Raw genomic sequence first — 72,089 nt, forward strand, 5'->3', positions numbered from 1 at the left:
TTGAGCAAGTCAAGTCAATAAACATGTATTAAGCACCTATTATGTACTAGGCACCATCCCGAGCATACAAAGAAAGACAAAAGACAGTCCCTGCTCTCAAGGAGCTCAGAGTTTAACAGGGGAGACAACATGCAAACAACTATGTATAAACGAGGTATATACAGGATAATTTGGAAGGAAGACACTAACATTAAGGGAAATCAGGAAAGGATTTTCACAGAAGATAAGATTTTAGCTGGGACCTGAAGGAAGTCAAAAAAGACAGGAGATAAAGATGAGGAAGGATAGAATTCCAGGCAAGGAAAATGCCAATAAAAATGAATGGTTGGCATATGAAGTGTCCTGTGAGAGGAACTTCAGGAGGTCACATAATCTCTTTCAACTTTAGTTTCCCCCTTTATAAAATGGTGTTGGATTAACTATCCTTCAAGTTTTTCATCCAACTCCAAATCTATAATCAAGCCAGCTCAACAAGCATTTATTAAGCATTTACCATATGCCAGTATATTTACTATATGCCATATTTACTATGAGGCCAGTTGTTGTTGATTGTTGCAGGGGGCAGCTAGGGCGTGCAATAGATAGAGCACCAAGCCTGGAGTCTGGAAGACTCATCTTTCTGAGTTCAAATCTGGCCTCAGACACTTACTAGCTGTGTAACCCTGGGCGAGTCACTTAACCTCAGTTCCTCATCTGTAAAATGAGCTGGAGAAGAAAATTGCGAACCACTCCAATATCTCTGCAAAGGAAACACCAAATGGACATGAATGAAAAACTACTGAAGAAAAAACACCATGCTGAGCAAAAAGCGCTAGGCTAAGTTATCTGGGAATACAAAGCAAGGGGGGGAAATAGTCCCTGACTCCTAGAAGTTCACAACCTAATGGAAAAGAAAGACATCATGCAAACAGCTATGTATAAATAAGATGTATACAAGATGATTTGAAAATAATCTCCAAGGAGAGACACAAGCCTCTTGAGAGGGATTAAGAGAGGCTTCCTACAGAAGGTGGGATTTTATTTAAGACCTAAATGATGTTAGGATAACCGGCAGGTAGAGATGAGGAGAGACAGCCCTCTGCTTTATAGTCTCTTGCAGAAATAGAACTCATCTCTTGACTCCTAGTTTCGGGTGTACCTAGTCAGGCTGAAGATGATCTGCTAGTCTTTCTATGCCCACGCTGGAGAAAGCTCCAGCAAAAATAAAAGGAAAGAAATTCTGTGAAATTGGTTGCTTTCCTTTCAGGTCCCTGCAACTCATATTTTTGTTCTTCATAACCTCTCCCCTAACTAAATTCTTCTGTTCAGTGATAGATTGATAAATTGAAGACTAATTCATGCTAAAAGTCATATATAATTTAAAAGCTATTTCTGTTTTTGAAGAGATATAGCTTACTCTTTGAATTAACTTTGGGGATAAATAAATTGTTGAATAAACTCCAACAAAGCTATAATAGGAACAACAAATCTTAAATTTATTACTTATTCTGAGGAAGAAAGAAAGAAAGATAGGTAGATTTAAGTCCTTAACATTCTTGTAGAAATATTATAATTCAGGGAGAAAAGTAAAGTTTTATACATATATATATGTGTGTGTGTGTGTGTGTGTGTGTGTGTTTTATATTTATATACGTATAATATATATATATAACCTTAAAAAGACTAAATATGACATTCTTCCAAAACTTTAGTTTTGTGGGGCTGTTTAGTATTCAAGAAGATTGTGTATTTCAAGCTATCACTGTTCTACACAGATACATCTCCTACTTAGAATCTACCTTTTATCTGGAATTCCCTATACTGGACTCCTCTATGCTAGAAATTTCTAGTCTCCTATTATATTCATTTAGGCCTCCATAGTCGATCCCTGACATCTCCCTTCTTGTGACAGATGCAGGAAAGCAAACAGGTGAATGTAAACAAGATACCACATCTATCTATAAAATCCCTGGTCTGTACAATTGAACTACAGTGATATAACAAAAAACCAGAGTATTCCAACTAGGAAGAGTCACAACTTGCCATGACCAAGGTCACCCAATCGAGAATTTGGCTTCTCACACGACTATTGCGATGTCCTTCCTCTTACTTTTATAGCCTGAAGAGGGAAGCTAGGTGACACAGTGGATGGAGTGCCAGGCCTAGAGTCAGGAAGACCTGAGTTAAAATCTGGCTTCAGACACTTACCGGCTGTGTGACCCTGGGCAAGTCTCTTACCCTGTTTCCTATAAAATGAGCTAATGCTTCAATACTCTCCACTTAACAGGAATTCTATGTACCAGTCTCACAGCAGACAAGATACATATCTGTGAGTTTGTAATATACATATAGATATATGCAGACACATATATGTGTGTGTATATATATATGTGTGTGTGTTTTCCAATTATATGTAAAGATAGTTTTCAACATTCACTTTTATAAGATTTTGATTTCCAAATTTTCTCCCTCCCTTCCCCCCTCTCCCCAAGCAAAAAAAAAAATGACATAGGTTATACATGTACAATTATATTAAATAGATTTCAACATTAGTCATGTTGTGAAAGAAGAATCAGAAAAAAAAGGAAAAACCACAAGAAAGAAAAAATTTTAAAAAAGTGGAAATAGTATGCTTCGATCTGCATTCAGGCTCTATAGTTCTTTCTCTGGATGTGGACAGCATTTTTCATCATGAGTCTTTTGGAATTGTCTTGGATCATTGTATTGCTGAGAAGAGCTAAGTCTATCATAGTTGATCATTGCACAGCACTGCTGTTACTCTGTACAATGTTCTTCTGGTTCTGCTCACTTCACTCAGCATCCGTTCATGTAAGTCTCTCCAGGTTTTTTCTGAAATCTACCTGTTCATCATTTCTTATAGCACAATAATATTCCATTACATTCATATACCACAACTTATTCAGCCATTCTCTAATTGATGGGCATCTCCTCAATTTCCAATTCTTTGCCACCATAAAAAGAGCTACTATGAATATTTTTGTGTATAAAAAGGTCCTTTTTCCTAAAAGATGGAATTTTTGTTGAGTCTTAAAAATAGCCAGAAAGGTAAGCAGGCAGAAGGAGGAAAGTGAGTGTTCCAGTCATGGGGGATAGCCAAAGAAAATGCCTAGAGCCAATAGAGTTGGCATGTTATCTTTATAAAATACCAGCATCACTGTATTCACACTTAACTATCGGCCCTGAAGTCAGGAGGACCTGAGTTCAAATCCAGCCTCAGACACTTAACACTTACTAGCTATGTGACCTTGGGCAAGTTGCTTAACCCCATTGCCTAGCCAAAAAAAAAAAAAAGAGAGAGAAAAAAAGAGTAACTATTGGGGAGTAAGGTATAAGAATATAGGAAAGTTTAGAAGGAGGCTTTGTTACGAAGGGCTCAGAACACCAAATAAAGGATTTTGTATTTTATACTAGAGGCAAAAGTGAGTCACTGGAATGTATTGAGTAGGAAGATGACATGATTAGAACTGCACTTTAGGAAAATCACATTAGTGGCTGAATAGAGGATGGGTTGGAGAGGGAAGAGATTTGTAGAAGGCAGACCCACTATAGGGCTATTGCAGTAATCTAGGCAGGAAGTGTTGAAGGCCTAAATTAGAGTGGAGGAAGTGTCAGAGAAGAAAAAAGAGGCATATGAAGAAAAGTTCTTGGCAACAGATTGGATATGGTGAGTGAGAAATGGTAAGGAGCTCAGGATGACTCCTAGGTCATAAGCCTAAGGAACTGGGAGGTAGTGTTGCCATCTACAGTAATAGGGAAGGAAGGAGGGGGAGAGGGCTTAAGAGGAAAGATAATGAGTCCCACTTTTGACACACTGAATTTAATATGTCTACTGGATATCAAGTTTGAGATGTCTGAAAGATAATTGGAACTCCAAGATTGGAAGTCAGCAGAGAGAGTGGGACAAGATAGGTAGAATTGGCAGCAATCAGTATAGAGATGGTAACTAAATATATAAGAGCTAATGATATCATCAAGTGGAGTAGTATAGAGGGAGAAGAGAAGAGGACTCAGGATAGAACCCTGCATGGGACCTAATGTTAGAGGGCATGATTTGAAAGAGGATTCAGCAAAAGAGACAAAGAAGGAGTGGTCAAATAGACAGAAGAGAACCAAGAGAGAGTGATGTCCCAAAACCTAAAGAGAAGGCACTAGCAAGTGCTAAACGCTGAAGAGAGGTTAAGAAGAATGAAGATCCGGAAAAGATCAATGGATTTGACAACTAAGAGATCAATAGCAACTTGGGAGAAAGCAGTTTCAGTAGAATTATAAAGTCAGAAGCTGAATTGTAAGTGGTTAAGAAGAGAGTGAGAAAAAAGTGAAGGCACTATTACAGACAGCCTTTTCAAGGAGTTTCACTACAAAGCGCAGAATAGATATTAGACAATAGTTAGTGGAGATATGAATATCAAATGAGGGTTCTTCTTTTCAGGGTGGAGGAGGCTTGGGCATATTTGTATGCAGTAGACAATGAGCCAGTAGACAGAGAGAGACTGAAAATAATTGAAAGAGTGGAGATGACAGAGGGTGCAATCTGTTGAAGGAGACAAGTTGGGATGAGATTACTTGAACTAGTAGAAAGGTTAGCCTTGGTAAGAATATGTAAGACAGGGTTCTAGAAGAGAGAGATAGTGGCAGAAAGGACCTCAGTGATATGACATAAGGAAGAGGGGAGAAGAAAAGCACACTGTTAATGGCTTTAATTTTTTCTTTTAAATATGAGAGAAGATTCTCAGTTGAGAGAGTGGTGGGATGGGGGGCCATGGGGAGATTTGAGGAGGAATAAAATGTTTGGAAGCTCTGCTACGGAGAGTGGGATAGTGAATAGATAAGGGAAGTGTAGTTGGATTAACTAGCAATGGTGAGGACCCAGTTGAGGCTGTATAATAAATCTGTAGTGTACATCATCAGAATAGTTGAGTGATTTTCTCCATCTTTATTCAGCAGTACTTGTGTAGGAATCAAGGTGGTGAATGGTGGGAATGATCCAGTGCTGAGACTTGGCTGAATATAATCAGCAATACAACAAGGGGAATAGAGATTTGAGAGGGGAAAGTATAGTGCTGAATTGGTTTATAAAATGGTCAAAATTGGGGAAAGATAAGAACATGGGTAGTGCAAGGGAGACAGCCTGGGAGAGAATTGAGAGGTTAAGAGTTTGGTATTCATAGTGCAGATGAAGAGTAGGATATCATAAGGGAAAATAGAGGGAGAAGTGAAAAGCCAAAAGATTATTGTCAGATCAGGGGATTTCAGAATTTTTGAACAGAGAGGTGGTACATTTGTGAGTGAAAGTGAGATAAAGGATATAACCATCTTTGTGTGTGGCTGAGATGGGGTAGAAGTGGGAAACAAGTAGGTTGAGTTACAGAGTGGTTATAGCATTTGAGGGAGAGTCAATATGCATTTTTGGGGGGCTAGGCAATGGGGTTAGGTGACTTGCCCAGGGTCACACAGCTAGTAAGTGTTACGTGTCCGAGGCCAGATTTGAACTCGGGTCCTCCTGAATCCAGGGCTGGTACTCTATCCACTGTGCCACCTAGCTGCCCCTCAACATGCATTTTGAAGTCCCACAGTCTGAGGGAAGAAGTTGAGGAGGGAGAAAAATTGTAAGTTAAGCATCAAATTCATAGGGAAAGGAAAGGGATAAATATGGGGAGTCTGTAGACAACAGCTACCAGAATTTTGATTGGTTGGTAGTTACGATTAGCATTTGAAATAGCCTGTTGGTTGATCTGCTTGCTACATGTTTCTTGCACTCCAGTCTATCCTTCATTTGGTTGGCAAAGTGATTTTCCTAACGTGCAGGTCTGATAACAATGTCACCTCCATATTCAACAAACTCTTGTGACACCTATCAAAGTTTTAAGAGATCTAGAAATAATAAAACAACTTCACTGGCTTTCCCTTGCCCAATTTTGATTTTCAAAGAGTTGTTTTCTTCCTTAAGATTTTGGATCTCCTTTTCTAATTGATTGACTTTCTTTTCAAAATCTTGTTTTTCTTGGATTGTTCTGATTTTTTTTAGTTTTTCCTCAATCTCTCTCATTTGATTTTTAAAGTCTTTTAAAAGTTCTTCTATGATTTCTTTTTCAACAGGTGACCATTTGACATTACTCTTTAGGGTAGAATAGGGTTTCTTTGCTTCAGTATCCTCTTCTGAAGATGAAATCCAGTCTTCTCTATTCCCATAGTAACTCTCTAAGGTTAAATTTTTTTTCTCCTTCACCTGTGAAGTTTTTTTTTTTTTAATTTTAGTAGTTCAGTTTTTATAATTACCTCTAGTTTGTGGGTATAGAGAATCCTCCTTCAGTTTTCCCCTCTGGCTTGGAACTGGAACCAAGACTTCCAGTCTCTTGTAAGTGCCCACAGCCAGTAGCATCCCCATCCCACTGCTTCTGCACAAATCATGCCTGTGCTGTCTCCTTCTAGCTGATGGCTACACTTCTGCAGCATAGCTGGGTCTGTCATTCCTTGTCAGCAGGGATTCCCTTGACCTTCCCTGGCTCAGACATCCAACATCCCTGACTGTCCCAGGAATAAAGTTTCTGTGGCTGGGGCTGAGGCATCCTCCCAAACCAGCTAACTCCAGGGCTTACTGCTTGTTATTTAAATGGACTAGAACTTAGCGTGGAGGTGTTTACTCTTCACAGGGATCAAACATGGTTCTGGAACTTTTCTCCAGACCTTCTCCAATTGTTCCAGAAGAAACCTTGATCTGCCCCTCCTCATGTATTTTTACTGCTCAATGTTCACTCTGACATGCTATTTCATCTTTTTTTGTGGTGGAAAATCTTGAGAGATTGAATTTTCTGACCTGTTCTGCTATCTCCCAGACTCCTCTCCAGTCATATGTTGCTTCTTCATGGTCAGGAACCTCAGACATTTACCATGTAACCCTGGCCAATTCACTACGTCAATGGGCCTCAGTGTTCTTAACTATAGGTAACCCTAAGTTTCCTTTTAACTCTCAGTCTATGAGCATATGAGCCTATGATGATGATGATGATGATGATGATGATAGCAACCATTATTTCACCTTAATGCTTTTATTGTGTACCCATGGAGGTAAACAGAATTAAGTTGCAGCAATATTCTCATCTTGCTATCTAAGAAGGACAATACACATAAACACTTCTCTGACAGTATTTTGTGTGACTTTAGTAGAAAGAACATTGGATTTGGAGTCAGAAAAAAAAATGCATTTGAGTCTCAGTTCTGACATTTTCTGAAAGACCTGCACATGGGTTATCAATTAACCTCTATTGTCCTCATTTTCCTGATATGTAAAATTGTTAAAAAAAAAATGTGTACTATCCACCCCACAAAGGGTGGATAAAATTTTTTGTAAACCATAATGCACTATATAAATTATTATTAATAATATTAATCAGATATTTATGGTGATTACTCAGGAAAAATTGACATAGAAAAGAAAACATAGGAGACTCCATCTTGAACTTAGCAAAACATAGTAGCTAGTTTGAGTAAAGTATAAACTTTAACACATGACACTCCTTTTCTCTTAAAATAGCTAAAACTTTTCACTGATTCCAACTGCCCTTCCTAATCATTCATCCAAATCAGTGGGGGGTTCCTGGGGAGGTTTCTGTGGCTTAGGAGATCAAGTACTGAATTTGTAGTCAGGAAGAATTAAGTACAAACCCAGTTCTCTGATACTTGCTAGTCGTATGACCACAGGCAACTAATTTACCCTCTTTGAGCCTCAGAGTTTCCTGAAATACCTCCTAAATTACAGTTGAGTTGCAAAGTCCTTCATATATACTATCTTATTTGAGAAGTGGCAGGCATTTTGTGTCAGGTTCAGGTCTCAAGTGGGGAGTGACCTCTGAGGAGAAAGATATAAGACACAAAGGAAAACTGTGAAATTTCTATTTTTTTATTTATTTTTTAATTCATAGAATAAAACAAGCATTTCCATAACTTAGTATAATAAAAAAGATGATTGCACATGAAACCGCAAATCTACTAGGCAAAATATGCTATTCCTTTTAAAGATACAACAAAATTATCATGTAAATTTCTTTTTTTCCCTTTTATTCTTTCCTTCCAGCCCTACCCTAGAGATGGCTACCATTAGACACAAATATATATGTGTGTGAGTGTGTATGTACATGTATATGTATATATACATATATACACACATACATGTACATCTATGTATATAAAATTTCCTATACATACTTCTATTTTTCAGTTCTTTCTCTAGATGCAGATAGCATCTTTCTTTATTTGTGCTTTATAGTTAATATTTATATTAGTCAAAATAACTTAGTCACTCACAGTCATTCTAAAAAGTAGAATGATGAAGAAGCACCTTGAAATGAAGCTGAGGAGCAAATTGGGCCTGAGAATAAGTGCCCCCAAGATAGTGCTGTTAGTGTCCTCTAAATTTCCCTGCTGGGTGAAAACTCCAAATTACCCTTACCTTAGTTATTGCTCTATCTATGTGCACTCATATATACACACACAAGTAAAGGAAAATTTTAAGAAAATCCATATTTTTAAATCTGAACTTGAACTCTCAGGCTATTATTACTATGGTAAATATAGTAAGGTTACTGTTACTATGATAAATTATTATTTACCATAAAATAATAATTCACAACTTGACCAAACAAGTAAATTTATCAAATAGTTGAAATAGTTCCTTTTAAAAAAAAATCTAACTATCCCTAACAGCCCATCTTGACAAAACTTGACAAACTGCCTCTTTTCCAGGCAGTATGATGCAGGTAGGTATAATGGTGAATCGAGTGTTGGACTTAGTGTCAGGATAACCGAAGTCCAAATACAGTTTTAAGACACTTAAAAGCTGTGGGACCACATGTAAGTCATTTACTCTGCCTGCCTCAGTTATCTCATTTGTAAAATTGGTATAATAATATCATCCATCTCCCAGGAATCTTATATGCAAAAATATATGCAAAATGCCAGGCTGGAGGAATCAAAAACTGGAATTAAGGTTGCTGGGGGATATATTAACAATTTGAGATTTGCAGATGATACCACTCTGGTAGCAGAAAATGAAGTGGAATTGAGAAGCCTCTTGATGAGGGGTGAAAAATGAAAATGTAAAAGCTGGCTTGATGCTTAACATCAGGAAAAATAAAAAAATAAAATAAAATAATAAAAACAACAACAACAACAACAACAAAGGTCACTTCCTGGAAAATAGAGAAGAAATTGAAGCAGTGTCAGATTTTATATTTTTGGACTCTAAGATCACTGAAGACAATGACTACAATCATGAAATTAGAAGAGCCTTACTCCTTGGAAGGAAAACTATGGCAAATGTGGACAGCATACTAAAAAGCAAGGACATCACCTCCTTAACAAAGGTCTACATGGTCCAAGGTATGTTGTTGTCGTTGTTTTCCAGTAGCAATGTTTGGCTGTGACAGTTGGACTATAAGGAAAGCTCAGCACCAGAGAATCTATGCTTTTGAACTGTGGTGCTGGAGAAGACTTTTGAGAGTCCCTTGGACAGCAAGATCAAATCAGTCAATACTTAAGGAAATTAACTTGGAGTATTCACTGGAAGGTCTAATACTGAACTTGAAGCTCAAATACTTTGGCCACATAACAAGAAGACAGGACTCATTGGAAAAGACCCTGATGTTGGGAAAGAGTGAAGGCAAAAAGAGAAGTGGATGGCGGAGGATGAGATGGATAAATAGTATTGTGAAAACAATGAACATGAACTTGAATAGACTTTAAGAGATAGTGGAAAATGGAAGGGCCTGGAGTGCTATAGACCATGGGGTCACAAAGAGTCAGACACAACTGAACACATGAACAACAACAACAACAACAACAACCTCTCTGGGTTGTTGTGAATTAATGAGATATTATTTGTTAAGGGCTTTGGAAAACTTAAAGTGTTATCTAAGTGCTAGTAGTTATTAGCACCCCCTTCAATTATTTCCTCAGAATATTCAAGAAAAACAATATTCAACAAATTCTTGAAAATATTCAAGAGTTATAAAAAAATACATCTGAAAAATGATGTAGTGAAACTTTACAATGAAGCATGCAAGACAAAGATTATCTTAGGAAATGATGAATGCAGTCATGTGGCTATTAGCACTATACATTCATGCTTGGTGACTTGCTTATATAGCCCTACTGACTTCCACTAGAATTTGTGGAGGACATGTGCAAAATCTGTGTGCAAGGTATTTGTGGAAAACATATCCTCAGAAATAGTAGAATTAGAGGTCAAAGAAATGTAGTCAGCAAGGTTGTGGAAATAAAGACAAACTCTATCTGATTCTGTCTCAAAAGGAGGCATCCTCTTTCTTAGACCTCCCATGCCATTTAGGCATTCTGATAAGATTAATTAGAGCCTCTTTCCCCACCTAGATAATCTGATGAGATTATCTACCAGGAAACTCCACCACTAGAACAGATCTGATTTTGCGTTAGCAAAGTATAACCAAGGTGAAGGTATTCGCCACACCCCCAAACCCCTCAAATCCCTGGGCATTCTGTCCCTATGATGGAGTTGGGATCTGGACCCTAGAAAGGAAAAATCCTGGACTTTCCCACATGGCCAAATCTCACCTCAGGCTATAATCCCATCAATTGGCCTTTCATTATGGCTATATCCAATCTCGCAATTTTCTGTAACCCTTAACCTAGCCTAGACCCCCATTGTCTTACCTCCCTATGGCCCCTGGTTACTTCCAACCCTTAATCCTAGCTAGATTCCATTCTCCCATGGCCACATGGTTCAGGTCCTTGGCATTTTATTACTTCACAGTCCCCACAGACTACTTGACCACTCCTAGATCCCTCCCACAATCTTTCTGTATAAGGTCCATCTTGTCTCCATGAAGGTGCTCAGACTCTTATAATCTAGCCACTGCTCAGGTTTTTACAATCTGGCCAATAGCTCACAGGTGCTCAGATTCTTTAAGAGTCTGGCCAATATGGCAGATCGTTAATAAACTTTGTCTTTGACTGAAAGGAGGCTTGAGTCTAATTCTTTCAGGCAGGATCCATGTATCAAGATATTGGGGTCCCAGCACCCCTAAACCTCTAGATCTCATCACCTATTACTCAACCTCCCAATAAGAAAAATAACTAAGCAAACTCATTTGATAGGCTCCTTTCACTTATGTGGGTGTGTGTGTGCGCGCCGCGTGTGCATGTTTCTTCAGTAATATTGCTAAACACCTGGTAACTGCCATCAGCTGATGCTAATTAAACTTTTTTTTAATCTTCTAGACTTACCTCATGAGTTTTTGGTCTCCAGTCAAATTGACCTGTTGTTGTTGTTCAGTCTTTAAACTAGAAGGTTCTTTAAATTGTTCTGATGTGAGATGATTTTGCTTTTTACTTCTGAAATATAGTTTCAAATGTAAAATTTTATTTTTTAGCTTACCCTAAAAGAAACTGATACAGAATTTCATGAAAATTATCCAATAAACTAAGTTTAGTAACCCTACATTCCAAAGATGGTACAACAGTAATGTACAACATACGGCCTGTGTGTTGCTCTGTCACATGACCTGCAGCAACCAACCTCAGTCAGTCTGTCTCTAGTCTTATCTATCTGTGGCCCAAAGAAGTTTATAAGTTGTGCAGGTCTATGCTACAACATAGCAATACACACTCCTATCTCGGTGCTTTTAAGAGACTCTGTCTTTCCCTACCATTTTGGAGAGCAATTTGGAGCTATGTCCAAACGGCTATAAAAATGTGCATACCCTTGGACCCAGCAATAGAGCTCTAGGGCTGTATCCCAAAGAGATAATACAAATGGGAAAAGTACCCACATGTACAAAAATATTTATAGCAGCTCTTTTTGTGATGGCAAAGAATTGGAAATTGAGGGGATGCCCATCAATTGGGGAGTGGTTGAACAAGTTGTGGTATACTAATGTAATGAAATATTATTTTGCTGTAAGAAATGATGAGCAGGTGGACTTCAGAAAAAACCTGGAAAGACTTGTAGGGACTGATGCTAAGTGAAGTGAGCAGAACCAGAAGAACGTTGTACACAGTAACAGCCACATTGTGCAATGACTAACATTGATAGACTTAGCCCTCCTCAGCAATGCAAGGATCTAAGATATCTCCAAATGTCTCACGATGGAAAATGCTCTCCACATCCAAAGAAAGAACTATAGAGTTTTAAGTGCAGATTAAAGCATACTATTTGCTAGGTTTTTTTTTCTTCTGTTTTGTTTCTTCTTTCTGTTGGTTTCTCCTATTGGTTCTAATTCTTCCTTACATCACTAATGTGAAAATATGTCTAACAGGAATGTGCATGTATAGCCTATATCAGATTGTGCGCCATCTTGGGGAGGAAGGTGAGAAAAAAATTTAAAACTCAAAAGTTTATGGAAGTGATTGTTGATAAATCAAAATAAACTAAAAGAGAGAGAGTCTGTATTTCATGCCATTGGGAAAATATTTCCCTGCTACATCCCGAATGACTTCTCAAAAGTCTACTTCAGATTACTACCCCCTTTCTTGCAAACCAGGGGCAGTAATTGTAATATTTTCTCTTAATATGCCCAGCACTTTAGCACATAAAATGCACTCAGGGAATACATATTGAAATGGATTGGATTGAAGCATAATTAGGGACAGAATGACTAGGAGAATTGGAGAAAAAAACCAAGGGTTGTTATTCATTGCAATGTTTGCCAAAAATGAGCCAAAATTAAGACATAGAGACTGGGTTTAAAAAAAAATCACAACTCAGAATGCATTGTGAATGTCAGAAAATGTGTACTGTTCATCTAAGTGATGGAAAAGGAAGTGACCAAATAGAGGACTCACATTTGTAAAGGAAAACTCTTAATATAATGAAAGTAAAATTATAAAGCAAAGTTGTTGAACTCAAATAGAAATGGATCCTTTCAGAGTGCATATTGAATTAGAAATCACAAATTAACTTTAATATTAATTGTGTTTTTATTTATTTTGTTATACATTTCCCAATTACATTTTAATACAGTTCAAGCAGCACCAGGGAGATTTGTGAACCATTTTTGGCTCTGAACCAAATTCAATACTTTGTTTATATGTGTGTGTGTGTTTATATGCATATGGATGCATGTATGCATGTACATATGTATGTATGTATGTATGTATGTGTGTGTATATGTGCATATATCAGAAAGAGGCATACATGTATGGACATGACCCATCCAACATAAATTTGTTTTTGTAGGAGGTGCAGAAGAGCAGGAATAGAGTTTCAGGCATGGTACGCAGCTAGTGAAAATGCTTAGAATCTGGAGATGAAATATCACATTCTAGGGACAGCAAAAAGTCCAGTAAAGGCCTGTGAGCTTTCTTGTTATGTGTTTTTGAAGAAGAATTGAATTAGGAGAAAGGAACAGCTTCAAGTAGAAAAACATACATTGTATTGCATTGGTGAGTGAGTGGTGACATCTGAAGTCGGCTGTCCAATCAGCAGTGTGTAAGCAGGGTGCTGTTCAGCTCTGAGTTGTGCTGAAACCATATTCTGGACAGCTCCTTTGAGCAAGAGACCTGTGGTTCTACTAATCTCTTCCAGCTTGACATGGTCAAATCTTCCAGAATGTTATTCATCCTTTTCCTAGGTAAGTGTTTCCAACTTTTTTTAATTATTTAGATTATACAGGCTGTGAACAATTTACAAACTGGACACTTTTATGTAGTAAATAATCACAGCAAGCATGTCAACATCAAATGCTCAATTGCATCTCCCCCCAAAAGAATAAAAATCTTGTACTATTTAGTTCAATAATTCTACTACTGTCCTGTAAAGTACCTCACTTTAGCATTCACTAAAATGTATCTTTAATCCTAACCATGTCTTTCTAAGCATTTAGCAAATACAATAAATTGCATAATATATGGTATAATTATCCAATAAATAAGTACAAGGAATATATAACATAAAAACATACGCTAGAAACTTTTAATAATAAAAATTTATGTTATGTTTATCTATAAGACATAGGATAATATGAATAACATTAATTTCCCATTGTCTTTTAAAATATTTTAAATATCATAATTTTCATTTTTCATATATATGAATATATTCAGAATGGTTTAAGTAGAGCAAAAGGTTTTTAACAGCACCATGAGCTATTCCACATCACATATCTGATGAGTTTCACAATCTAGAGATCATTTATCACTTAATTGCTATTTGCTCTTGGTACACTCTGAGTAATGTGTGGGTAAACAGGTGTTCACTTTATGTTAAACTGCAATACTGAGTGATTTGCTTTTGTTGTATATAGTACTAAAGAAACATTCAAATGCTTGTTCTCATAATTTGGACAAATCCATAAATTAAATTGAGGAAGAGTTGTCTTCCCTCAGTTCTGGCTAATCATTGTTATTTTACATGAAGAAAAAGACTGGTAAGTTGTTTGCCTTCTCTAAGCAAGCAGGTGTTTGAGGGCTATAGGCATAAATAAAGGCACCATAACAAAAACTGAGTTATTGTGGGTTTCTTTATGTTTTTCACTCCAAAGGAGAATAATACATGAAGCAAGTATGCTGAAAGGATTTGTAAAATGTTTTGGACTTCTTTTAAATCCAAGTTTCTTATCATTTACTTCAATCATTTTATCTCCCCACTTGCCATTTGGTTCTATTATTATTTCCACTGTGTATGTATATATATATATATATATATATATATATATATATATTTTTATTTCTGTGGGCATGTAAAGAGGGAGATCTAGTAAATTACTCTTATGGAAGATACCAGAAATAAGAGAGCATACAGAGTATGCTTGAGAGTTAAACTTAGTCATTGCAAGGTGGGGTGGGGAATTGGGGAGGAGGCTCCCTAGATATCTAAAGACAGAGAAACTTATCAGCACTTTAACACAAGTGCTAAAGTAACTCCTCAAACTTCTAAGACTGCATATCTGTAGCTTCTTGGTGCTATTATAATGCATGTTTTCCTGCAACTATGTCTTCTCTTTTTGGAGTGGCATTGTGAGCCCCATACTATATCTCTAGGTTTCAGAAGTTAATAAGCTCTCTAACCACTACCTTCTCCCTAACCATTGTTTTGGGATTCATATTTTGGATTCTGGTAACATAGCAAGAGGTTCTGGGAATGAAATCTCAGTGAATGTCCTCATTATCAAATCCTCCAATGTAATACTCCAGCTGGTCCTATATATAAGAAGGGTCAAAAGAGAAAATGTTTTCTAGTAATTAATCCAAAAATTATATTTGTCATTTGAAAAACATGACATTAACTTTAAAAAAAGAAAGAATAGAACAGACCTTAGGGTGCTAACAACTTACACATAGCTCAGCTAAACTGAGTCAGTGGGACATTTATATTTGATTTTGTAGACAATATTTATCCCAGTTAACCTACTGAAAAGTCTAAAGAATCTTTGAAAATATTCAAATAGGTGGGTCAACAATATGGAAATGGAAAAATTTGTAGGGGAATTTGAAATTTGCCAGTTAGAAGTTATTGTTAATGATAAGGAATTACAGCTGGTTTTGTGCTAATGGCATATTCTTTTACAGCTGTGAAAATTTGTGTTCTCAATTCCAATTCATTTGTTAGATTTTTCTATGGGAAGATTTTCTATCAAGAATAATATGTCTTTCAAAATGTAGTTTTCTTAGCAAAAGATATTGCTATTAGGAGAGATGTGTAAAAAAACCAAGAGGTTTTGTTTCATGTGGGTTTAAGGAAAAGTTATTTCTCATCCAGAAATAAATAAATAAGTAATGCCCTTCTCTCAACTACAAAATGAATTGATCACTTATCATGTGATGGATTGGAAGTTTTGTGATATCCTAGAAACATTTGAATTTTGTAGGGCAGTGAGAATTTATGCTTATTATGTTCTAGACCTGTGAGTTCAGCAGTATAAGAATTTCTCCTGCTGAAGCAGATTAGCAAATCATTATCAGTTTAGGGTCCTAGAGAAGAGCCTAGGGCACTGGGAGTTTAAGTGACTTGGCCAAGATCACAAAGCCAGTATTTGTGAGAAGCAGCTCTTGAACCCAAGTCCTTCAGACTTCCAGGTCAGCACCAAACACTGGAATTCTTCCACTTGTCTCATTATGATTTTTTAATAGTTAATTAAAAACAATCAAGTGCTTACTCTGTGCTAGAGGATCTAAATAGAAGAAAACAAAATTAACCTTCTCTTCAAGGAGCTTATATTCTAATGGGGCAGGGGGTGATGGGGGTGGGATCTAGACCCCAGAAAGGAAAAACCCTGGACTTTCCCACATGGCCAAATCTCTGGTGTTCCCCTGAGGCTATAACCCCATCAACTGGCCTTTCATTGTGGACCTCCCTATCACCCCAGGTCACTTCTCCATTCTCCCTTGGCCATGTGGTCCAGGTCCCTGGAATTCTATTACCTCATAGACTACTTGGCCACTCCTAGGTCCCTCTCACAGGCTTTCTGTATATAAGGTCCATCTTGTCTCCATTAAGATGCTTAGATTCTTATAATCTAGCCACTGCTGAGATTCTTATAATCTAGCCACTGCTGAGATTCTTATAATCTAGCCACTGCTCTGATTCTTATAATCTAGCCATTGCTTACCCATGTTCAGACTCCTTAAAAGTCTGCCCAATATGATGGATGTTCTAATAAATCTTGTGTTTGGCTTAAAGAAGGGTTGGGTCTAATTCTTTTGGGCAGGATCCACATGTTGTGATTTGGGGGTCCCAGGACCCCTGAACCCCTAAACTGCATCAAGGGGGAGGGATACATAAAGAGAGGCTGGAAAACAAGAAACTCAAAGGCAAATCTCCAGATCCAGTGGGGAAGGGAGAAAAGGAGGATTGGCCCCAGTTCAGGCAGTGTGGTTTTGAAATAGTAAGGAAGAAATATAGAGACCTAGTTCCAGGCAAGTTAAGGCAAAAACTGTTTCTATTTCCTCTCCTTTAACTATATTCCAAATAGAGGAATATCTGGCTTCCAGCCACATTAATCAACTGAAACTGCACTCTATAAAGCTGCCAAAGATTTCTATTTGCCAAATCTAATGCCCTTTTCTCAATTTTCACCTTTTTGGACCAAACTGCAGCATTTGACACTGTTGATCATACTTTTCTCCTGTGTACTCTTTTCTCTCAAGGATTTAATAACTCTGTTCTTTTCCAATTTTCCTTTTTCTTGTCTGAATTCTCTTCAATCTCCTTCCATAATTACTTATCCTTGTCATGCCCACTAATAATGCATGTAATCAAAGTTGCTAATCCTGTACTTAATCTATCTCTATACTATTTTGCTTGGTGATGTCATCAGCTTCAATAGGTTGAGTCAAGGCAATTATCGTATCTATCTATGGAGATGGTCCCCAGTTTTACATATCCAGCCCTATCCTCTCTCAGGAGCTCCAATTTCACATTACTATCTGCTTGTCAGATATCTTAAACTGTGTATCCCATCAACATCTTAAACTAAACATTTCCAAAACTGAACTAATTATTCTTCTTCTCTTCTCTTCCAAATGTTCCCATTACAGTTGAAGGCCTCACCATTTTCTCTGTCACCCAGGTGTCATTCTAGATTGTTCCCTCATACTCACTTCACATATTCAATTTATTGCCCAGTTTTATCATGCCTATCTTCACAAACACCTCTCATGTATGTCCCATCTCTCCTCTAACATATCCACTACCATAGTGCAGGTGCTTATCTCATGTCTAGATTATTTTAATGGCCTTAGAGTTTATCTCCCTTCCTCAAATCTCTTCCCACTCCAATCCATCATCCAATCAGTTTCCAAAGTGATTTTTCTAAATCTGAAGTCTAAACATATCACTCCCTGCTCAATAGTCTCCAAAGATTCCCTATCACCTCCAAAATCAAGTATGAAAATCTTATGTTTGACATTTAATTCTCTTCATAGCTTGGACTCTTCCTACCTTTCAAATACTCATATCCTTTATACCCCAAGAATTTGATTTAAAAAAAAAGTTGCTGGTCTTTTTATTATGATGCTGTGTCTTTGCAGTGACTATCCCCAAGCCTAAAACATTATCCTTTTTCAACTCAAGATTACATTCCCATTCTTTTTTACATCTCATCCATCGTACCACTACTACTATCTTCCTTCTGATATTATTTTCCATCTATTTTGCATAAATCTTGTGTGATCATGGTTGTATTTTGTCTCCCATGGTTGAATGTGATCTTCTTGAGGTTGGGGACCTTGTGTGTGTGTGTGTGTGTGTTTTATCTTTTTCTGTTGTCTTTTTTTTTCTTGTTAGCATGTTGTTTATTGTTAGCGTGACACATTGTAAGCACTTAATAAATGCTCCTTGGCTGGCTAATTGTCTTCTCTGAGCCCAGATTTCCAAGGGTGAGTCTGGGATTCAATTGAAGGGAGTTAAAGAGGATGAGCAGGATTCAGGCAACGTGGAATGGAAGTGGCTAAAAAAATCATAATGGAAAGGACTGAGTTAGAACAAGACAAGGAGAAAAATCACTTACCACTAACCAGAATCACTGGAGCAAAGTTGAGAATCCTGTGGGAGGGTGATAAAGAGAATGATACCTGAAGTGCCAGACAACATAAAAAAATAAATAGGGGCAACTAGGTGGTGCAGTGGATAGAGCACTGGCCCTGGATTCAGGAAGACCTGAGTTCAAATCCAGCCTCAGACACATAACACTAGCTGTGTGACCCTGGGCAAGTAACTTGACCCCATTGCCTAGCCAAAAAAAAAAAAAAATGAATAGACAGCTACATGGCTTTCATCGCCATCTTTTTATGTGTGAGTGTTTGCAAATTGACATAAAAGAGTTCTGCAGCTAGTTAAATATTTTAAGTAAAATGTTCTAATACTTTTCATGTGAATTACTCTTTTCTAATTAAAGCGTGGTCAAATGATATTAAGATGCCACAAATCCATTGTGGTTTCTTTAATATTCTGTATCCTGATTGACAGTGTGCCAGTTTTTGGTTTGTTTGTTTGTTTGTTTGTTTGTTTTACCTGTAAGTTTAATTTGTCTACCCAAAATGAAACAAAGAATCAAAACAATGTATCTAATTGGTCATTTGATTTTTTTTAAGCCATATTTCTACGCATGGCTAATCTTTCCCTTTTCCCCCTGTTGTCAAGATCAGGTCTATTACTGTGACTAAATCAATTACTTTTTCTTCTTTTTTTTTTTTTTTGGTTGTTGTTGAGGCAATTGGCATTAAGTGACTTGCCCAGAGTGACACAGCTAGTAAATGTTATGTGTTTGAGACCGGATCTGAACTCAGGTCCTCCTGAAACCAGGGCAGGTGCTCTATCTACTGCGCCACCTAACTGCCCCTAAATCAATTACTTCTAAAACAGTAATAGACATTTTGCGATAAATCTGCTGTTGCCAATGACAAACTTTCATCACACTTTCCTTTCCAGAAGACAGATTTTTTTTTTTTTTGGTAAGAAAAACTTGGATCTACAGAATGCATATATGCATGTACTATGACACTGCATCAGTAATATTTGCTTTTCAAGTTTTAGTGCTGTGCTTAGAAAAGGAATCTACAGCCCAAATTACTGATTGCACACGCTTGAGAGAACAATGTATAAATGGCACAAATGGATGTGACCTTGTTTGGGCGGTCCTTGAAGACGTCTGTAATGTTTCAGGTAAAATAGTCCTTTACAAAGTATGTTGGTATGATTTATTTCTCTGAAGGTTTTGTGTGTGTGTGTGTGTGTGTGTGTGTGGTGTGTGTGTGTGTGTGTGTGTGCCAAAAATGCTATTTTTGCCCCATTGGCTATTACATATAATTATGTATGTATGTGTTACATATAATCCATTTAATAATATATAATACAAAATGCATGCTATATAAATAGATTATATATGTGTCTATATATGCATGTATATATACATACATATGTGTGTTTTCATATATGTATTATACAAAGAGAAGAGCTTTGATTACATTGGTTTGGGAGATATTGATATAAAAATGTCCTCCACCAATGTAGATCAGGAATGAGTCTATAATTTGTAGTGGAAGAGAATTAAGTGAAACATTGAGAAGTTAAGTGATGTGTCACAGTTGCAAAGTCAATTTCTGTCTGACACATGACTTGTACCCCAGGCATTCCCTACTCCAGGCCTGGAGTCAGTAAGACTCATCTTCATGAGTTCAAATCCATCCTCAGACACTTACTAGCTGCATGATCCTGGGCAAGTCACTCAACACAGTTTGCCTCAGTTTCCTCATCTGTAAGTTAAGCTGGAGAAGGAAATGGCAAACCATTCTAGTATCTTTGCCAAGAAAGCCCCAAAAGGGAATCTCAAAGAGTTGGACACAACTATAAATAACTAAAGAACAATAACAAATCCCTTACTCTAAAACTGGCCCTCTATCTCCTTAGGCACAGCTTCATCTCCAACAACAATAATCACAATGAGCAAGGGTAATAATGATGATAAGTTGACATCCTTTTGTTCACTTACAAAATGCAATCATTTTACCCACCTAAGAAGTAGCCCAAACAAATATTAAGCATAAAATTTCAAAATAGCAAGGTAACAACTTGCCCTGGGACTATTTCTTTCTTAACTAAACAAAATAAAAGATGTAAAAAAAAATGAAAATTAATAATAACTCATATCTAAAATTGTTTACATTCACAAAGCAATTTACATGTATTATAACATTTGCTCCTTGCACAAGCTTTGGAAAGCATTTTGTAATATGTTCGGAGATAGTAGGTATGATAGAAACAGAACTAGATTTGGCATCCAGAAACCTAGGTTGAGGGACTTACTAATTGTGTGGCCATTGGCAAGTAACATACTCTGTTTCACCCTGTGTAAAACGAGGATGATTATATCTCTATGGCTTACCTCTTAAAGTTGTCTAAAAAGCTTTGTAAACAAAGCATTATATAAATGTGAGTTCTTATAACATTTTTTAAAACTGGGTCCACCAAAAATTTATGTTTTGTAACCTCAACAGGGCCTCAACCAGATAGAACACCCCCTCTCCAACTGCTAAACAATCTTACAGAAAAAAAAAATTGTGACTATTCATTGTGGATTCTCTCTTTTCCCTTCTTCCTCATCTCACATCATTCAGATTCCCTCTACCATAATCTCCTCCTTCAATCCTGTCTCATGTGATAAAGTGACCTTACTCCTTACCCAGGCTAACCCCTAACCCTGATCAACCAGTCCCCCATTCCTTCTTGTCTCCTCCAACTGAGGAGACCTAGCTCTGTCATCCACCCTTTATCACTTATTTTCAATCTTTCTTTATCTACTAGCTCATTTCCTGCAGCCTACAAACAAATCCATATTTTCTCCTTCCAAAAAACAAAATAAAACAAAACCTCTCACTTGATTTTTCCCCCCCTATCTCCCCTAACTATCATTCTATATCTCTTCTAACCTTTGTGGTTAGACTACTGGAAAAGACTGTCTACATAGGTACCTCCACTTTATCACTTCTCACTCTTTTCTTAACCCCTTATAATCTGGTTTCCAAACTTATCATTCAAATGAAACTGCACTTTCCAAAATTATAATTTATCTATTTGCCAAATCTAATGACTTTTTCTCAGTCCTCATTCTCCTTAAACTCTCTACAGCCTTTGACACTGTTCATCATTATCTCCTCCTTCATAATCTCTTCTCTCTTGGTTTTCAGGGAATCAATCTCTTCTGGTTCTCCTCCTACTTATTTAACCACTCATATTCAGTTTCTTGTGATGGGCCCTTTTCTAGATCACACCCTATAAAATAAGTTGACCCACATGGTTCTGTCCTGGGCCCTCTTCTCTTCTCCCTCTATGCTACTTCACAACAGCTTCCATGAATTTAATTATTATGTTGATGATACTCAAATCTACCCTATCCTACCCCAACCTCTCTGCTGACCTCCAATCTCACATCTCCAACTGCATTTCAGATATCTTGAACTGGATGTCCAGTAGACATCTTAAACTCAACATGTCCAAAATGGAACTCATTTTCTTTCCCCCTAAACTCTCCCCCACTTAGCACTATTGCTGTAGAGGGCAACATTATTTTCCCAGTCCTTCATACTCTCAACCTAGGAGTCATCCTGGACTCTTCCCTCTCTTAACCCCCATATCCAATCTGTTGCCAAGGCCTGTCAATTTATTCTTTACAGTATCTCTCAAATACATCCCCTTTTCTCCTCTAACACTGCCACCACTCTAATACAGTCCCTCATCACCTCACACCTGGACTATTGCAATAGCCTGCAAGTTGGGTCTGTCTGAATCAAGTCTTTCTCTACTCCAATGCATCCTCCATTCAGCCTCTAAAATGTTTTTCTTGAAGTGCAGATTTAACTATGTCACCATGCCCCCCACCCCCATTTAGAATCAAATATAAAATACTGTTTTGGGTATTCAAAGCTCCCTCCTACCTTTCCTACTTTTCCAGTCTTCTTATACCTTCCCACCACATATACTTTGATCCAGTGACAGTGTGCTCCATGCTAGGCCACAAACAAGACACGCCATCTCTCTTGGTTTAGGGCATTTTCTCTGACTGTCCCTCATTACTGGTATTCTCTCCCTCCCCATCTCCACCTACTGGCTTCCCTGACTTCTTTTAAGTCCCAAATAAAATCCCATCTTCTACATGAAGCCTTTCTCAACCCTTCTTAATTCTAGTGCTATCCTCTTAATTATTTCCTTTATATAGCTTGCTTTGTATATATTTGTTTTCATGTTTTCCCCTCCATTAAAATAAGAGCTCATTGAAGGCATGGACTGTCTTTTGCTTCTTTTTGTATCCCCAGGGTTTAGTACAGTGCCTGGCACATTGAAAGAACTTCATAAATGTTTATTGATTTATTTTATTTTATAATTGCTACATACTAGTCTCTTTTGTTCTCCCTTTCATATTGCTAAATTAGTGATACTAAGACGATCACATAGAATGGAAACTAAGTATATAAAAGTTTCAAAGTAGTCCCTTAGGTAAAGTCACTTTCCCTTGCAAAAAAAAGTGCTTAATTCTCTCTATTTATACCTTAGAGGGTGTTAAAATATTTTGCAGTGGAGAAAGAGAGAGTTGAAGTTCTCTCTCTGCCCCTTCCCAAATTCTCCAAAGCACCTGGGCTCACATGGGGGGGGGGGGGGAAGAGGAATGAGCAGAGCAATTAGACTGAAACTCTGGAATTTTTCTGGGGTCCTGTTTTTTGTTTCTGCCAAGACTGGGGTCTCCTGGGACACCCAAGAAGTCACTGACCCAGGCAGTCAGAATTTGACTAAAAGGACTTAGTTGGGTTTGTGATCTGAAATTGATTTTCTTTAACCTAAAGATAAAATTTATGGGGATCCCCAAGTGTATAAAGTAACTTACACTTGTTAGAAACAATTCTGTGCAATAATATTATTCATAAAATACAGCCTTATAATGGATATACATGTGCACACACATGTATGCACATACGCACTTTCAAAGACCCATGATTTCATCATTTTAGTTATTTCTTCTGCTTGAATTTCACAGTTCCCCTTTGACTTAGTAGATGATCTATGAACATTGAGGAAATGACTAAAAATGCCTCAAAATACTCATAACCCTCTAGTTACTTTTCTCTGATGAGACTTCCTTCAATTAGCTAGGCTGAACCTTAGTGAGAGACATACCATCTGCTCCTAAGCCCCTGGAAGCCTCCCCAGGTTTGTACGGCTTGTCAGTGCTTGTGCACATAGGGTCTTAGAATGAGGGATAGAATGGAACCTCAGAGTCCAATCCCCTCATTTATAGATGGAAAAATTGAGCCCTAGAAAGGCTAAATGCTCAGACATGTAGAAAACCTGTATAGGATTGTCCATAGGAAAAGACTTAAGAGGTCACTTAATCCAATACCCTCATTTTTACTGAAGAAGAAACTGAGGCTGAGGGAGGTTCAGGGATTTAACTGAGGTCAAATTGGTAATGCCAAAGGAAGTATTTAAACCCAGATTCTCTGCCTGTAAAGAACAAATTGGCATATGTGTGTATAATCAGTATTTAAATAATTAAAAATAAGTATCTTATGTAATCAAATACATACATATGTACATACATGCATTAAATTCATGATCAAGTTGTAAGCTCATTTTATTACTGATGGATTAATAAATTCAGGTGCCCTCCTTTCAAAACAAAATATCCTCACAGTGGCTACAGGTAGGAACTAGATCTGGAAGGTAACTTAAGAGTCATATAGACAGGCACTGGAGTCCAAGAACATGAGAATAAATCCTTCATATAATGCTTACTACCCATGTAACCTTGGACAAATCATTTTCTCTCATTGGCTCTCTATTTCCTCATCTGAAAAACAAGGAGGTTGGAATTGATGTTCTCTGCAGTTTCTTCCTCTTCTAAATATATTATCCTATGCAGTTATCCAATTTTCCATTTTACAGATGTGAAAACTGAGGCCAGTAAGATAAATTAACTTACCCATGGATCAAAATCTAGTGTTCTAACAAAGTGATAAATATAACATAGTTTACATTATGTCCCAAGCCCTTAATCACTCTTGTTTATATGTGAATCATTATTGAATCTGTGATTTCCTTGTTACAGAGAATTCCAGGATAAGGGAGTCCTTTCTACAGATGTAGGTCAGCCCCTTCTTCCCTTAAAGAATGGGTTGGTACTCTGAGAGTGTAAGTGACTTACCCAGGGTTACCTTATTAACTTGTGTCAGAAGCCACACTTGAACCCAATGGTCCCTAAGAGACCCTGACTCCAGACTAGTTCTTAATCCACAATGCTAAACTGCCTCTCACCTCTTGTTTCATTGATTTAAAATTCTGAACTTGATAATCAGAAAATGTAAGAGGCGTAATTTACATTACAAATGTATTTGACTGCAGTGACTAGTAGAAAGCTCTCCTTTTGAATTTAAAAACGAGGCCAACAGCGGGAGATTTAACCTTGAAACCAAAAAGTCCTGCCCTGGGCATTTACTCTCTTATTGCTCTAGGACAGAAGTGTCAAACATACTGAGGCAGGGCATTGTGAGGCTCCACAATACTTCTGTGCAGCCCAAAGCAAATTAAAATGTAATTGGGACATATTTAACAAAATAAATAAGATACAATAAAAACATAGGTAACATGACAATTTAAAATCGTCAATATGCATTCCTCAGAGACCCTTATGTATGGATTATTGTTCCTGTGTCCATTTGAGTTTAATGTAACTGCCCCAGAAAGTGTTCTAAGAATATAAATTGAAGAGAAGGATAAACCTTCATTGGTAGGGAGAGTTTTCCATATGTAGAAACAGATTCAGTCACTAGCTTTACCCATTTTACACTGATCTTTTTTTTTCAGAAATGCACGTATTTGTGTGAAGAGACGTACATTGCCTTATCTATATTTCCAAAAAGAAAACAGAGAACTATGAAATGTAATGCTATAATAAAATAATATTATAACCATAATGACTATATCTCAGTAATACACCAACTGATTTTCAGATACAGAAATGCTTCACTTTAGGGTTATACATTGAAATGGTACCACATTTTCAAAATGATATTTTCAGCAATCAAAACTATATTGTACACATGGATTTCATACTCCTTTATGATGTTTCATCGTTGTCATTTGCTCAGTGATATTTGACTTGAATCAAATAGCATTATATTGGGATATATGTTTTTAGCCAGTCATCCTTTCCACATTGCTTGCTGGAAGGGAGTAGATCAGATGATAATCATTAAAGAAATAACAATAGTTATATAAGCCATCCTTTGCTTTTTTTTTTTTTTTTTGGTCAGGCAGCTGAATAAATACAACATTTACACAATCACTGAGACAGTAGAAAAGTGAGGCTAAGCTCACGGATAAAGCAATATAGTAAATTGACCCTGCCATAGAAGACTGGACATCTGGGCAATATAAAGATGAGCCAGAAATATTTATATTTGAAAAAAAAAATGAAAATTTGAAAAAAAACTCTACACTTAAGATGTTTTGCCCAAACACATCATAAATATTATGATAGTTTAGAAATATGAAGCAGCACAACTTCTTGTTCCTTCATGACATATGACTTATGTAGACTTTTTACCCAACCCTCAAAACTTCCCATCCCCAGTCCAAGTAAGTGTTTGTAAGGAAAATAGAAAAATAAATACTCTCCCCTTTCTAACATGAACCTTCTTGCATCTCATACATGAATCCTTAGTTACTACATCTAATGGCTCACATATCTCAAAGATTCATAAGTCCTTGCAACTACTCAACATTTGGGGACTAGTGGGGTCAAGAGACAGCAACCACAACTAACTATGTGTATGCTAATATAAAAGCTGGTTTAATGGAATGGGTGCTAGATATAAAGCAATAGCATCCTTCCTTAGAGACCTGCTATGTAATCATGGGCAAAACCTTTAGCTTCTGTCTCCCTGAGTTTCCTCAACTATAAAATGAGAATAGTAAGATTTATAATACCTACTCTATGGGGTTGTTGTAAGGCTAAAATAAGATAATGTAGAAAAAAAAACTTTTGAAGACATTAAAGTAATATCTGTTGTCCAGTTGTTTCAGTCTTATCCCACTCTATGTGACCCCATTTGGGGTTTTCTTGGCAAAGATACTGGAGTGGTTTGCCATTTCCTTTTCCAGCTCATTTTATAGATGAGGAAACTGAGGCAAACAGGGTTAAGTGACTTGTCTAGGGTCACACAGCTAGTAAGTGTCAGAGGCCAGATTTGAACTCAGGTCTTTCTGACTCCAGGTGCTGTGCTCTAGATACTGCACCACCTACCTGCCCAAGCAATATTTAAATGTATTTTATAATTATCCTCTTTTTATCTATCATCCATCCTTGTCTTAAGGGATTGAAATGTGTATATGTAAACGTGCAAGTATGTATGTATGAGTGTGAGGTAAAACAAAGAAAAATAACTTTCCACTCTGTATCTAGGCAGACATGTCAAAACTCATGCCCTCTCAACTCCTGGAGCAACAGAATCCTATTGGAAGCAATCATGATGATCTTCTATTCTTCTATTCCAACTACTTCCATCTACTCCAACTATTCCAGCTTCCATTCTATGTAAACACAAACTAAAATAAGGCATTTATATAAAATTCTCACAGTCACTTGATGAGTTGAGAGGAAAATGTAAAGCATTAAAAAATAAAGCTACTTTGTTTTCTTTGAGCAGAAAATAATTTTGAATATTTTATGATGACAGTTTCAAAGTTGTGTCAATACTACCACTTAATGCTTTGTGTGTCATTATTTATGAGATATTTTCGTAAGATCTTCTAATCATGGGATCGTAGACAGAGCTGGAAGGGATCTTAGAGGTCATCTACTCCAATTCCCTTGTTTTTTGGATAAGGAAACTTGAAGCCCAAATATGTTAAATGACTTACCCAAGGCCATTCAGTAACTGCCAAAGCCACAATTTAAGCCTAAACCTTCTGACCTCCAAACAGCATGCTTTTCTCTATACCAAAAGAAGTAATTTCCAGCATTTTACTAATTATATTCTTATAATTATCTTTTTATCAGTCTATAAGCAGAAATGTAGTCAAGTGTATCAAGTGTCTTTTGGTAAAAGCATTAGAGGAGTTATTTGGTTTCCCCTTTCACGTTTACAAATTACACAAAAAGACCAGTTGCTAAAATGAAGAGGGATATAAATAAGAATTGTGATTTAAATATTATATAGAAAGGGCTAAATGAGGAAATTCCTCCTACCAATTAAGGTTGCCACCTTTTCTAAAACTATACTCTTAGAGAGTTTCAAAGAGCACTGAAGGATTTAATGAATTGTCCAGGGACACGCAGCTAAGTTGTAAGGCAATGAGGTTATGTAATAGAGAACTAGATTTGATATTATAAAGACTTGAGTTCAAAACCTTCATCAGCCACTTATTAGCTGTGTGACCCTGGGCCAACTATGGCTATCTGTCTCAATTTCCTCATCTATAAATGGATAATAATAACATACTTTTCAAAGTTGTTGTGAGTATTAAATGAGATCATATTTTAAAAATGCTTTACACTTTAAACTTAAAAATACTATGTATTTATTATTATGCTGGTGTTGAAAATAATCTAATGCTAATTTCCTAAGTCTCCTATATCACTTTTTAAAAGAAGATTCTGCTATTTTCCATCTAGAATATAATGATAGAGAAATAAATCTAAAGAAACATTATTTCATTGCAATCACAATTTATAACATGCTAAAACTTTATTCCCTTGAAACATAACTATGAACACAAATGGGAAAACTCCCTGTACTAATGAACTCACATAGATACAGTTTCCATTCTATATTAAAAAATAAATAAAATAAGGTTTTGTGCTCAAAAAAATTGGGCTACAAATGTATATAAATGATCTTGCAGAGCTTCTACTTGACTCACCAAGTTGTGAAAGTTTGGAATTGCTAAATTTCATATATATATGAAATTTAGCAATATATACACACACACACGCATATATATATACACATATATTATACATAAATATATATAATATATTACATATATTATATATAAATTAAACTCTTAGGAAATCAAGTAATCAAATTCAAATTGATGTGTGCAATATTATATATTTGTCTATAAAATATAGGTAATGACTGCAAGATGAAAGATTTTTTGAGCTGCAACTTAAGCATCCAGTTCCTGGAGGATCAATATCCCAAATTTAAAAACTGTCTCTGCACTGAAGATATTTATTGTAGTGTTGACAAGTTGCTTGGGAGACAATGTACCAGTAAAACAGGTAATAAGAAGGTTCTCAAATATAGAAAATGATCAAAAGAAAAACACATTTTTACCAATGACAACATATACTCTACATAATTAACATTATAGATTTCCTAAATATATGGTTGTTTGAATCAGTTGCTGTTTTTCTGTTGGGTCCAACTCTTCATGGTGCCATAGGGTTTTCTTGACAAAGATATTAGAGTGGTTTGTTATTTCCTTCTCCAGTGGATTAAGGCAAATAGGGGTCAAGTGACCTGCCCAGGGTCACACAGCTAGTAAGTGTCTGTGGACATGATGACGTCTAGAGGTTTAGGGGTACTGGGACCCCGAGATCATGACACATGGGCCCTGCCTGAAAGAATTTGACCAAAGCCTTCTTTCAGCCAAAGACAAGGTTTATTAAAGATCTACCATATTAGCCAGACTCTTAAGGAATCTGAGCATTTGTGAACTAGTGGCTAGATTGTAAAAATCTGAGCAGTGACTAGATTATAAGAATCTGAGCACCTTAATGGAGACAAGATGGACCTTATGTACAGAAAGACTGTGGGAGGGATCTAGGAGTGGCCAAGTAGTCTGTGGGGACTGTGAGGTAATAGAATACCAGGGACCTGGACCACATGGCCATGGGGGAGTGGAGCCTAGATAGGATTAAGGGTGGGAAGTGGCCTGGGACTATGGGGAAGTAAGACAATGGAGGGCTAGACTAGGTTAAGGGTAACAGAGAATTGGGAGATTGGGTATAGCCACGATGAAAGGGCAGCTGATGGGATTATAGCCTCAGGTGAGTTTTGGCCATGTGGGAAAGTCCAGGGTTTTTCCTTTTTTGGGGTCTAGATCCCATCCTCATCAGACAGATTTGCACAGGTCTTCCTGACTCCAGGTCCAGTGCTCTATCCACTGAACTACTTAGCTGCCTGAATCAGCTGTAGAGGTAACTTATTCAGCCCAATTACATACTCTGTAACTTCCCATACACTTCATATATCAAATTTCACTGAAATGTATTCTGAATTATAGATTATATACTTGTACAAAAACATTTAGGGAAATTGTGTTACAAAAGGACTGAATCAATAATTTAACATGACACATATCTTTATGACCTTTAATCATGGATGCATTTGCTCAAAATGCATTGTTTCTTTCAAAAATATCTTGCATAATCAGATAAATAATCAATAACAGGACTGAAACTGAGACCTCACCCACTTTTTTGCCCAAAATGAATACTATGTACCTTGCTGATATTTTATAATGCTGTTGTTGGAATGAATATGTGGACAGGCTGGTGAGAAGAGGTATTATTGATAGGAGTTTCCTAAAACCTTTACCTAGATTACAATGCTTATGCTATCTTTAGTATGCCCACTATAGCTCAAGATAGATTGATCTTATCTGTGGTTATGACTACTATAATTTAAGTCTGAACCTATACTTTTTTTTAAACTAAGCATTAAAAACAAGGAAGTAGGCTGAATTCAATTATATTTTTAAAAAATCATTGAAAATCTCCCACTAGATCCATTTGTATTCAGATGTAGTTGCACCCCAAATTTTCTTCTACAGATATGGGATTACATCCTGACAACTAATAGAAGGGTTCAAATTATTTAGATTAATGTTTCTGACATAGAAACCTAAGATGATCTTATGTAATCATTACACAAATGAAGAAGGGGGTTATAAGACATTTAGTTCTGCCCTTCTTACTTATCAAGAAGTCTTATTTGGGCTTCAATTTTCCTCCAAAATGGAACCCTGCCTTTACTTTTCATTATATGAAATGATGAACAACTTCCCACCAAAGTCTTACATAATCTTGAGTAATGAAATAGTATATATGCTTTGATTTTTGTATAACTTTGGACTCTTTAGTTTGGTGCTGTTATTTGTCTGCTCTGCTTAAGGTATTGAAAAAAAAATCAAACTGGCTTTTGCCACACCACTTGTGTCTCTGTAGAGGGAAAATTTCAGAGTTTTAAACAAGAGAAGAAAAACCAATTGTTTAGCATATAGCATATTAAGGTGGAATGAATGAATGAATAATAAAGCACTTAATTATTTACCTTGTGCAAAGAATCGTGCTAAGCACTGAGATAAAAAATAGAAAAGAAAAGCAAGAGAATGTAGGTGAGAGACAGATAATCTTAAAGTCAGGAATTCTGGGGAATATATTGGCAATGTGATCCACAACCAAGCATAGGCAACTGTCTAAGACTCTAAGTTGAAGAGGTGTTGACCTTCATTGGTAGAGGGAATTTCCTTTCAGGTAGTTTCCTATGCCAGTAAAATCACAGACTTAATCCTATCCCCTAAAATTTCTATTGAAGAGAACATAAAAATTAGACATGGTTACTTACCAGCAGGCTCTAAGCTAAATATTACAAAAAGTCAAAACCTAAATATGTGAATAAGTTTAAGGGAAATTGGGCAATGATATTGTAGAGGGCAGAAACATAGGTTATCTTAATGTCCAGTTGCCTAGCAGATAGTAGGTGCTTAATAAATGTTTATTGATTAATTGATTCATATCCTTGTATTCATTTTTACAGAGCATTCAGAGCTTCCCTCAGCCCAAGTTATTCAAGCAGATGTCATCCAGTGGACTATGTCAGAAGAGAGATTGCAAGGGAATGAAGCTGACAATGACTGCAATGTGGCCATGCAGGCTTGTCAAGCATCAGAACATTGCTTCGTGATCTATAAGAATTTTAAAGAAACATGTGGTTCAAGGATAGAAAGTTGCAGCAGTGATGATGCAGCAGGACACCTGTGCATCACATTTAGGGAAAAGCTAAAGGAAAGTGTGCTGTGGGATTGCAACTGTCCGGAGCCATTGAATGAAGACTGTATTCAAATTTGGAAGAATATATTTGAAAGTCCTTGTTTACAGCATGCTCAAGAAAGCCATGGAACAGTCTTTAGTGAAGAATATGAAGATAAATATATTCAGGAGGACATGAATACAGGTAAGTATTTATTAAAGAGCTTTCAAGAGAAATACATGTAAGCACTCTACCATTTCAGAGCTTGGGACCTTAATCATGTGTGTGCGTCTGTATGGAGGTGTGTGTGTGTGAGAGAGAGAGAGAGAGACAGAGAGACAGAGAGAAACAGAGAGACAGAGAGAGAGAGACAGAGACAGAAGGAAAGAGAGAGAGAGAGAGAGAGAGAGAGAGACCCCTTCTTAGATTATTTATTTTTTGAATTTACATTTGGAGAAATGCTAAATTTTAGTTAAAATTAGTAAAAATAAAGATACTTTTTTTTATATTCAAGTTCATGGTCAGCCTGAAATGTTTCTATTTAGTTGTTGTTCAGTCATGTCAAGCATATCTGACTCTTTGTGACCCTATCTGGGATTTTCCATTTCCTTCTCCAGCTCATTTTACAGATGAGAAAACTGAGGCAAACAGTGTTAAGTGACTTGCCTGGGGTCACACAGCTAGTAAGAGTCTGAGGCTAAGTTTAAACTCAGATCTTCCCAACTCCAGGCCCAGTGTCCTATTCACTACATCACCTGGATGCCTCCAAATCCATCTATACACTTCTGCTTAAGAACCTCTGTTCCAGAGGTAACTGAAGCATAGAGCTAGAAAATTTAGGTTCCAATTCTCTCTGTATGCATTAAAACATTATTCACTTTCCTTTATCTTAGGACCCTACCTTCCCTTTTTGCTATTATATTGTTACATTATTATACTCATTAAATTCATTCATTAAACAGACATTAAGTGACTACTATGGGTCACACACTGTGCTAGACACTAAGAACCAAAAGAAGAAGAGAAATGAAACACTCCCTGCCTTAAAAAATGTTTATTTTGTTGAGTGACACAAAATATTCATGTACACACACAGTAAATATGTATATGCAGGAAAATAAGGAGCTAGCAGCTATGTGGATTGAGAAGTATAAAAGTGATGCTTGAGCTGAGCTTTGAAAGAAACAAGGAATTCTGAGAGTTAGTCAGTCCACACATTTATTAAGCATTTGCTATGTTCCAGGAAGAGGTTTGATGTGAAAGATGTCAGAGGTAGAGACAATGAGACTTGTAAAGTGTTTGGATACATAGTGTGGGGAGAGAAGAGTATGAATGAATAAAGCATGAATGAAGAGAATGACTCTGAGGTGACAAACCTAGGTGACTGAAAGGATGGTGGCATTCTCAAAAGAAGAATTCTGAAAAATGATGGTCTTGTTGGAAAATTTTGATGAGTTCTGTTTAGACGTGTTGAATTTGAGATGCCTAAAACACATCAAGTTAAAAATGTATGATAGGCAGTTTGGGATGGTGATGATGATGATGATTGTGTTTCTATAGGGCTTTAAGTTTTTCAAAGACTTGAGAATCATCTGCTTAGAGATGATATTTAAACTTATGGGAGCTAATGAGGTTAAAAAAAAAAAAGAGTGAGTGTCCAGAAAGAAGAGACCCCAGGATAGAAGCTTGAGTGTGATATGATTGATGACTCAGGAAAGAAGATTGAGAAGGACCATACAGAAAGTTAGGAGAACAAAAAAGAAAGAGCAATATCTTTAAAATCCAAAGTTGTATTAATAGGAAATTGTTAATCGTTTGGAACAGTGGGCTTCTTAAAAAGTACAAATTAATTTTAAGAGACAAAAATGTGAAATTATTCATTTCAGTTCAAAACATCCATTGCATAAGAACAGGATGAAGGAGACCTAGCTTGACATTACCTTTGAGGGGGTGGGAGAAAATGTGGATTTGAGTTAACATTAAGTTCAGTAAGAGGGAAAATGATAAGAGTCAACATAACATCCAATGTAATCTTGAACTGTGTTGAATTAGTAAGCAAATCAAAAGAGCTCAGACCAAATATGAACTGTTGTTTGCACTTCTGGGCATGACACTTGAAAATGATTGTGGGAGAAAAAAGGGGGAGGGGATTTACATGATAACTTTATTATATATTAAAAAGGAATAGCAAGTTGTACATAATAGAATTGCAGTTTAATGTGCAATCATCTTTTTTTTATTATAGTATGTTATGAAAATGCTTGTTTTATCACATAAATTAAAAAGAAAACAAAGAAAACTTAGAAAAAGGGGAAAAAAGAAACCACAGAATGTCCAGCTAAAGGTGGACACGATACTTAGAAGTCTTGAAAGTAAGTTATATGGATAACAGTTGGCAAGACTGGGGTGAAGAGAAAACTAATGGAACACATGATAGATAGCTATCTTCAAATATTTGGCAGTTAGTCAAATATGTGGAAGAGGGCTTAGGCAAGCTTTAGGCTCTTGAGGACATAACTAGTAATAATGACCGGAAGATTTTAGCTCAATATAAGGGAGTTAGATTTCAACTCAAGAGCTTTCCAATAGTTTTCACTGTTCAAAAATGGAATGGATTATTTTATAAGACAATGAGCTCCTCCTCATCACTGGAAGTACATTGCATAGAATTTAGAAGAAGATAGTATTCTGGAGATCAATTAGTATAACTCTTTCATTTTACAAATGAAGAAACTGACCCAGAAAGGTAAAGTGACTTGCCCAAGGTAACACAGTATCTGAGCAACAGAGGCAGGATAATAATGTGGGGTACAGCGACTCTAACACAATTAAATTCAGAGACTTCTCAAGGTGGAAGCAAAAAGTTAGTCTTAATTACAATCTCACGAAAAGGGGCATCTATACCTCCAGTACACTACCAGCAGGAGAAAGAGGCGAGGCGCAAAGGAGAAAGCAAGGTTATATATCTTAACTCAAACAAGAAACTCCCACCCCGCCACTATCCCTTACTCCCATTGGCTGGGAGGTGGGCTTACATTCTAGGCGCGAAAATCCCAATTTCCCATTCCCAAAGAACAAGGAAACAGGGTATAGCCAATCCAAACATACATGTCCTTATTTAGTATACGTAATGCTGACATGGCAGTGGCAATCAGGAGAGGGTTTAGGGCTGAATTAAACTTATGGCCTGTTTGTTCTCTCAGAACCTATCTCTGGTTTCGAGACAGTCTTTTCATCACCACCCTGAGAAGTCTTCACAGAGGTTATATCTCATTCAATAATAATAACAATAACAATAATTATATCATAATGCTGATGATAATGATGACAACAATCATGGTGATAAACTAGAGCCCTAGTCCTTTGATTTCAAATCTAATGTTCTTTTCCCTACAACACTCTGCCACCTTGAGGGGAATATTATAGAGGGAGAGGTCACATTGTAAAAGAGATTGGACTAAATCATCTCAGAGATCCTTTTCAGCTCTAAGATTCTAAGATACCATTACTTCAATGCATAAGACCTCTTTTTAATCTAAAGTAATTTGAGAAGACAATATTGTCTAAATTACACTTCTAGAGAATCTAAAACTTAAAGGGAAGGTTAATTTGGTTCAGAAAAGCCAACTAAGCCATTGTTTATATCAAAATACAAGGCTTAGTCACTGTTTGTTCCTATGTTTAATAGGCAAGGATGGTGAGCTGACTTGAGTAATAGCCCAAAGTTGTTTATTCCGCTCAATTCTTTGCTCAAATCTCATTCTGGATTTGTATTGTGTTGCCACTTTTGCTAACCGTTAACTATTTTAAAGGGTCTATGTTAATAATTCTGGTCCATATATACTGGTTAGATGTAGGGAAATTTTCAATAATAATTTTGTTTCTTTCCTTCTAGATTACATTAATAAGCCTATTAAATTGCAGTGGGATGAAACTGCTCTTCCTCACCATGGTAAGCATTATGAGAGTTAACATTGCATACCATAGGGGCAGCTAGATGGTTCAGTGGATAGAGCTCTGGTCCTGGATTCAGGAGGAGCTGAGTTCAAATTTGACCTCAGATACATAACACTTACTAGCTATGTGACCTTGGGCAAGTCACTTAACCCCAAAACAAAAAACAAACAAAAAAATAAACATTGCATACCACATTCTGTAGCTATTCAATATTTTTATTATTGTAAACAATATCATCAACAAACAAAAATTTTAAACATGATTTACATGTATATTTCTTTCTCCCTCTCTCTATGCATATATATACATTATATTATATGATATCAAATACATATAATATCAAAATATATTTTCAAGAACACATATATGCAAATGAATTAACTTTACATACTTATTATTATAAGTTATTCTAAAGAACCTCAGTTCCCTCATCAGTGAATTGAAATGATACCTCTATGGTAGAGTAGAAAAAGTTTTGAAATTGGATTCAAAGGACCTGGATTCAAATAATTGTTCTGAGATTTCTGACTCATGTGACATTGAATGAATCTCTTAGTCTCCCTTTCTTTAGCTATAAAATGAGAGTATTGGATTAGAAGGTTTTAGAGGTCTCTTCCAGGACCAAATCATGATTTCATGATCCTATGATCCTAATGTGACCAATAAAATTATATATATATATATATATATATATAATATACATAAAATGTTTTGCAAACATAAAACTCCAATTTATTATTATCATCATTATCATTATATCATAAACAGACAATGTGGCAGCTCCTTGTCCTTTATCATTCATCTGAGAAATTTATGTTCTGAGATGTTTCATGGAATCCAAAACTATTCTTGCTCCTCAGCTCTGTTATCTTCCTAAAAGCAAAGCAAACAAGAAATAAATATTAAAATCATTCACTCCTCGGTACTCATTAAATCCTTATTGCTGTTATTGTTGTTGTTGTTGTAAATATGTGATTTCAATGCTTTTTAAACCTCCCAGCATGAAAACTCCCTGCACTAGTATACTCTCTTTAATGCAGAACCTTAAAGAGTTGTCTGAAACATTGAGAGGTTAAGCGCCTCACCCTTGGTCACACAGCTATTATGTATTTGAGACAGAACTAAAACCTAGGTCTTCCTGGCTTCAAAGCTGCCTTTTCTCTACTGTGCCATGCTGCCTCTCACAGCAAATTCTTACTTTTTCTAAAGCACAGTAGCAGTTGCTGAAATCCAGTAGACTAGTAATGCACCACTCTTTCAATTCTAGACTTCTCACAGTATTTTCTAGGTGTAGATGCCTACTTATTTTCCTGCAATCTGAGCATATTTCTGCTTTTAGGATTCCAAGGGATCTGGTCCTGTTTGGAAGCAGCACAGATTTGTGTTGGAGATATAATGTGTAACAAACAGTTGGCTCTGTACCTTAAGGCTTGTTCAGCAACTGGAAGGCCATGCAATCTGACACAGTGCCAAGCAGCCATCCGCTTCTTCTATCAAAACATGCCTTTTAACACTGGCCAGATGTTGGCTTTGTGTGACTGTGCTCCAGCCGATATACCTTGTCAGAAGGCCAAAGGTGTCCTTCATAGCAACTTGTGTGCTGAGAAAGTAGTTCCACCCCCATCGTGCCTTGATGTAATTCACAGCTGCCAAGATGATGAAATATGCAGGTAACTAAAAGCATATCTTCCTAATTTTCTTATTTTGACACTTGTTACTGTTCAGGCTTAACACTTGACCTGGTTAACCGAGCCATGGTACTTCTTAGCAAAAGACAAAACAAAACAAACAAGCAAAAATGCCAGAACAATAGGACTAGACTAGTTTTATGGAAAATCTGAATCCATATAAATAATTTACAGGTATTCTATCCATATGTATAAATATACACACATAGATTCATATATGTATATGTATAGAGATATATACATACTATATATACACATACACATACATATGTATATCTATATATCTCTATATGTGTATATATGCCCATATACACACTCATATACAAACATTATTTTGGATATTATATACATACATACAAATGCATATATGTATGTAAGCATGTATTATTGTTCAATCACTTTTTCGGTCACCGCCAACTCTTCATGACCCCATTTGAGGTTTTCTTGGCAAAGATGCTAGAATGGTTTGCCACTTCCTTCTCCAGCTCATTTTACAGATGAAGCAATGGAAGTAAACAGTGTTAAGTGATTTGCATGGAGTCATTTAGCTAGTAAGTGTCTGAGGCAGATTTGAACTCATGAAGATGAACCTTTCTGACTTCAGGCCTGGTTCTCTATCCATTACACCACCTAGCTGCCCCATATGTGTGTGTATGTATATATTATACAAACATATATGATGTGTACTTATATATAATACATAAATGTATGATGTATATATAACATATATATGTACATGCATGGATATATTTATATATTCAAATATAGATACATAATGTTATGCAAAATGACATGCAGAAAGATGACTTAGGAGCTAACAACTAGTATTAATGTTACACATTCTGTTCCTAGCAATTTGGTGTCCAGCTACCCTTCCAGTCTTCCTATGCATTATTCCTTTCATGCACATGCTTTAGTCAAATTGTGTTTCCTGCTATTCTTCATATATGACATGCACAAGCTGTCCTGCATTCATAGAATTCCTCATCTCTACCTCCTAGAATGCCAAGACTCATTCAAAACTTAGCTAATATGCTCTTACGGAAATCATTGTTGATGATCCAAGTAGCTACTGCCCCTTCCAAAACAATCTTGTGCTCATTTTTCCTATGCTTTATATGAATATATATATCTATACAGATATAGATATACATATAGATATAGATATAGATATGGATATGCCATCTTGCCCAGTGAATTGTAAACTCCTTGAGAACTGGTAGTGTTTCATTGTTATTTCTGTATACCCCCCACCTATCATGGTATCTGTAACATAGTAGGCACTAAAGAAATGATTGTTAATTGATTAAATTAAATTGAGTCCTTCCAACTCTAAATCTATTGCCCTAGGATTCTACGTCTTTGCTGAAAAATGAAAGCGTTGGACTAAATCATTTTTCAGGTCCTTTTTTAGTTCTAAATTTTACAATAAATACAATTGAATTACCAGTGTAAAAACAAGAAGAAGAAGCAGCATTTATATAATGCTTGAAAGTTTGCAAAGAGCTTTGCAATTATTATCCTATTTGATTCTCATAATAACTCTCAAAGTTAGGTGCCAGTATTATCCCCACTTTTAGAGGTGAGAAAACTGAAGCAAACAGAAGTTAAATGACTTGTCCTGGGTCACACGGCTTTTAAATGCATAAGACTGGATTTGAACTCAGGTCTTCCTGACCCAAAGTCCAACATTGTATCCATTCACTGCCTAACTGGGGGATAGGAGGTATGGATCAAGGGAGATGACTAGAATGCTTTTGATCATTTGATTTCCACAGAACCAAGTTGAGAAAACTACAAAAATTAAGGGGCAAGAAACAGAAACAATGATGTATTAGGTCTTAAAAAATAAAAGATGTTTAAATACTTACTAACCATTTGTGATGTGTGAAGTTCTCTGATCAATTGATGGAATGAGAAATCACCTACACATTTGTTAGTCAAGGGTTGTCTGTACCCAGGGTGGTCCTTAAATAAGTGAGACACATTCTTTAAAGAGCTGGTGGAGAATAGAGATGGGTCTGTGGAATGTGACTCTGGTAACAGAGTGGAGCCAACAATGGAAGAAACTAGCACTTTAGAATAAATAGATTCTCAATTCTAGAGGGAAGGAGTATATCTCTCACTTCTCACTGCACTCACCCATCCCCATTGGCCATGATGTTTTCCAGTTAGAAACTACTCATCCAATAAGGAGCAGAGCTGGGAGTTGAGGCAGACAATTCTGAAAAGTGTGACATCTGTGAATCTAGAAAAGAGAGAGGTAGCCTAGTTATTTTGGAATTTAGATTCAGGAGAGCCTGGGGAGCCCAGAGGAATGACCTGTTCAGCAGTCAGTCAATAAACATTGTTTTAGCAGCTACTATGCGCCAGGCATTGTACTAAACATGAGGAGCAGACACACATCAAAAGAGAAAGGACACTGGGCCCCTGGAGTGTTGATGGCTAGTTGCCCAGGCTGCTATGCTCCCAAAGGTTGTGTTTCTTTACTTATGTACCATATCTTAATGCTTACTCTTCTTGCTGATAATGAATGTATTTTGGGAGAATACATCCCATATTTATAGAGGAAATATTTTGTAGCTGCTGAAAATATGTTGCTTCCTCAGTAAATGTCTTTGCTATGAGCTAAATCATGTCTTCTGGACAACTATTGAAGGCAAATGCTCCAGTGGGTACTCATGATCTATAGTTTTGCACTTGAGAGTCATTGTCTACCTGGGGACTCAACTTCTGACTATGCTTTAGGGAATAAAATAAAAGGAGCACTAAATCATTAAAGGCTTCCCAGGTGTATGGGGAGTGTGCCATCCATATTTTTGCTGCCTGTGACCTCTTCCCAACTTGACTGCCTCATCATTTACATATTTCCTATTCCTTAGCCCCTAGGGAAGGTAATCCCTTTTGCAAATGCTCCTGCTAGCTCTGACCATATCTCTTTTCCTTAGGGTATATGGGGTATTCAGAGAGGACTAGCACCTCTAGTGTCAGGGCTTGCCAAGCCCTTTTCAGGGCTGCTCATCCATCTTTGGTGTCTACTTCATCAAACTCTCCCCTGTGGCTCCAACTGTCTTGGAAAATGGGCTACCCCAGGTTGTGAGTAACCATTAGGCCTCAAACCCGTCAATGAGTTAGGAAGATGTCCACCCCAAGCATATGAAGACTTTTCCTGGTAAAATGAATGGGTGAGAACAATTTGTTCCAATGGCCATGAAGGTGGCTGAAGTAGGGTCTGGAGAGTGCTTAGAGCTTGGTCAGGCATCAGATACACCAAGGTCATTCACTACATCCTGGGCCATTGCCAGTAGTCTTGACTTTCGTCCTGCCACTGGACTTTTATGACTCAAGAAGAAAGAGTAAGACTGATGACTTTGTTCAACTCTGCTCAACTTAAACCAAATTCACCTGCAAGTCAAGACATCACCTGCAATATTATTGGTCCTCTTCAAATATGAAGGATGGACAACAACATCCCTGTCCCTTAATCCAGTGGCATCAAATTCAAATAGAAATGCGGGACATGAAACTCTAAATATGGATCCCTACACTCTATGTGTTAATTTAGTTTTAATATATGATATTTAATATATTTTAATTTGATATATGATACTTAATGTATTATCCACGTTTTATCATACTTATGTTTGTTTTGTTGTTAAATATTTCACAATTACATTTAATCTAGTTTGGATCCTGGGTGTGTCAGGGGCAAGTGTTTGACACCTCTGCCTTACTCCATCCATGCAGCCTGATTTAACCCTAGCCTTTTGTTCATATAAGCCAGGCTAAAGTATTCAATTCAAGTGTTCCTTTTGTGGCTATAAATCTAGCATTTGGTTTGATTCTGTCAGTGGTGCATAAGGTAAAGTGGAATAGAAAATGATGACACCTAATTTCTATGAATTAAACAGGTTATCATAGTGACATCCTGATTCTTTAGGGTTGATGAAAATTTGACTCTTCTCAGTGTCATCTCATATTCATTATTTTTTAAATCTGCTTCTTCACATTAATAAGTGACTTTAAACATGTGTGACATACATGCATAGTTTCTTCTATTCATTGGGAAAAATAGAGCCCCTTAGGTTACAAACTCATTTAAAAGTGATAAAATCATTTTTTTCCATTCTCATTGTTTGCAGTTGTCAGTGCCAACTCATAATTGTTGCTATAGGTATTGTCAAGCCATCTGAAGACTTTGAATGATATATATTCTCCCTGAGGGGCTGAACACTTGGAAAATCAAATTCCTTTTCAAATTTGTACCTTTATTGATCCATTATTCCCAAAATCTTAAAGTTGAAAACAATAAAGAAAAGTAGGCTTTTCAAATTTTTAAATTAAATTTTTGAAATTTTTAGCAAATTTGTCAAAGAAATCTGATTGAATCAGGCAGACATGGTAGGGTGGGGATGATTATACTTCTGGTTCAAAAGGCCCTTAGAGGTCATCTAGTCCAAATCCTTCATTTTACATTTGAGGAAACTGAGGCACATGCAAGTGAAATGACTTGCCAAAAGTGACATACATAACAGAGTAGAGATTTGAATTTACCTTCCAAATTTTGTTTTCCAATTTAAATTTTCTTTCTGCTGCAACATAAGGATTGAATAAAAATGCAAGAGTTCAAAAGTATGAAAATAGAAACTTTTATATTATTTGGGTTTGTCTTGGAATTCTGTAGGAATACTCACTTTCTCTTAGTCATTAATACTTTCACTTTAATACATGTTCCCACAAAGACTTTTCCTGGTGCCAGAAAATGCATCCCTCCTGCAAATTGACTCTATTGACCATCTCCTGTATTTCTTACTATTTCTCCAGTACGTTCTGCCAGAGGGTTGAATCACCTTTGTTTTACACTCCTCTGTCATGACTTAAGCCCTGCTCTTTCTATGACTACCCACAAAGAACGTAGCTCCCCACCCCCTCTTTTGAAATCTCTTAGACTTTTGAACATAGACTTTTTGAAATCTCTTTCAGTGCAATAATTTCTTCACGTGGCTCCAATTCCTTATTTAATGTGGATTCGTACTTTTAAGTGGTTCTAGAAGTATCTTAACTCCATATTTTAGTCGATTCAGTGGATCACTTCTACATCCTCTATTCATTCTTTTCTTCATTCTCCCTTTCTTTCTCTGCAGCTTTCATCTGGCCACCAATCAAATGATCCATATTTTAGAATCAACAAATCTAGCTATGCCACATTACAATATCACAGATTTAGCATTAGAAGAGATCCTGGAAGTTATTTAATCCAATCACCTCATTTTATACATTAGGAAGTTGAGGCTGAGGATAGCTTAAATAACATGTCCAAGATTACCTAGACAGTAATTAGTATAGGCTAGATATGAATACCGATCCCCTGATTACAAATCTAGTACCCTTTTCATTGTTCCATTTCTCCATTTTTTTATTTATATGAGTTCTGATAGTCTTTTGATTGTATTAATTGTATATACACACAGAAGAGATAGTGTAACATAGAAAAGGGATTCTTATTCCAGGAAACCTTTTCTGTGGGACTGCAAATTTGGATGGGAAAAATTACATCTTTGTTTCAATAAATCATTTTCTTTTGTCATCCTATTTATTTTATTTTATGTAATTAAAATCATTATTCTGAGAAGGAATCGATAAGCTCCACCAGACTACTGAAAGGGTACATATCTCACACACACACACACACACACACACAGACACACACACACACACACACACACACACACACGAGTTAAGAACCCCTGGCACAAAAAAATAGAGGTCCAACCTTAGAGTAAGGAAGACCTGTGTACAATTCTTTCTTTTAGCATGTACTAGTTATGACCCTGAACAGGTCACTTATCTGTTCAGTGTCCTCAGGCAATTCTCTAGGACTCTAAATTATATAAGAGCTGCTATCTGCATCAATGGGCAGAACTTCTACAGTGGAAATATCTTATATCAGTGAAATCCTATGTCCTACCACCTTCCTGCAAATGTTTAAAGTGAAGCCTTTTTTTGGTTCCATAAGTCTTCTAAAAGTCAACAGGATATGGCCCCCAGCTTTATCAAATGATAATATGAACCATCTCTCCAGCTTTTGAAATTTTGAAGAATCTTAGCCTTTTGGATAGTGTCTTTGATATTAAACTGAGATTTGACTTGTTCATCACCATGTTTATTCCTTATTAACTGCTTCTTTTAATCTATATTCTGAGTTTACTCTCAATTTTGAATCTCTCTACAAGCCTCTTAAAAGTATCTTATATCAGGGGCAGCTAGATGGCACAGTGGATAGGGAACAGCTCTGGATTCAAGAAGACTTGAGTTCAAATTTAGCCTCAGACACTTGACTCTTACTAGCTGTGTGACACTACGCAAGTGATTTCACCCCGTTGCCTTGAGAAAAAAAAAATCTTATATCTTTTCTTGGCTCTGATGTTTTCCCATATCGGTTATAAGAGTGTTGGCCCAGTTCTCCCAGCAAGCAATTCTTAGAACTTACCACTTATCAAAATGTGCCCACTATTAAGATACACACACACACACACACACACACACAATCATAACAGGTAATATAATATAATAGATATATTTAGTTTACTTAATTTATGTATAAACTAAATGTCTTTCCACCAAAAGGTTGGGCCTAGTTTTTTTGTTTGTTTTTTGTTTTGTTTATTTGTTTGTTTTTCATGAACACTGTCTACTAAGGTATCAAAGGTGTGGATTCTAGGTGAATGAAGTGAGTATCCATACCCATGACCCTTCTTTCTCTTCCCTTCCCCTTTTCACCTATTCCCTCTCTTCACATATCCTTTCCTCTCTTCTCCAATTCCCTCACCTCTCTTTACTTGAAAAATAAGAATTTGCATTAGCTACTGCCCAGGGTTAATTTGAGGAAAACACTTTGGAAATGTAGTAGGAATATGTATCTTTACCACTGAGGCAGGGTTGACCCTTCCCCCAATTCTTCCTTGTGTATTTCAAGTCTGCAAAATGTGCCACCTCTACCCCTAATCCTTTTCATTGAAAAGCTATTGAGAAGCCCCAGAATAATTTATATGACCTGATCCAGCTGCCAAGGAAGGAGGTGGGAAATTAAAAGAAGATGAAAAGGAGATATGAGTGTCTTTCCTTTTCTCCAAAAGGCTCAGTAGGAGATGTTTTTCACCAGTAGGTATATTGAATGGATACTGAAAAAGAGGAGAGATAAGGAGAATCAATTCACTGGGCCAGGAGTAGGAAACCAACTAGGTATATATTAGCTTGATGAACTGCCAAATATGGGTTATGCTTAAATCACAGGGGGACAGGAAATGACTGACACAAACAGTTATTGAGTGAAACAAGTTTTATTAGGATATATAAGAGCAAGTGTCAATCAGGAGCCGCTCAGCTCTCTGACACTATTATAAGAGATCCCGAATCAGTACCTCAAGTAGCTATACATCAATCTGGATGCTATATTTTCAAGTACTGAGTATAAACTGGGTCCCTTCAAAATGCAACTGAGAATGAAAACAGCAGTTAGGATTCCTCCTGCCAAGAGTGAGTAACAGGAGACTTTTAAAATGAAGGGAAGGTTTAATGTCCTTCAGGGTCTAGGTGGAAAAATACTGTACAATTACATTTCTTCCGTGGGGACCTTTATGATAGTAAATCTTCCACAGGATGGAAAAATACAACCAAGCTTTCTGAACTGCTAGGGGGGGTCTTTATCACTTTCTCAAGGTAACATTCTCTCAAGTTGGTCTTGTGTAATGTACAATAAAGGAGGAGATCAGGGCCCACAGTGGCAGTATATATACTCCCTTTCTCTGGTGAGAAACCTAACGGATGAGAGAAGTTAATTCCTGAGAACCAGAAACTTCAACAGAAAAGCACAATTTAAGGCTTTCTTTATATAAGTGAGCATCATTGTTGTTTAAATATTAGGGAGAGAATAATTTTGCTCCTGAATATATGGTCAGAGCAGAAAAATGTGTATTTTTCCAACTGTGAGTGGTCCCGGGTTTAAAGAGATTTCTTGAGAATTAGGGTCATAATGGCACTTCTCTGTTAACATCATTAGTTGCCTCTTTCAAAGGCTTAATATTTCTTTTAAAATGAGCATAGTTGGGGCAGCTAGGTGGCCCAGTGGATAGAGCACTAGTCCTGGATTGAGGAGGACCTGAGTTCAAATCTGGCCTCAGACACATAACACTCACTAGCTGTGTGACTCTGGGCAAGTCATTTAACCCCAATTGCCTCACAAAAAGAAAAGAAAAAGCTAAAAAATAAATTGAGCATAGTTCAGTTTTCCTTCAAGCCAGGTTTATTCCACTTTGAGGGAAGCTGGAACTTCTTTCTGGCAAAGTGGAAAGAATCAAGTTGCTACTGTAATAACAAAGTACAGGCAAGGAAATAAGTAATACATGATATCAAAAAAAAGGAAATTCACTGCTTCCATATAAAAAAACATGATTTGCTTACCCACTATCTAAAATAAAATACTATAGATATAATTTAACATTTTGCAACCATTTTATTGTTTACAAAATTGAAAACTGAAAACTTACTATCATCCTAGACACTAAGAGTAGCAATGAAGATAAACAAGGATACATAGAAAAAAAACAACAACTTTTTTTCCAATTAGAGGGGGAAGGGTTGAACTGGATTATATATAGGATGTAAGGAGCCAGTGGATGAAAGAATGATAAAAGAAGAGAGGGAACTATCAAGGAGAGATGCAATAGATGAAGGATTGAAACTGAAAGGAAGCAAGAGATGATTAAATAGTCAAACTTCTTCAGTAGATGAGAAAGAATAAGATCAAAAGTCCTTTACGAAGGCAAAGGACCACATCTTACTTAGAGAATAAAGGAGAAAAGGGACATGAAGAAGAAGGTTTAGAAGTATAGAGCAAGGGAGAAGAGGGAGATTTTACTTACCAGTTCAGAAATTAGATAGATAGATAGATAGATAGATAGATAGACAGATAGATAGATAGATAGATAGACAGATAGATATCTGGCCTAAGGAAGATGTTTCTTTTTTTTTCTTTTTTTTTTTTTTTAGTGGAAGATGTTTCTTCTTTAGCATTGAATTTTTATTGTTGTTGTTTAATCATTTCAGTCATGTCCTATTTTTCAAGACTCCTTTTGGGATTTTCTTGGCCAAAAGACTGGAGTGCTTTGTGGTATCCTTTTCCAGCTCATTTTACAGATGAAGAAACTGAGACCCAGGGTCCTAAAAACTAGTTAAGTGTCTGAGGCCATATTTGTACTCAGGAAGATGAGTCTTTTGACTCAAGGCCCAGCACTCTACCCACTGTGCCACCTAACTGCCCTTCAGCATTGAATATTTTGGAAATTTTTGAGGTTACATTTTAAATTTGTGTGCCAAACTACAATTTGCAACATATTTTAATTACTTTAAGGAAATGATTAATTAAGAAAATGTTTAAAATATGAAGATTAAAGAAAGCACACTCCCAGATAACGGAGGGTGCTGTGACTGTGGCTTATTTCCTTAAAGAGATTAGCAGTATCAAGACAGATAACCAAGAGCTATGTACCCAGGAGGCATGCAGTAAGTTTTTGATAACAACTTGTTAAAAATAGGCTAGAAATTAATTTAGATATAAATATTAAGATAGAATTCTATGTTGCTGATGAAATTGTAAAAGTAATGCTCTTTCGTCATGAATGTTTCAAAAAAGTAGTTGGAGTAAGTTATGTAAACTGCTATAAAAATTGATCTTGTCAGAATATTCTTTGTAGTAGAATATCAACTCTACCTCACTTAAATCTAATTCATGCACAAGTCAGTACCTCATCCTATGATGTCATTTGTCCTCTTTGGCAATGAACAATCAACAAAATACATACTAAGCAGTTATATTTTAAAAAGCAAACAAAAACAACCACAAAAAGCCAAAAACCTTTTATTCTGATGATTTTTTTTAAAGTTTCCTTTTAATCAGACTCTGCTAGGAGTTTTGGAAATGTTTAGTCAATTTTAATTGAGACCCTGAAGTCCAAGAGAAGGAAACTGGCCATCATCCACTTTTCATTGATGGGAAATTTGGGTTAAGTGACTTAGACCAAACTCACTCAATGAGAAAATGACTGATTGATTACCATAATAGTAGTATTGCCAGACATAATTAATGCCATACTATAAATCTTCATTCACCAAGTGAACCCACAACTGAAGTTAACATGAATGAGAATGATTATCTATGTTTAATCAGAAAGAGAATTTCATCTTTTTCTTTTCCTATTAGAGGTATTTTCCTATATAACTTTACCTCCCATTTGCATTGCAGAAGTCCCTAGAATTCTGCATTCTGTTTTAGACTAGTTTTGAGAAATAGTAAGTGAATGTGGTGCAAGCCTAGTGGTACAAAGCTAAGATTTTGTATTAACCCATGATGCACTCTCCATTCAAGCTAAATTGGACTATTTGTTCCTCCTTGTGCCCAATATTCCATATTCAGATTTTTTTCATGCCTAGAATTCTCCACTTCTCCTTCCTCTGTGCTTCATGGAACCTCTAGCTCCCTTTAAGGCTCAGCTCAAATATTCCTTCCTACTTGAGACCTAGTCTAATCCTCTCCCAGCCTCCAAGTTGTTAGTGCCCTCCCACTGAAAATTACTTTGCAATTCCTTTGTATATATATTTTAACTTATCTGTTAGTGGAGCTTAGTGGATACAGGGCTTGTCTTAGAGTCCAGAAGACCTAGGTTAAAAATATGCAGTTCTGTTTCATGCTGGTTGTATAAGCCTGGGCAAGTTAGTTAAACACTTTGTCCTCTAATGTAGGCAACTCTCTGAGAGGATGAATTGAGAACAGGTACTAATCTGCATTGGGCAGCTAGGTAGCCCCATAGTGTATTGAGTGCTGGGCCTAGACCCAGGAAGACTCATCTTTCTTAGTCCAAATTTGACCTCAGAAACTAGCTGTGTGACCCTGGGCAAGTCACTTAACCCTGTTTGCCTCAGTTTCCTCATTTGTAAAATGAGCTGGAGAAGGAAATGGAAAAACACTTTTTGCCAAACAATCTCTGCTAAGAAAACCACAAATGGGGTCACAAAGAGTCAGGCAGGACTGAACAACTAATCTGCATTAGTAGGGAACATGACCCCTTGACTTTCTTATACCAATGAAATCAGAGGTCCTATTTTGAAAAAGTATCCATACATAAATTGCTTCCCAAAGTAGAATATGAGTTCCTTGAAAATGGGAAATGTTTGATTTTTTTCCCCTTTTTTATCACCAGCATCTAACATAGTGCCTTTAACTATTTATTAATACAGTGCCTGGTATATAGTCAGCACTTAATAAATGATTATTGATTGATTGGTTGGATTGAATTGAATTAATGTGAATAACTAATAACTATTCTTGACCTTTTTTTACCAGAAGCCGCTATGAAACGTTTCAGTCAAAATGTTGGCAGCATGTCACTGAAAAATGCTATTATGATGAGACTTGCATTAGTACCTTCAATAAGGAAGATATAACTTGCTCAGCAGATGATAAATGCAAAGCTGCTTATATTGGCACCCTGGGGACCATTCTTCATGTCCAGTGCACCTGCAGCTCTATTCCGTTCACTGAACAGCCTCTATGTGAGATTTTTTATCACATGCTTCAGAGCAGGTCCTGCTTCAGTAAGTCATCTGATTAACATGACCCTTAAAAATGTCAAGTTTTATATGACAACTAGATCTAAAGCTATATATGTATGTATGTATGTATGTGTGTGTGTGTATGTGTGTGTGTGTGTGTGTGTGTGTATACATGTATTAGTAGGGAAAGTGACACCTTGACCTTCCTATGCCAATGAAATTAGAGGATCTATCTGAGGAAAAACGAATCTGTATACATTTTTTCCACTACACCTAGGTAAAATACAATCTCCTTGGAGGGGAGGGAGAATATTTAATTTCGTGTCATGAGCAGCTAACACAGTACAGTGTCTTTCATGTAGTAAATACCTATAACTATACCCCATCTCCAACTTTATCTCTCTTTCTAAATATAAAATTTTCTCTACTTAATTTTATACTGGTAAGCATGTATTTGCTACTTTTATTGGGGGAGATATATGGTCATTATTTATCAACTACATAATGATTATGATGATGATGATGATGATGATGATGATGATGAAATCATCCAGTTATCAATTATTAGTTTAGATCAGGGATATTATTCTAGAATAATAATTACCAGACTAGCTCCAGCCAGAATCATAGGTTGAGAGATGAAAGAAATCTTCAATGTTAAAGTAGTATTTGTTAATATCAGTGCCTATGTGAGATTTGCCTCTATTCTTTCTTCCTGATTATGATGTTGGTGGATCTACCTATAATAATTTTCTGAAAAATCAGTTTTCTGGAGTGTTTTGTTTTGTTTTAACTAAAGAGAGGAAGAGATTCAGTATTACAGTTCTAAAGCTGAGTCACTTCCATTCAGAGGTCATCAAATCCAGTGTACTCTCCATTTGACAATTAAAAAACAGTCAAGCCTAAGGAAATTAAATGACTTTTCTCAGGTTACACCGGAATCTACATTACAGAATTTAGAAGATGGATTTGGAGAAAAACAAGTCCGTCTTTTTAAAACCTTTTTTTCCCCAACCCTAAAATTTTAATATTAGACAAATTAGATTTTCTGGTGATAAAAATTCTTATCGAGTTCAATTCAGGACATGGAACAACATCTCTTTTCGATGCTTCTGTAAGTCTCTGGTTCATATTGGTTAGGATGCTTGTTCTGTAAGAGAAAATTTTTGAGAATGAACTATTTTAATATGCAAGTGAAATTAGTGCTTAAATAAAGAGCCTGTCAGAAAACAGATAGACAGGACAGTGCAAATGAAATGTACACTACCCTGAAGTACACGGGCCTGAGTTCTAGGGCTTGCTTCGTACTTATTAGCTATGTGATCTGGGTCAAAATGCCTCACCTGTCCCGTTCAGTTTCCCTATCTTTCAAAGGAATGAGGACCATTTCAGCTACAAGTGATTCTATTTGTCTGGACTATAAATCCAACACAGAGCTTTGCACATATTAGATGCTCAAGAAAAGTTTGGTGACAAAAATTCAATGTAATAATTAGGATACTTTCTAAATATACAGCCTTATTCATATCACTAAGATCTTGTCCCATTGAGTAAGTAAGATCTTTCCTGCTATCTCATTGTCATACTGTCATTCTATCATTCATTGTGTACACCTGGGCACTCTGGGCAGCCAATCCCAAGTCAAATGCAAGGCCTGAAGAACCCAGGAAACATCAAGTAAAACCCTGGTTAGTTGGGATATCCCCATCCCCATTCCCACTCTGGCCATTCTTCTTTGGCGTTGCAAAAGATGCATTACAAAAATGTAGTTTAATAGAGCAATGAATTTCTGATTCCCAAAGGTGCAGATCTCAATCCACCCAATGTTTTTTTTATCCTGTGCAACTCTTTCCCATGTCTTCCCATACATCCTCCATTTGGCATCTGACCAATATGCCAGGTCCCATCTTTTAGGTCTCATGATATGGTATAGATTCTAGAGAAGCATGTGGCCTGTCCATTGGACAATACTTTCTCACACTACATGACTGGCCTTTTTCTTTCCCCAACTATACATTTCAAAGACAGTATCTTTTATTTTGAGTCATTTAGCATAATTGGGAGAACATTGACAATAAAGAAAGAGCTCTTGTTTCAAGAAAAGCGCTGAACAATGCAATCCAAGGTGTTCTCTCCATTCTTTTCCATTCTGCGGCCATTTTACTGGTCATCTACGATAATTTTCTGAGTTGTATATACTGGTAGATGAGCTGTATGGCCTGTCCATCCAAAATGCATAGCATAGTCTAGCCAAAAAATATTCTTTATCTCATTTTTTCTTATGTGGATATATATTTGTCTATATATAATAATACATATGTTTTATATTCATGTTATTAAATGCATATATGTATATGAGACGGTAATTATCTGGGATTTGATTCAATCAGAACGATGTTGTTCACACACAGAAGCAGCTGGAAGATCTCTTCTGTCTATCTCTGGAGCTATGCAATCTCTATAACAGTATCTAAAAAATGCAGGGAGGATAAGCCTCCCTATTTCATACAACACTCAATATTTATGATCAGAACAATATCGAACAAAACTATTTCTGTTGTCACATCAATTCATCTTGTCAGATTTTAATATGTACATGGGAGAACAGCTTTTGAGATACACTTTTCTTTAGGGTAAATATTTTATCAGAGAGAGAGAGAGAAGCAGAGACAGAGACACAGACACAGATACAGACACAGGAAGAGAGATAGAGAGACAGAGACAAAGACAGAGAGACAGAGACACAAAGACAGAGATAGAGAGAGACAAGAAAGACAGAAAGAAAGAGACAGAGATGGAGAGACCGAAAGATATTCAACAAACAATAAACACAATGAAATCTCATTCTCTGTATCTTCTAGTTAAATAAGTGACTGTATAGAAATGGCCAGCTATAAAATGTTGTTTGTGAAAGCCATCCTATTCTCTTCTCAAACATTCATCAAGTATATCCTCAATGTTTATAAAACATTGAGAGTAGAGAACACATACTTTTTTTCTTTTTTCTTCTAGTGTCTAACACAGGACCTAGAAAGTAGAATGGGTTTAATAAGTGCTTACTGATTAATGAATTACTGATTTTGTATATTGTCTTACTAAAAAGTAGGAAATAGACGTAGTAGTGGTAGGTTCAAACGAATATTCAGAGGAAAAGAAAATAAAGAAGTGTTTTCTACTCTCTAGGAGGTTATGTTTTATGAACATTTAGAATATCATTAAGGAAAATTTCTGAAATGGAAGCTACTGAAGAGTAGAAAGTAGGCATATTAATCTTTCAATATTGATATTCTTTCAGTGTCTTTTCTGTGGTAGCAAAAAAAATGTTATGTCATTTTCCAGACATCTAGTTTTCTTCTCTTTTTTTGGAGATCAAGAGGAGAACTCTCTAACACATTCACAATTGCGTCATGTCCTTGGCATATTAATGTCTTTGGTTAAGCTGTTGTTTCTCTTTGATTTCTTTCATACCATTTTAACTCATTTGTGTAACACATTAATAATTATGGTGTTACATTTTCCCCCCAATACCCCCTCTCTTTTTCCTAATTTCCCTATAATTATTAAAAGTATCACCATACTCTCATTCACCTAGGCTTGCAATCAAGGTGTCATTCTCAATTCCTCATGATCTCTCTCCACCATCACCACCACCCTCACATCTAATTTGTTGCCAAGTCCTCCTTATTATCTCCTCTTACACTCCGACTATCCTGAGGTATGACTCCATCACCGTATGCTTAGGAATATTACAATAGCCAGTTGGTTATTTTTCCTTTATCAAATATCTACCTACTCCAGTCCCTCCATCAATCAGTTATCAAAGTGATCTTTCTAAAAAGCATGTCTGTTCACGCCACTGCTGTTTTCCCATTCTATAAATGTCAGTAGCTCTCTATTACTTCCTGGATCAAATATAAAAACTTCTTTTAAAATTCTTCATAATCTCATCTTTTTCTACATTTCTAGGCTTCTTATACCTTATTCCATTTCCACTTACTTTTCTATACAGTCACAATAGCCTCTTTGTTGTTTCTTATATGTGACCCTCTATCTCCTTCTGCACATTTTTACTAGGCTTCAATTCTTTCCCTCTCTGTCCCCATGTCTCTTCCTTGAAATCTCACCTAAAACCTCACTTTTAGCAATAAGCCCTTGCTGGTTCCCTTTAATACTATTGCCTTCTCTCCGTCATTATCTTGAATTTATCCTGTATGTATCTTCTAAGTACATAAGGGAGTTATTTGCATTTTGTCTCCCTCTTTAGATTGTGAGCTCCTTGAGGGCAGAGATTATTTTTGCCTATGTTTATCTCCACAGCACCTAGCCCATAGTAGGTCTTGATAAGTGCTTATTGACTTCATAGACCATAAATGTGCTGACTTTTGTCTTTAATGGAAGAAAAAGCTTTTTTTTTGTAATAATTAAAGATCTTTTCCCTCTTTTGTCCTTCTAGTTTGGCCTTAGGATAATCTAGGTTAATTGTTTCTCTTACCAAATTTTTTGTAAACTTGTATTTATTTTCCTCATCTACTGCTTCTTGCTGCTTTATGAGATGGAACTGCTCATATCTTTCTTCCATTTTTCACCATAAGAATTTACAAATATGTATACATTCTAAACCAGTGCTTCCCTGAATCACCTGAATCACCATATTTCTTTATTTGAAGCAATTGAATATTTCAGAGAATAGAGTGCTGGGCTTGGAGTTAGGAAGACTTGAACTAAAATCTGGCCTCAGAAACTTGCTAGCTATGTGACCTTGGTTAAGTAGTTACTTAACCTATGTCTACCTACATTCCCTTATCTATAATATAGGGATAATAATAGCATCTACCTCCCAGGGCTTTTGTGAGTATAGAATGATGCAACACTTGTAAGGCAAGCATTATAAACTTTAAATGCTATGTAAATGCTATGATGATGATGATAATCATGATGATGATGCTCTCTCTCTTTATATATATGGTATATCTCTATATCTATCTTTGTCTATATATCTCTACATCTCTATGTGTTTGTGTGTATATATATATATATATATATATATATATATATATGCTAGCAAGATAGATTTCTAGGTTGCCTTGTACTTTACTTAAGAAATTATTTTTCCTTAATCTATGACATCTGTTCCCTTATCCATTCCCTTTTCCCCTTTTTCTTTTAGTGACAGCTTGTTAGAAGTGGCAAGCTTGGGGTTAGTTTTCAATGTACAGAACAGCTTTTCACTCTTAAACTCATTTGGTATGTTTACCTTTTCTCCAGCAAGCAATGTTCAGATTGCACATGGATAAATGATGTGTAAATGAGTATTTAATAACCAATCATTTCTTGTCAAGAAATAATGCATTTTGTTTAATTACTTACATTGATATTTCAATGTATTTGTGATTTCACAGATGTTGACACTCTCTCCAATACTAAAAATTGTAACCCTTTGATACTCTTGTATAATGTCATTTTTATCTATGTTCTTCCATGAATCATCTACAGAAGCTCTGTAGATGTCCTGCGTGCAGGGGTGGGGGATGTCTTCTTAAAATACTTTTGATATTGCACGAGGCATACATTGGTTAACCCTCACTGACAACATATGACTGGCCCATTTTTTATGTATACTGTGCACATGTATATCTTATATACATGTATGTTAATATACATGTACATATACTACACATGTACTAACATGTATATATGTGTCTATGTGAATATGTATATAGACAATTTCTTTGGACCATACATACAGCTATGTATCAGAGTCTGGGCATTGGGAATCCTTCACTCAATTGTTTCCACTGCATAAATAGTTAGGATGAAATCTTCTGAGTGATTATGATTTTATTTAAGATGTTGTAAAGTATTTAGGGGTTTGATGCAATCAGCGCTATAGCTTCTGCAAACAGAGGTATCTAGAAGATTTCACTACCTGTGGGGAATCTGTCTTTTATCCTTCTCTGTTGGGCATCCTCCAAGACAATGGCTTAACAAACCCAACTTATTTTTTTTTCAATAAATTTATTTATTTTTAGTTTTCAACATTTACTTTCACAAGATTTTGAGTTCCAAATTTTCACCCCATTTCACCCCTCCCCCCATCCCAAGATGGCATGCATTCTGAATACCCCTTCCCCTAGTCTGCCTTCCCTTCTATCTCTCCCCCGCTTCTTTAATCCCCTTCCCCTTCTATTTTCCTATAGGGCAGGATAGATTTCTGTACCCCATTTCCTGTATTTCTTATTTCCCAGTTGCATGTGAAAACTATTTTTTTAAACACGTGTTTTTTTAAAATTTTGGGTTCCAAATTTTCTCCCTTCCTCCCTCCCCACCCACCTTCATTGAAAAGGCAAGCAACTCAATATAGGTTATACATGTGCAGCTATGCAAAACACTTCCATAGTAGATATGCTGTGAAAAACTAACTCTATTTCCCTTAAACCTATCCTGCCCCCCCATTTATTCTATTCTTTCTTTTGACCCCATCCCTCTTCAGAAGTATTTATTTCTGATTACCCCCTTTCCCAATCTTCTCTCCTCTCTATCATCGCCTTACTCTCTTGTCCCCTTCCCCCCTATTTTCCTGTAGGGTCAGACAGATTTCCACACCCAATTGAGTGTGTATGTTATTCCCTCCTTAAGTCAAATCCTATGAGAATAAGATTCATTCATTCCCTCTCATCTTCCCCTGTTTCCCCTCTACTTTAAGAGCTTTTTGTTTTCTGTTCTTTTTTTGTGAGATAATTTATCCCATTCTACCGCTCCCTTTCTCCTTCTCCTAGTATAATCCTCTCTCACCCCTTAATTTTATTCTCCAGATCAACTCACCCTGTGCCCTCTATCTATCTATTTATCTATCTATCTATCTATCTATCTATCTATCTATCTATCTATCTATACATTTAATTTTTTCCCTCCAACTACCCTAATACTGACAAAGATTTCATGAGTTACATATATCATCTTTCCATGCAGGAATGTAAACAGTACAACCTTAATAAGTCTCTTATGATTTCTTTTTCCTGTTTACCTCTTCATGTTTCACTTGAGTCTTGTATTTGAAAGTCAAATTTCTATTCAGCTCTGGTCTTTTCAACAAGAATGTTTGAAAGTCCTCTATTTCACTGAATGCCCATTTTTTCCCCTGGAGGATTATACTCAGTTTTGTTGGATAGGTGATTTTTGGTTGTAGTCCTATCTCCTTTGCCCTCCGGAATATTATATTCCATGCCCTGCGGTCCCTGTAGAAGCTGCTAAATCTTGTGTTGTCCTGATTGTGTTTCCACAATACTTGAATTGTTTCTTTCTGGCTGCTTGTAATATTTTCTCCTTGACCTGGGAACTCTAGAATTTGGCTACAATATTACTAGGAGTTTTCCTTCGGGGATCTCTTTCAGGAGGAGATTGGTGGAATCTTTCAATTTCTATTTTGCCCTCTGGTTCTAAAACATCAGGGCAGTTTTCCTTGATCATTTCTTGAAAGATGATGTCTAGGCTCTTTTTTTGATCATGGCTTTCAGATAGTCCAATAATTTTTAAATTCTGTCTCCTGGATCTATTTTCCAGGTCAGTTGTTTTTCCATTGAGATATTTCACATTGTTTTATAATTTTTCATTCTTTTGGATTTGTTTTACAGTGCCTTGATTTCTCAAATTGTCACTAGCTTCCAATTGCTCTATTCTAATTTTTAAGGAAGTATTTTCTTCAGTAATCTTTTGAACTTCCTTCCATTTGACCAATTTTGCTTTTTTGGGCATTCTTCTCCTCATTGGCTTTTTGGACCTCTTTTACCATTTAGGTTAGGCTATTTTTTAAGGTGTTATCTTCTTCAGTATTCTTTTGGGTCTCCTTTAGCAAGCTGTTGACTTGTTTTTCATGATTTTCTTGCAAAACTCTCAGTTTTTCCTCTACTTCTCTTACTTGCTTCTCAAAATCCCTTTTGAGCTTTTCCAAGGCCTGGGACTGATTCATATTTTTCTTGGAGGCTTTGGATGTAGGAGCTTTGACTTTGTTTTCTTCTTCTGGTTGTATGTTTTGATCTTCTTTGTCACCAAAGTAAGATAATATAGTCTGACTCTTTTTGTGCTGCTTACTCATGATCCCGGCCAATTACTTGATTTTTAAACTCTTTGTTAAGGTAAGAGTCTGCTTCCAATGTGGAGAATGTACTGTCCCACACTTCAGGGGTTTATACAGCCATTTTCAGAGACACTTCTAGGGACGTGTAAATTTTCAGTTCTTCCAAGGTGGTATGATAAGGGGCGAGGTGTTTCCTCTCCACCACCACAACAAACTCCACCACTCCAGCTCTCCTCCTAGCCCCAGGACTGCCCCTCAGAACTGTGACCCAGATCCAAGCTCAGGTAAAGCAAGAGATTCCTGCCTTAGCACTGGCAAAGAGATCCCTGAAATCACTCTGATCAGTCACTTGATTCTCCCTCAGTCTGTGGGACTGAAGCTAAGAAGGCAGCCGCTGCCCCAGGGGTGGCTGAGAGCTAGCTTCTACCTCTCGCTGCAGTCACAGACTTTTACCACTGACCTTCTAAGTTGTCTTTGGCTTTCATGGGCTGAGAAGTCTGGAAACCGCCACAGCTGCCTGTGATTCAGTCCTCTGAGGCCTGCTCCAGGTTCACTGTGGCCCGTGCACCCACGCCGCACTGCGCTCCTCTCCCCGCCCTGTGTGATATACCTTTCCAATTAACCATCCGGGTTGTCTTGGGCTGGAAATTTGTTTCACTCTGTCTTTTTGTGGGTTCTGCTGCTTTAGAATTTGTTTAGAGCCATTTTTTTTACAGGTATTTGGAGGGGTTTGGGGGAGAGCTCAAGCAAGTCACTGCTTTCACTCCACCATCTTGGCTCCGCTTCCCCCAAACCCAACTTCTTGAAACTTGAATTCTACCATTGCTAAACTCTTCAATGATTAGACTCAATGAGTGGCATCTGGTGAGGGTCTGTATTTTTCAGACAAAGAAATCTTAGGTTTCTATGAAATTTATAGCAGAATTATTAGAATATTGATATTTCTTCTTGAATAACTGTGGCTGTTGGGTTTTATTTAGGTGAAGATTATTGGTTTCTAATTTCAAGGTCATACATGTATTTGTGCACATAAAATAATCTTCTGGTTTCTTTTTCTTCATTTCAGTATCATAGATCTCCCTAAGCAATGTCATCCCAAGAGCATTAAGTGCCTGAGAGTGTAACAAAAGTTAGAAAAATTGAAAGATTGGCCAAAATTTGCATAACAAATATCTTCCAGCCTTTAACCAAACTGGCTTTTAATAGTGCAGTTCTTCAAATGCTTGTAAAAGAATTAGAAATTACATGAAAGCAAAGGAATATGGGAGAATAGCTTGATTAGACCAAATGTACACAGAGGAGATCTGTGCTGGAGATGACAAAATTGTTAGGATTTTAAAGGAGCTTTTAAAAATGATGAAAAAGAAAAAGATACTAAAACCAGAAAACACAGGAGCACCCACCCATGGGCTTGCAGTCTTAATTAAAAGGGTAGGGAGAAGAGTGTGGAGGCAAAAGGAGTTACCTGTGAAGCTTCCTTTTCCATCCATATGGTAGTAACTCCCTGGATCGCAGTTATAATATATGAAGACATATTTAACCTCTTTAACCTCCATATAACCTCTAAATGGAAAACAAAATCTGTAAATGATAGCAAATGCAAAAAGTAGGAAATTGTATTCTTTCATAATTTTCTTTAAATCTATTTAGGAGACCTTTGCAAGAAATCCTCTTTCGAGGCTGCTATTCTACTTGTTTCATGACTTATTATGTAATCAAGCTAATATTCCCAGAGTATTTAGTTTTAATTATGTCATTTTATATTATGTCATTTTAATTATATTGGAGCTCTCTAGTGTTAAGACTTCTATAGTTAATGTTCGGAATTTATTTTGTGAGTTTGTATTCTAAAAGGAGACACCGAAGGAGAGATTGCATTGCTTCCTTTTTGGTGGCGTGTTTCTTTAATCAGCTTCCACTCTGAGAACTCAGCTACTAGTCCTTTTGGGGCCTCCAAAATGTTAAGTAATACTTCTAGAAAATCGTTTCATATCTCATAGCACCAACTATCAGATTTCAAAAAATTTAAACAAACCACAGCCCGTATTCAGTACCTCACATCAATTATGTAAATACAAGGATAAAGCTGATTTATTACTTACAATAATTGTTCTCATCATATAAACAGCTTCACAGAGCAAATGGAAGTCCTGTTGTAACTACCAAGTCAGTTTCCTGAGTGCATACATTTCTCCTCTTAGAAAGAAATGCCAGTCCAAGGGTACTTTCTCTAATTCCAAGCAGGATTTTCTTTTTCCTGTATATCTTGATTTATTGGCATATTTCTTTTATGACATGTGTGTGGCCACTAAAGCTCATGCAAGGGAAGGGAATATCACAGTGCATGACAAATAGCAGCAATAGAAAGACAGCAGGAGAGGGAATAAAAAATGCACAGAAACTGAAGTGATATATAAGCTTAGTAAGAAAACACAGAAAATCAGAGACCTTTCACTTTAAAAAAAATTAATAGCTACAACAGATTTGAAAAAAAAAAAAACCCAAAAAACCTTTCTCCAGGAAACTCAAAATAAGCAAGGGATTTTTTTTCAAAGTGTCTCCTTGAATACTGACCATTTGCCCTAACGTCAAAACTAAAAGCTTAAGAATCATAAAGCTAGATGATACCTCAAGAGATCATCTCTTATGAGACAATGAAACTCTACCTTTTTTTTTTTCAGGAGTAAGGGAGTGTAAGTGTAAAACATTGTGTATACTGTCAGAGTCAGGTGATGTTTAATTTCATTGAACTGCCTTTTTCTCTCATTTTAATTCTTTTTCTTTTTAAGAGAAGGCTGGGAAGGGGAGGAGAAGGGCAAATACGTTTGGAAATAAAAATAATTTCAAATATATTCAAAAATAAAAAATACATTTAATAATTAAAAACAAATAAATGAAAGATGACCTTCAGTGAAGTTGAGTGTGAAGGTGAGGATGAAAGCTGATAGTTTCAGTTCTAATATTCAAAGGTAGATAGAATGAGGGGAGAAAAAAACAACTTGCTGCTAGCTGAAATTAGGGGCAACTCTGTCATGTTCCTCTCTCAGGGTAGTTTAGAACGCTTTCAGATCCTCAGGGGAAGAAGTGGACAGCAAAGGCAGCAAGTATCACTCCAATTCTAGCACTCTCCCTACTCCCCTCTGCCCACAGTACATCTATTCCTTTGGATTTTTCCAAAAGATTTGACATAACAGCATGGCTCGTCTTATGAAACCCTTTATCTTCCTCCTGTATATATTCCTTCTCAGAAGCAGCTGACTCTCCTCTTTACTGCTAGACACTTACTCAATTCCATATCTCACCTACATATTCATTCTCAGATGCAGCTGTCTTTCTTCTCCAGTGCCAGGAACTTACTCAACTCCAATTCTCCCTCAGGCTCAGATTGGCTTGATATTTGATAAATAATACCTAGAGCATGACTAAGTTTCCTCAGCCCATCCAAACATTTTTCCTGTTCAAGATCACTTGCAGTCCATCCAGCTCATTAGAGACATCTACATTGATAAAGGATTCTTCCTACCTTGTTGAAATACTTTAGATGGATTTAATTCAATCAAGACAGGTTCCCATGTACTTAAGTGTAGCATTTTCCCACATAATTAAATTTCTCAAGCATGCTCCACCCTTACAATAACATAAAAGGATCATAGATTTAGAATTAGAGATAGCTTTAAAGGCCATCTAGTCCAATCCCCTCATTTTACAAATGAGGAATCTGGGGACCAACTAGTTAGTAGTAGAGCTTGAATTAGAACTCAAGTTTTCTAACCTATTTTCCTACAACCTTTGTTAAATTTGTACCCGCAACTGATCCACTAGTATTCCAAAATGCTTGCTTGACTGTGAGCCTTTAAGTTTCCTTCTCTTGTGCCTGAAAAAAAAAGGCATTTTTTTTTCTTATAAAGAAGAATTCAACTCCTGAGCCCTATCGTTGATAAGGGGTTCACAAAACCTCTGGCTCAAGGGTTCAACAAAATTATTCTATGCCCCTAACCATTTGATTAGCCCTCAGTAAAAATATCTTCTAGGCCTTAAAACAACAACAACAACAACAATAACAACAACATGCAACTCTTTCAGGGCAGGAATACTCAACTTGCAGATCTAGAAACAGTTTACAAAGCTTTTATTCCAAGTTCTCTTCTATGTCATCTCATTTAGTGCCTTTGTTTTTAATGGATTATGGCTTTGTGATGACTAGAGGGAAAAAAATAAATACATATATAATGGTTTATGAGCTAGGATTTTATGTGAATATGGACCCACAGAGTGCTGAGGCTAGAGTAGCTATTCCATGTGTTGTCGTGTGTGTGTGTGTGTGTGTGTGTGTGTGTGTGTGTGTGTGTGTGTGTTTAGGAGGGTTTGGGGGAATGACCCTGATACTACAAATAAATTTTTAAAAAATAATTTAAAAAGGGAGAAAATGAAAACAATTATGAATATCTATGAAGTATTTTTATGGGAGAAGGCTCCTGAGTTAAGCCTTAAATGGAGTTATGGATTCTAAGCAGCTGAGGTAAGGCAGAGGCTACATGTTGGCCATGTGGGATGGAGCAAAATTGCAGAGGTCAGAGATGAAATACTGAGTTCAACTATGGCAAAAACATAAAGCACAAGAAGGGGAATAAATCAAAGTAAATCCAGAAAGGTAGACTGGAGCCTAACTGAATACATGGGAGGCAGAAGAGATTATATAATATGCTAGAGGTAATAAGGAGTCACTAAAAATTCTTGAACAGAAAAGTTACATATTTAGGTTTATTTTTAGGGAAATTATTTTGATAGCTATATGGAGGATAGAGAGAATGGAAAAGGAGTTGACAAATAAAGAACCTATTGTAATAGACCCGGGAAGAGGTGCTGAAGGTCTGAGCAAATGTGGTAGTCATGTGTAAAACACATGAAAACAAGAGGCTAGGAGTGAATAAAATTGCAGAGGTAAAATTCACCAGACTTGGCAACTAATTGGATATGGGTGAGGTGGAAAAGGTAAAATGTAGGGTCAAGGATGAATTTGATATTGTGAAATTAGATGATTGTAATGATGGCTGTATCTACAAAAGAAATAAGAAAATAATGAGAAGGAAACGGTGGAAAGATAATGAGTTTTGCTTTAAATATGTCGAATTTAACATACCCACAAGGGATGTAGGTAGAGAAGAATGACAGGCAGTAAGTGATGGACTAGAGCTCAGGATGAAAGGTATTTATAGATATAGAGTTGGTTGTGCCAGACTACTATTATCACCTCCACAATGAAGCTGCTTCCTACAGTTTCAGAGTCCCTATCCTTTTCTTTCTGGTCTTAATGAGAGATCTATATAAGAACAGAGGGAATTTTTACCCTGCAGGTGGGTCACTGCTGACTAAGCCCTGAGTAAACTTTCCCTTTCGAAAGATACTATCAAATGGCTGGTTCACATCCTACAGTCACTCTTCCAAGAAGTCTTAGCAGGGCTGGAAAGAACCCTATGAGACAGGCAGCTGTTTAACATGCAGGTCTGATTCTTCTGATTAACAGCTGTACCTATGGCTTTGCAGGTTTCATTTTTTATTTGTAGCTTTGTCCTTCTTACTGGCTGCTGATATCCTGTCTTCAGTTCCTCCATGAATGCATGCTCTATTTGCTGCTGTTGTTTCCCAGGAGTCAGTAGCTGGGCTTCATTATTGGATATTGCAGTTCAGTATAACCTTTTAACAGTTCTTTTTTCTTTTTCCTAGTGAAGATCCAACTGTAGAAATAACATGCCATCTGTAAACATAAACATTTTTATATAAAGGTTGCTACCTGTACAGGGGCTTTAACATACAGGTATGCACACACACACACACATACACACACACATTTTATTTACATATGGTACATTTAAGTCTATTTTTGGCGTCAATGGATAGAATTTGCTAAACACTTGAACTTTTATACAACTTTGTTTTACATGTTTAGGCACTCAAGCACTGAGTGTCTGTCACAGAAAGATATGGAAAGGTTATAAATAGAACAATGAGCTCAATGAATTGAGAAAAAAAACCAGTTTCCATTGCCATGGGTTCACAATAACCTCCTTCTGTTGTAAGTAATTTATATAAATTTGTATTCTAGGAGTTTTATGTTAAGTTTGATATTTAAATAAATCTCTTTACCCAGCCAAAACCACGGAATTTTTTCTAGTTTCCACACAAAACCCTAATTCACATCCAGTTCCCTTTAAATTCAGTCCAGGTGTATGAAAACATTCTTAGTTTTCAATAAAACATTCAACAGCTCTGCTCTAATCTGGATTCAGGTTTATCCTATGGCTTGTAAACAGACCAATGTTTCCTAGTTGGTGGAATCATGTAGATCGGTGGGAAATATGTATTTTTTAATGTTCATACATGCTCATTAAGAAATATATAATTTTCCTACAAAAGTCCTGAATATTCCTTTTCCTTCATAGCTTAATTTTTGTTGATTTAGAAATGATTTTAGCTCATCAAAGAATTCCATTTTGCCAGTTGAACGTAAATAATAAAATATATGTCCATTGTCTCTAAAATTAATGCATCATCCTCACAATTTTTGTATTCACAGATGATTTATTAAATGATAATGTTATTTATCTTGAATATATTTACCAATGACCAGAGTTTTGTTTTTTTTCTATTCAAGTCATAGACCCATGGCTCTAAGGTTTGTATTCAGTTTGTTTTGCAGTTAAAAACTAGTCTCATCAATGCACCTAGTTTTGTTTTAGACCAAGAAAAACTATAACACCTCCCTATTTTCTTTTTTTCCCCTCAGATTAGGAACAGGTAACAGTAACACTGGCACTGTGATGTTTACCTCATGTTTAGAAGTGTTTGTTGCAGTGTTCCTGGTTATAATTTTCCAGAGGGGGAAAAAAAGACCAATAGGATTTGCAGTATCCTCAATATGTCATATGGGATACTTGTGACCCTTAAAGTCTTTTGGAGAATTTCTCTTTTTCTCATTCTTCTTCTAAAGTAAAGAATCTTTGGGAAAAAAATATTTGGCCCCTTAAGGTTGGCTGTTTCTAGACAGGGAGATTGTGTACTCCTGTCCTGCAAAGGTTCTACATGTTTTTTATGACTAAGCTGATGTTTCATTTTTGTTAAGGAACGAGACGCCATAGGGGCTGGGGTATAGGCTAGTTTCAGTAAGCCACTGGACCAGAGATCTTACAAGCTATTTCTCTAGGCACAAATAGTCTTAAGGTGATTTCAGTATAGTAAACAGATTATGTAATTGCTTGAGGATCTTGCTATTCTAGAAAACTGTCAGTTACAGAGATGACTCTTTTCCATTGCTACTAAATTCCAGAAAAATCTGTTTCTCATTCACGACTGAGTAGGAACACGGTTGGTTGCTTCTATCCTAGGACCAGTGTTTTGAGGGTGGAAAAAAGATCCCAAGTACATTTCCACAGAATTTTCTAAAATCTTATATCATATGGTGAGCCAGAATATGGATCATTCTATTATTGAAAAGCAATACATTGTATAACATCACTGATGCCTTAGTCAATAACACAGGTTTCTAAGTTTCTCCTCCATTGAACTTCATCCCACACTGCTTGCCTACTGCCCAGATAACACATCCCCTGGCTTTGCTCTCCAATTTTTTTTTTAAATTGAAATTATTTTACTGATGCTTCCTTCCTCCCTCTTTTTCTTTTTTTTTTAAAGAGTTTTATTTGTCTTTATTCATCTACATTCAGCTGAATTCAGATGTCCTGCCTAAATGACCCAGACATACAAAAAAAAAATCCACAATCTTTTTCACTGGCTTTTAAAATAAAATCACCTATAAAACTGAAACACTAAAGCATTCAAATACACAAAGTCTGTTTAACTCATTTCACAAAAGCATTAAGAGATGACATATCCTTCACATAACTATTTAAAGATGAACTTATTTAACACTAATGCTAATTTTAAATAGATGAAGGGGTACTGAGTTATATTAACTCAGTTGAATTAACTTTTCTTCCCTCCTTCCCCATCTTCCCTCCCTCCCTCCTTTCCTTTCTTCCTTCCTTCCTTTCCTGTGGTTTCCCTCTCTTTTCTTTCTTCTTCCTTCTCCCTTCCCTCTCTTCCTCTCTTCCTCTCTTCCTTCTTTTTCATTTTCTCTTTTTAGTTCTGCTTACTTTTCTTTGCATCACTTCATAAATGTACTCACAAGTGTCACTGAATTATCCATGTTAATCATTTCTACAGTAAATGATTCCCATTATATTAGTATGCCACAATTTGTTTAACCATTAATCATATGATGGATACTCATTTTCCTTCCAGTTCTTGGCATACCCTAAATGGTACAAATATTTATGTATATATTCTGCAGCCTTTATCAGTCCCCAGACCACTTCAGCAGGGCACAAGAGCCCACAGATCTCCTATTCTTCCCCTTATCATTTCCCATCACCCAAACAAGAACAAAGTTATTGGTATTTTTTAGGTATTAATAAGGTGATGTCTTTTCCTTACATAATTATTTTGTTCGTTCATGCTGGACATAGAAGTAAGCTAATTTTCATATTGGGATATTATCAATTGACTAAAGTACCTTCAAGGATCACTAGTGGCTTGGAGAATCTATTCAAGGAACTATTTTGCTAATGAGAGAAAACTCAAAATCACAGATGATAACAGTCTGAAAATCATGCAAAATGGGAAAATCTCAACATTATAACAACATTTAGGAAGGAAATTGTCATTGGCAAGATAATATTCCAAAATGTATTGATATCTTTATACTCAATGAAAGCATTAGGTGTTGGGAGCACTAAGAAATTTTTAAAAACTATCAGTTTTGACCCATTTCAATTAGAAATAATTAGCAAGTGCTTCTTGTGTTTAAAGCATTATGTCAGAATTGGAGGTAGATACCAAAGTTAGATATGACATGATATCTGCCTTCATCATACTTGTAGTATCATAAGGAGATGAGATCTATACATAAATGTAATGCACAATAAAATAGGTGTATTTGAGAGGCCTGTTGCAGGCTTACATCTCTTAGGGATGCTTACATTCACAGCAGATGCCCAACCCTTCCTGATCTATATCTGCACACCTGAGGCTAGCCATTAAGTATCATCAGGGCATAATTTTGGAGCTGGAGGAACTTCAGTGGCCATCTGGTCCAATTTCCTAATTTTACAGATGATGGGATTGTGACCCAGAGAAATAATTTGCCCAATATATTAAGTGACTTGCACACATATTAAGTAGGCAAACAGGTGGGATTCAAACCAAAGTCCTCTGACTCAAAATCAAGCAGGCTTTCCCTTCTATCACATTAAAAATTTCCAGGGATAAAAGGCTGAACCTTCAAGCCCAGGCATTCATTTGGCTTCATGCCTTATACCACTGGTGCCAAACTCAAATAGAAACAGGACCACTAATCCATACATAAGGATCCCTTTGGGTCATATATTGATTTAGTTTTACAATTTAACGCTATCTATGTTTTATTGCTTTTTCATTTATTTTGTTAAATGTTTCCCAGTTACATTTTAATCTGTTGCTGGCACCTTTAAAAGTGCCGGGCCTCATGTGGCCCAGAAGCTGAGTGTTTGACACCTCTGCCTTACACTATCCTTTTGTGAAAGGAAGGAGTGTCAGGTCTTGGCTATGCAAGTAGTCATTTGTCTCCCGAAAGTCTACCAAGTATTCATGACTAATGGTTCTACACTCATATCTAGCACAAAATGTCTACATCGCAATTATCAGTCTACATGCCATCACCTTGACAAACTTTCAGGAGGGGAAAGAGATATTTCAGAGATCTGGACAAGCTCAATGTAACAGGAATTAACATTTGACAAACAGAGAAATGGGCAGGGATTGGGGGAGATGTGGGGGGAGGATTAACACAGTGAAATGTAAGTCATCAGACCACACAGAATTGGAAAGAATAATTGTCTGTTCCTATTGAATAAGTGTTCTAAATAACAGTCTCTAATCTCTGTTCTGGGTCCTGATTACCAAACCGTGGAAACACATGGCTTATTCGAAACTGTAAACAATTGTATTGCATTAATTACAACATAGTTTGATAGAAAGCCCTGAGGGGGGAAAAAACACCACTCAGATTACTACAATTAGCACTGTACATAGCTGAAAGCTCAACTGACCATCACATTATAGATACCCAACTATTATTAGCATTATAATCAGTACACCTGAAAATTTTATCTAAGACATTGATATGGACCAACATGAGAGCTTTGTTATGGCCTGCAAGTAATCCTTCTGGTTTGGGATCTCCAGGGACAAATAATGCAATTAATTTCATAAACATTTATTAGGCACCTGTGGTATACCCCTGTTTGTACTAGTCATTGTAAAGAATATCAAAGAAATAAATGACATTATATTTGTCCTTTATGAGATTACAATTCCACTGGAAAGAAAAAGTTAATGTGCGCCAAACTAGAAAGCAATGCATGACAACATACCATAAACTATCTGCAGGATTTAGTGCTGCAGATCATAATCTGATGGGCATTCAGAGAAGATCAGTAGAGTGGATGGTAGGAGTGGAGACAGACTTAAGGCAAGGACAACCACCGGAATGCTATTGTAATCGTTAAGGTATGAGGACTGTGTAGGGAACCTATTACCTAGGTTCTAAGCATAAGTGAATTTACCTGATGAAGAATTACGGCCCTGAGACAAAGCTGCACCGAACCAAAAAAAAAAAATCTGGTCAATTTACCAAATATTATATCTTTGACAAAACACTTAATCTCGGGTCTGGGTGTGCCTTAATAGAGGTCTTCAAAAAAGGCAATATAATCACACCTTAGATATGTTTTCCTTTCTCTTTGTCAATGGGGCATATGTACTGCAAGGGGAAAGGGAAGGTTACCATAATTATGCCTCCCCAAAAAGGCTATTGAAAGAGGTTTTTTTTTTGGTGTTCTTTTTTTTTTAATACACAGTATAGAACTGAAGGACATTCAGAAGGAAGAACAAACAGGACAGTTTTGAAAGTTACATGTAGAATTCTTTACATACTCTTAAAAAAGTAAGTAATAATAATAGCTATGTACCAGACACTGTGCCAAGCACTTTATAATTACTATGTCATTTGACCCTTAAAACAACCCTGAGATGTAGATGCTGTTATTATCACCATTTTATAGATTTGGAAACTAAGACAAATAGCAGTAAAATTATTTGTCCACGGCCACAGAGCTAGCAAGTATCTGAGGTTGGACTTGAAATTTGGTCTTCTTGACCCCAGGCCTAGCCTTCTAGCTTCCCTGTATGAAATAGAGATTTTTGTAGAGAATCTTTTTCATGTATTTGACTACGTTTGTAAATGCTCTTTTTTGTTGTATAAGTTCAGTATATATATATATATATATATATATATATATATATATATTTTAGGCAATTGAGGTTAAGTGACTTGCCCAGGGTCACACAGCTAGTAAGTGTCAAGTGTTTGGTCTGAGGCCGGATGTGAACTCAGGTCCTCTTGACTTCAGGGCCGGTGCTCTATCCACTGTGCCCCCTAGCTGCCCACCAGAATAATATTTTTTTTAAAAGATACATAAAGAAGGTGGATGTAAGGGCACGTAACAGCGACAGTGGAAAAATTGCTGAGTCTTTGAGTCAGAAGACCTGAGTTCCAATCCCTGCTCTGGTGCTTACTACCTATGTGGCCACAAGTAATTCAATTAACCTTTTCAGGCTTTGGTTACCTCCTCTGTGAAATTGGAGATTGGACTAGATGACCTCTAACATTCCTTACAACTATAATCTCTATCTCACTTTTCATTCTTATTAGATAGGAATATCTATTTCAACAAGGGTCTTAATATTCAAGATTATTTGTTCCTCAAAGGAAAAAAAAACAACAAAAACTCCAACATATTTCCCAGTTTGCGTTTGAGTATATTTCTATTTCCAGAATAATGTAAGATACAAACGAGAATATGATTGGTTCAACTTACTGGCAGTGATTTCCTTGGTGTCTAATAAAATATGTATCATGGTTCAGTGAAAAGAGTGATGGATCTACAGTCAGGGTTTTTGGACTTAAACTCTGGTTCTGTCTCTTACTACTTCTCTTTAAGCCTTGATTTTATTATCTGTAAAATGAAAGAATAACACTGGACCAGGGGTTCTATGCCTGGGGAGGAGATTGGGGAGAGATTTCAAGGTATCTCTGACTTTTGAAAGGAAAAAAAAATGAATCTTCATTTTCACTAACCCTAACTAAAATTTAGCTTTCCTCTCACTTTTGAAAATAGTATTCTGGGTTTTTTTATTATTTATTGTTTATTTTGCCAAAAAAAAAGGAAGAAAAGAAAGAAAATACTTTACTGAGGAATCCACAGGCTTCTCCAGACTTCTGAAGGGGTTCATGACACAAAAGAAAAGGTTAGAACCCTTGACCTATATTGCCTGTAAAGCCTCTTGTGGCCATACCTCTATGATCCTCTGAAAAACCTAAATAAATAGTACATAGAGAGAGATAAAAAAAAAGATCTAGAATAAATAGTGTGGTATGGTAAGTGGAAAAACAAATCTAGAATCAGACATCAGAATCTTCAAATCTTGCCTGAGATTTTTACTAGCCATGTAACTCTGAGCAAGTAATTAAATTTCTCTTTACCTCAGTTTCCCATCTGTAAAACTGTAATAAGAGAACCTATTTCATAGGGTTATTGTTCAGTCATGTCCAACTCTTCATGGTCTCATTTGGGATTTTCTTGGCAAATATACTGCAGTGGTTTGCCATTTCCCTCTCCAGGTCATTTTACAGATGAGGAAATTGAGGCAAACAGGATTAGGTGACTTGCACAGGATCACACAGCTAGGAGATGTCTGAGGCTAAATTTGAACTCGTCTTCCAGACTACAGGCCCAGCACTCTATCCATTGCACCACCTAGCTTCCTCTCACATGCTTGTAGTGAAAATCAAAGAACAAACCAAATATGAAGTGCTTCCCATACTTGAAAGAATTATGTAATTATATATGCAAGCTGTTGGTAGTGTCATCAGTATTAAGGCTCAGAATGAGCTGTGGCAGAAGAGGAAAGTTAAAGACAACAAAAAAGAGGCATTTTGTTTTGTTTTATTTTTAGTAATAATGAAAAAAGGAAAAACAAAGCATGGATAGGGATGTTGCTCAGTGAATAGGAAAATGATTACTGGGAGAGAGAAGGCAAAGTTGCTCATCTATTGTTTTTCTCTTCTTTGAAAAGGAAAATTACCTTTTTATTTGGAAGAGACAGAGAAAGACAGAGACAGAGACAGAGAGACACAGAGAGAGACACAGAGAAAGACGGAGAAACAGAGACAGAGAGAGACAGAGAAATAGAAAGAGACAGAGACAGAGACAGAAAGAAATGAATAGTAAGGAGTTGATGGCCAAGGAAAGAGTAAGAGACAAGAAAACAGCTAACTTTCCTTAGTGAATTCAAGTCACTAGGCTCAGATACATTTGAATGTGGAAAAAGATATGATTGCTGAGCCACTTCAGTGAAATTTGAAAGATTGTGGAGAGTTGGAAAGAGAAGTGAATCAAGTTTGCAAATTGTGGGAAAGTGAACATGACTTTGATTTCTAGCATATTTTGAGATGGTTAACAGACATGAAGAAAAGCGGTGATTGCAAAAGAGTATGGTTTTACAATGAATGCAGGGCTAACCTTATTTTCTCTCTTGAAAGGGTTATTAAATGAATAGTTCTGAAGAATGTTGTAAATATGGTTAATATATAGAGGAGCAAAGCATTTGATAAGGCCTCTTGTGCAATTCTCCTGGGAAAATTGAGGGCTTGTAGGTTAGATGACAGAACATTTAGAGGGATTTAAAACTGCTTGACCACCTGGATTAAAAGAGTTGACATAAATGGTCTAATGTAATTTAGAAGACTATCTATCTATAGTGGAATGTCCCAAATTTCTGTGCTTAGTCTTAGGCTAATGAATGTTATTACTAAAGACTTGGATAAAGGCATGAATGGCATCACTTTGGAAGGTCACATACCAGATGACAGATGCAGGATGCAAAAAAAATATCTGAACATATTAGAACAAGAGGTTAAATCAAATAAGATGAAATTTAATATGGATAAATTTAATGCATACATTTGGGCATAAAAAACAATGATGTGACAAGTGTGAAGTGGAAGAGATATACTTAACACTGGTGCTGATTCATGCTCAGAGTAAGGCCTGGACAATTCAATATGTAGTTGATATTCAAAGGAGGAGGAAAGGGGAGTTTTGACTATTATTGTAGACTCGACTTTGGCAGTATCACCCAGGAGAATATGGGAACCAACTGCTCTTACTACACCATTTTAATAAATATCTTAAAAAAAAAGAAAGCTAATTAATTCCATTAGCCTGTTGTTAGTAGTAAACAAATTTGTACTGACTCATGAATGACATTATTAAAAACCTAGCCCTTAGATTTACTCTTAAAACCTATTAGTTAGCTGTACTCTGAAGAATCTGCATGTGTGAGTGAGTGCAAAGTGGGTTAAGAGCCTACATCATGAAGAGGCATGATCCATGTACAAAATAAAAACAGAAGAATATCAAATGGAGAGACATAATGGTTTGGGGGTAAAAGGAAAGGCCCCTTGTAGGAAGTGTGACATGAGCTAAATCTTGAAGGAATCTTGAGATTTCAAGTGCTAGAGGTGAGGAGGGAATACATTCTGGGCATATAGGATAGTATGTCAAAGGCACAGAGAAAGAACATGGGATGTCCTATATGAGCAAGTATATGCTGGTAAAGTTTATCAATTAATTTTCTGGGGGAAAACTGTATACTTGACATAACATTTAAATTTAATTTGCCTTATTAACATTTTCTTCATGCCTTTTGTATGTGTCAACATTCAACAAAACAATAAATTAAGATGATTTGTGGGAGTTTTCAATTTCAGAGGTATAAATGATTGCCCGGAAAATTTAATAATCAAATCTTTTTTTCTTTTCTCTTTTTGAGAATTTTTGTTGTTCAGTCATGTCTGACTCTTCATGATCCCATGAATCATACTGTCCATGAGGTTTTCTTGGAAAAGATATTTGTGTGGTTTGCCATTTCCTCCTCCAATGGATTAAAACAGAAAGAAGTTAAATGATTCACCCAGGATCACACAGCTAGTAAACAGCTGAAGCTGGATTTGAATTCAGGTCTTCTTGACTTTGGGCCCAGAACTCTATTTACTGAGACACCTAGCTGTCTCCTTTTTTGAACATAACAGTTCACACTTATATGGCACA

The 72,089-nt window shown here is 36.5% G+C and overlaps 1 protein-coding gene across 1 annotated transcript; it reads left to right on the top strand.

Annotated features, from left to right (window-relative positions):
- The first annotated feature begins 19,455 nt into the window (after positions 1–19,455).
- Positions 19,456–57,243, top strand: GFRAL (GDNF family receptor alpha like). The gene is made up of 6 exons (XM_027852894.1): positions 19,456–19,630; positions 28,590–28,742; positions 35,393–35,449; positions 36,794–37,124; positions 48,541–48,791; positions 57,188–57,243. The coding sequence occupies exons 1-6, from the start codon at positions 19,456–19,458 to the stop codon at positions 57,241–57,243; spliced, it is 1,023 nt and encodes a 340-aa protein (XP_027708695.1).
- Positions 57,244–72,089: the final 14,846 nt, after the last annotated feature.

Source organism: Vombatus ursinus, unplaced genomic scaffold, assembly GCF_900497805.2.
Source record: "Vombatus ursinus unplaced genomic scaffold, bare-nosed wombat genome assembly UNPS02009835.1, whole genome shotgun sequence".
Taxonomy (NCBI): domain Eukaryota; kingdom Metazoa; phylum Chordata; class Mammalia; order Diprotodontia; family Vombatidae; genus Vombatus; species Vombatus ursinus.

Excerpts from the sequence above, each read along its gene's own strand:
- GFRAL (XM_027852894.1), top strand. The coding sequence starts at position 19,456 with ATGTACTATGACACTGCATCAGTAATATTTGCTTTTCAAGTTTTAGTG. Across the intron at positions 28,743-35,392 it reads ACAATGTACCAGTAAAACAG|ATTACATTAATAAGCCTATT; the intron begins GTAATAAGAAGG and ends CTTTCCTTCTAG. Across the intron at positions 37,125-48,540 it reads CAAGATGATGAAATATGCAG|AAGCCGCTATGAAACGTTTC; the intron begins GTAACTAAAAGC and ends TTTTTTTACCAG.